The 72089-nt window shown below is 41.7% G+C and overlaps 2 protein-coding genes and 1 long non-coding RNA gene across 3 annotated transcripts; 1 reads left to right on the top strand and 2 right to left on the bottom strand.

Moving 5' to 3' along the window:
- Window positions 1-7405: 7405 nt before the first annotated feature.
- On the bottom strand, window positions 7406-11359 carry LOC138626620 (uncharacterized). The gene is made up of 3 exons (XR_011311308.1): window positions 11242-11359; window positions 10036-10089; window positions 7406-7504 (listed from the first exon to the last, which is right to left on the bottom strand). It is a non-coding gene; the product is annotated as an uncharacterized lncRNA (long non-coding RNA).
- An 11955-nt stretch (window positions 11360-23314) lies between these two features.
- On the top strand, window positions 23315-39022 carry LOC138626601 (scavenger receptor cysteine-rich type 1 protein M130). Its single transcript, XM_069708341.1, has 19 exons — window positions 23315-23384; window positions 24512-24820; window positions 24933-25028; window positions 26664-26867; window positions 27227-27418; window positions 27518-27672; window positions 28503-28650; window positions 28733-29038; window positions 29223-29504; window positions 29703-29996; window positions 30482-30787; window positions 31770-32066; window positions 32889-33164; window positions 33815-34002; window positions 34212-34314; window positions 34426-34560; window positions 36781-36876; window positions 37311-37463; window positions 37557-39022. Exons 1-19 carry the CDS (start codon window positions 23327-23329, stop codon window positions 37742-37744), a joined length of 3786 nt encoding a protein of 1261 aa, XP_069564442.1. The 5' UTR covers window positions 23315-23326; the 3' UTR covers window positions 37745-39022.
- A 4821-nt stretch (window positions 39023-43843) lies between these two features.
- Window positions 43844-48951, bottom strand: LOC138626593 (serine/threonine-protein kinase SBK1). Its single transcript, XM_069708332.1, has 4 exons — window positions 48754-48951; window positions 47864-48026; window positions 46517-46719; window positions 43844-45468 (listed from the first exon to the last, which is right to left on the bottom strand). Exons 2-4 carry the CDS (start codon window positions 48024-48026, stop codon window positions 44797-44799), a joined length of 1038 nt encoding a protein of 345 aa, XP_069564433.1. The 5' UTR covers window positions 48754-48951; the 3' UTR covers window positions 43844-44796.
- Between the last annotated feature and the right edge of the window lie 23138 nt (window positions 48952-72089).

Genomic DNA, 72089 nt, shown 5'->3' with positions numbered 1-72089 from the left:
CCGAGATACGCTGACCGTGTATTATTATTGCAGTTTGTCTGGAGGACGTTGTGCCTCCGTTACAGCTTCAGTCCCTGAGGAACTCCGACTTTTCCAGGACGAGCTTTCTTAAGTCACTTTTTTTTTGTTTCTAGACTTTTTATATAGAATATGATTTAAACTCCTTTCCTCCCTCTCTGGTCCGTGTCAGACGGCTGCTCTGAGAACATGTCTCCATAGAGAAGATGTTCGTGCTCCTGATGTGACAGCAGGTTGACAAACAGAACTAAAGAGCCGGATGCTTCAGTGCAGGTTGCAGGTAATGACATGCTGTCGGTTTCCAGCAGGCCGTGAGCAGATGATGCACAGGCGGATGTAAATGTGTCGCTACAGTTGAAAGCCAAAATGCATTGTGGACCTGCTTCATGAGCATTAATATGGTTTTTCATTTTGTTTCTGGGTGAACGGGGTCTGAATCTGCAGAACTGGAGGCGTGGGGGGGAATTTACAAAGCAAGTGTCCTGAAATGATCACGCAGGTTTTAAACAGCCGACGGTACACATCAACAAACGTTCAGACGAGACTCCCCAGACAAGTTGCCTTGTGTCTCATTACCTCACAAATTTGCAGATACCTTCCCGTCGACCACACATTCAGGTGGTTTTGGTGCAGGCGCGCTGCGTGCCTTGATTCACAGAAAATAAGGCGGACCGACTCAGGTTCTGACAAAACAACGGGGAGCGTCGTCAGACGGAGGAGGACGATGCTCAATTTACTGTTTTTATGAATCCAATACAGAACTGTGTCTTATTCTCCACAATGAAACAATGAAAAGCCTCTAGTTTTTTTTTGTTGTTGTGCGGCCATCTTGAGCATGGTTTCCTGGGCAACAGGGAGCAGTGTACCCGCAGGTAGCATCGATGTTCCTCTACATTAGCATACCCACGTGTTCTCCTTGGTTAGTTTTGTTTCTTATTGATAGTTGAAAAAAAATCAAACATCCCCCTGATTATTATTATTATTGATTAGCTGATCAGACATTAGATATATCAGTATTTTTTGGTTGTTAATTGTTCATGTTGGTTGATTCTTTTTGCCCTCCAGCTGTTCGTGCTGTGGATCGAGGTCGTGATGTGACAGATGTGTCGTGCCGGTTTCCCCAAAGTGTTCGTCACTAGTTGCGTGTTCCTGCGAAGCTTTGCTTAGGCTGAAAATATATTTTTTATTATTAAAGTGTATACATTATTTATTTTCACCATGTTGGTCAGATGAGATAAATAGGAGCACTGTAGGTGTTATAATTAAGTGGAAGAGCCTACAAAGGTTTATCAGAGATTTATTTGGAACAAACAAGACGACATTTTATTTCAGTCTGAAACGTAGAAATCAATTTCAACAGAGATCTTTCTCGTTCTGCGTTGCGTCAAAGAAATCCACCTTCTCATAAACCCGCCGGGCTTCAGAGCTGCCGAACCTCAACGCAATCTGTCATTTTCACCGCTTTAGGGACGAGTTTGTGCAGACAAACACAGACCCAGAATCCCCCTCCTGTCCTGTACGGTCCGGTCCGGTCCGGTCCTGTCCTATACGGTCCGGTCCTGTCCTGTCCTGTCCTGTCCTGTCCGGTCCTGTCCTGTCCGGTCCGGTCTGGTCTGGTACGGTCCGGTCCTGTCCTGTCCGGTCCAGTACGGCCCGGTCCGGTCCTGTCCTGTACGGTCCGGTCCGGTCCGGTCCGGTGGGGTTCGGTTCAGTTTGGGTCTGTTCTCCTACAACGTCGGTGGAAACCTGGTGAAGTGCTTTGTGCTCTCAGTGGATCAGTTCGTGTTCTTGTGTGTGCAAATGTGATTTATAGGAGGTTTACCAAACGTGTGTGTGTGTGTGGGTGTAACAGTTAAATATATCCTTCTTTATGTTCTACTGCTTCACACTTTGTATTTTTACCCCTGATGATGATGATGATGATGATGATGATCTGTGTAAACATTTAGTTGTAGAAAACACACACACACACACACACACACACACACACACACACACACACACACACACACACACACACTGTGCACTAACACAAAGCCGGCTTCACCCTCAAGTGATATGAACGGCGACTCGAGTCCGACATGAACTCAGTTTTTACAACGTTCAAATTAAAATTGACAGAACTGAAAAATGGAAACACAACGTGACATAATGACAGCACTGTTTATTATTTCATGCTCACTGAGACAATTAACACTGTTTCAGTCGAACCCTGATGAGTGATATTTTCTCAAATATTTTTTAGACAGCTAATTTAAATATTCAAAGGGACACTCCACCAGGTTTATGAAAATCTGATTATTTCTCGAGTGCTACAAAGTCTGTGACAAAAGGAGTATAAAGTCCCTGGGGGGTCTGGAGGCAGGTTTTATAGCCATATAATGTTATCAGGGTTCATTAAAAGATACTACACACTTGGGTTGCATTGTGGGAATTGTAAAATCCAGCATTTTTTTTTAACTCTACCCATTTTGAGGACTAAAATTCAGGATATAGACATTTAAATTTTAGACTGACCTCAGTACCACTTGCTTCAGTCACTGATGCTCAAGGTTTAGTATTAAAAAAACAGAACAACAAAAACATTTTGTTGGTAGAGAAAAATAATAATAACACAAGCATAGCAGCATGGTGACTCGCGCCACCAGCTTTGTCCATATTCTTGAAATGTACAACCGCTCTCCTGAAGTCATTTTTTAAACTGTACTTCTTACTTCTTCCGCTGGTGCTGGAAGAACAACAGATTTTGCAGCCATGGAGAATTTAGCATCTTCATTTGACTACGTTTACCATCAAAACTGATTAAACATTCATATAAAAGTGAATTTTTCTTTTGAAGAAAATAAACATTTTATTGAATGATAAAATTGCAAACCTGCCACTCGGCGCATGCGTACGTGGCAGTTTGCACGACAGCGACTCCGACTGAGGAGAAATTGTGGGTAGTTGAAATAAAACTTCGAAATGACTCGTTTCACTGTCAGAATTTGATCCATTCAGTCTGAGAACTTGTGGAAAGTTGAACAAAAATATAACAAGGACTTGAATGTTCATTTGTATTCCCCGCTCTTTAGTTTTAATTATGAAGATATAGCCTGAAGCACTTAGCTGAGCATGTTTAATGCCATAAACTGTTGTTTTCCTTGATTTTTGGTTCCGTACCGATCAAACAGAAACGATCCAACAGGTTGACTCTAGAAGCTAGTAGTTTCCCCTAGTTTACAGTCTTTATGCTAAGCTACGCTAATCACCTTCGGCTCTAACTCCTGGTTAACCCACAGACATGAGAATGCTGTTGATCCACGTAGCTAACTCTCAAATATAAAGAACATACGCTCACTTCCCAAAATGTCAAAGTACTTAACACATATTTTGTTGATTTTCATACTTTCTTATTGGAACAAAAACACCAACACGTCAAACTAAAAACTGCAAGATTTCTTTTCCACAGCTGGTCACTTGAGGGTTGAGCATCACTCACTCAGCAGCGACACTCAGTGTTGTTGTGATCGAGGTCAAACAAACCTACAATAAAATCCTTTATACGACTTCATAATCCATCCATTAAGAAACATGACGAGGCTACTTCCTGTTTACAGGATGAAGAGTGTTTCCTGTTTATTACCCAATCACACAGACAGAGGGAGAAAACCAGAGGGAATACACCAGCATTACTCTGGTTGTTATAATTGCTATTATAATAATTTACAGTAATCCTGGTAATGTTCATTATTGTGGTTGTTGTTGTCACTGTAATAGATAAACATGACATAGTGGCGTGTTTTTAAACTGCTAGTTTGGGTGAGAACAAAGTTAATGTTAAAGAGTCTGAGACTGGATTAGTTAAAGAGTGATATGATGTACGCAGGGAAAGCCCCCCCCATCCCCCTCCACCACCAAAGCCTGCCAGACACACTGCCAGCAGATAACATCAGCGGTATTTAAAATGATATCAAGGATTAACGTTGGTTTAGAGCAGGATTCATCCGTCTCATTCACAGCTACAGGACTTTGGTTAATAACTCGATAACTACAGCTTACATACGAGCTTAACCATCGTATTATGAAGAAGAATAATGGTACCCTGAGAGGAATAAAATATAAAAAATAATGATCAGAAACAGTTGTTCTCCTCATTCAGAGTACACACTTTCATACGGAGGCCTCGAGCTCGATGCACTAAAGTTTGATAAAACAAGAAAATGAAGAAAAAATCTTCAATTTGACAGCACAGGTGCATCATTTAGGGAACAAATGCAGCAAATACTAAAAGCAATACTAATAATGTTGCTGATCGATAACGAGTTTGCAGCTCCGACTTTAGCCTCCGTGAGTTATTTTGTCCCTTGGTTTGACGACGATATGCTGTACATGTAGCTGTAGCCAACGTGGCTCGCAGGCTTTGGTTCCCAGACCAAGTCGTGGCTGTGACTCCAGTGCAGTAGTTCAGTGCCTATACTAAATGTGAGGTAGTGCCTCGACTATGAATCCTGTTCTACAATAAACTATTTTGACTTGCTGTTTGATTCTATACTTCCTGTGTTCCTTTCTTTTTTCCTTCCCGCAGCAGCTTCTCCGGAGTAAAGAGCAGAGATAATAACGTTTGTCTATTTCCATGCCGGTCTCTTAAAAAGGTGTATCGGAGGCTGTCATCAGAAAAATGTCACCCGATTCATAATAGATGAAGCTGACATCAAAACCCACTTCAAACGCAGCTCATGGATGAAGTGCATCTATAGCGAGAGAAAATAAATTACAACAGCATTTATTTTCTGGCAGCGGTAATAACTGGATGTCTGACTCCACGGTCAGCCGCTCCTCCAAATGAACCTTCAAACCCTCCGAGGGAAATGTCACACAGGATAAGTGTCACGCAGAATATAAGCTACAGTCCTCAGGAAGCAGCCGGTAACACCGAGATGCTTCAGAGTGTTTCCTTCAGATGATCAGAAAGTATTTCGGCGTGTTAAGCAGCGAGTAATTGGCTGCATCGTAAATGGGCCGATAATCACTTTGTTGTACTAATTGAAGTCAGACTGCAGATGAACACTTGTTCTATGGATTATGTGGAAATTGGCATAAGGCAACAAAAAAAAACGTGGTGTTCATGACTGTTTATTCCTTCAGTTTCCGTTCCGACGCCTGTTCAGCTTTTGAACATCCGATAGTTGTGTTTACAAAGATAACAGGTTTGATTTACCCTTCATAACTTCTGAGACAACGGCTGCTTTTCATTTCTGGCCAACGACTGTCAAGACTACCAGCTGAAATGTCACCAGCAGATCTGAGCAGCTTTTGGCAGTGAAAATAAAATTTGGCATGAAAAAACAAATCTTGAACTGAAAAGGGAAGTGCTGGCGCTGAAACGAAAAGCTGTAGAAGATTGGCACCAAAAAAAAAGAAACAGACTAGTAAAAACTAGGATTCTTCAAATTAAAACTGTGGTATTTTTTCTTCATGTTAGTTCCTTCTGCTGCTCTGAATCCTTAAAAGTAATGAAATTACCCTGAAACTTGACAAGGGTTCATATGCAAATATTATACTGTAATTTCAATATACCCTGTCAAAGCCATCTTGGGGCTTTTTTTTACCAAAAGACAAAAATCTCCATACCCTTACCGTTATGTGGTCCACAGGAAAACTGACCCGGAAGCACAACACAGGATGAAAGTTAACCAGATTTATTGGTAAAACAGGCTGTGATGTGGTAATTGTCCAAAAGGTGAAGAGAACAGAACGTCCAGTCGGTCCTGGGCTCAGCCCGAGATACTCAGCAGGGAGTGGAGAACTCGGTGGAACCACCGGAGTTTCTGCTGAGCAGCAATGGACCAGGTGCATGCTGGGACCAGAGGTCTGCAGGTGAGAGACGACTGACAGGTGAAGCCAGTGGACGAGAGAGGAACCCAGGTGAGTGGAGAGTTACCAGCCAGTGGACGAGAGAGGAACCCAGGTGAGTGGACCGAGCAGAGGGCTGTTCTTCTTTCTAGACAGGTAGAAACAGGGAAGGCTCGCTGGAAATCCTCCAAAAAACCAAGGCAGGTTTGAGCAGGATGGCAGACATAATGCTCTGACAGAGTGGAGTGGAAGAGCAGGAGTAGATCTACTGCTGGAGGTGATTAGTCGGATGAGGATCGGGACCCAGAGTTGATGAGCAACAGGTGGACATGGTGCAGATGCTGGCTTTTTAACTGAGCACTGATAACAAGCTGGGTGGTCCCTCTCCTCTTTAACCTGGAGGATGCAGCGTCCATGATTTCTAAACAGAATGTCAGATTATGATCCATCAGACCTCAGGACAGTTTTCCACTTCACCTCAGTCTATTTGAATTTACTTCTGAAATGTTTCTCGATCGTGTTTATATCTGGTTTCATCTTTGAATGGAACGAATTAAAAAAACAACAACACGCAGTTAAAATCACTTGTCCCTCAGCGCTCTGACTACTGAGCAGATAATGTTAGGTAACAGACAAAAAGAAATGCCCCCACAGAAACCGTTGAACCATTGTTGGCACAAGTTGAGTTGAAGGGCAACGCAATTAAACCGATGAACACTTCAATTCAACTTAATTTATATAGCGCCAAATCACAATACAGGTTATTTCATGGCACTTAACACATTAAAGTCTTTACAGCAAGACTTTACAATATTATACAGAGAAACCAACAATTCAACAATTCAACAATTCCCACATCAGCTAGGAGGAAAAAACTCCTCTTTAAGGGAGAAAAACCTCCAACAGAGGGAAGAAAAACTCTCTTTAACAGGAAGAAACCTCCGACAGAACCAGGATCAGAGGTGGAGAACATCTGTTAACAGAACCAGGATCAAAGGTGGAGAACATCTGTTAACAGAACCAGGATCAGAGGTGGGCGGGGCATCTGTTAACAGAACCAGAATCAGAGGTGGGCGGAGCATCTGTTAACAGAACCAGGCTCAGAGGTGGGCGGGGCATCTGTTATCAGAACCAGGATCAGAGGTGGGCGGAGCATCTGTTAACAGAACCAGGCTCAGAGGTGGGCGGGGCATCTGTTGTCAGCACCAGGATCAGAGGTGGGCGGAGCATCTGTTAACAGAACCAGGATCAGGGGTGGGCGGAGCATCTGTTAACAGAACCAGGCTCAGAGGTGGGCGGAGCATCTGTTAACAGAGCCAGGATCGGGGGTGGGCGGAGCATCTGTTAACAGAACCAGGATCAGAGGTGGGCGGAGCATCTGTTAACAGAGCCAGGATCAGGGGTGGGCGGAGCATCTGTTAACAGAACCAGGCTCAGAGGTGGAGCACATCTGTTAACAGAACCAGGATCAGAGGTGGGCAGAGCATCTGTTAACAGAACCAGGATCAGAGGTGGGCGGAGCATCTGCCTCGACCGGTTGGAGGTAAGAGGAGAGCAGAGAGAGAAAAGGACAGCATAGAGATAGAAGAGAAGAACTGTTGGTGGAGACGACAAGCACAGAGCAGAGACATGCAGCTCCATGACGGGACATCTGGAAAAGAAAGAACAGAAACTACACGAGTGAAGGAACTGAATGGAGACAACAGATAATAAGAAGAAACTATGGGAGAGAAGAAGATGGTGAGGTATGAGTCAGTTAAAGAGTAGGAGGAAAGAAAAGAAGCTCAGCATGTAACGAGGTCCTCCAGCAGCCTCGGCCTATAACAGCATAACTAAGGGTTGGTTCAGGCCTACCTGAGCCAGCCCTAACTATAGGCTTTATCAAGAAGGAACATTTTGAGTCTAATCTTAAAGCTAGAGAGGGTTTCTGACCCTCCAACACAAACTGGGAGCTGGTTCCACAGGGGAGGAGCCTGAACACTGAAGCTCCGCCTCCCATTCAACTTCTGGAAACTCTAGGAACCACAAGTAGACCAGCGTACTGAGAGAGAAGATCTCTGCTAGGATTATATGGTTCTATAAGATCTCTAAGATATGATGGAGCCTGGTCATGTAGAGCTTTGTAAGTCATCAAGAGAATTTTAAATTCTATTCTTGATTTCACAGGAAGCCAGTGAAGAGAAGCTAAAACTGGAGAAATATGATCTCTCTTGCTAAATCCCGTCAGTACTCTTGCTGCAGCATTTTGGATCAGCTGCAGGTTTTTAATGAGTAATTTGGACATCCTAACAACAAGGAATTACAATAATCTAGTCTAGAAGTAACAAATGCATGAATGAGTTTTTCTGCATCATGCTGAGGAAGGATTTTCCTGATTTTATTAATATTACGTAGATGAAAGAAGGCAGTTCTGGAGATTTGCTTTATCTGGTGTCTAAAGGACAAATCCTCATCAAAGATGACTCCAAGGTTCCTCACAGTTTTGCTGGAGGCCAAGACAACGTCATCGAGAGTAACTAAGTGATTACAGAAAGAGTTTCTGAGGTGTTTAGGACCAAGTACAAGAACTTCTGTTTTGTCTGAATTTAGAAGCAGGAAGTTTTTGGTCATCCAGGCCTTTATGTCTTTTAGACAGGCTTCAAGTTTTACTAACTGATTAGTTTCATCTGGTTTTATAGAAAGATATAGCTGAGTGTCATCTGCATAACAATGGAAGTTGATGCAGTGCTTCCTGATGACATCTCCTAATGGAAGCATGTACAAAGTAAAAAGTATTGGGCCTAACACTGAGTCTTGTGGAACTCCATAACTAACTCTTGTTTGTCTGGAAGACTCATTGTTGACATGGACAAACTGGAATCTATCTGATAAGTAGGATTTGAACCAGTCTAATGCAGTTCCTTTAATCCTCGTAACGTCTTCTAATCTCTGTAATAAGATCTTATGATCAATCGTATCAAAAGCAGCACTGAGGTCCAGAAGAACAAATACAGAGACGAGTCCATTATCTTCTGGTCATGTAGGGCTTTGTAAGTCATCATACTTCTCTCCGTTACTTTCAGCTGGCGATGTGTGTGATGCTGTGCAGACAGGAAACATCTCTCTGTTAGCTCAAGTCAGGTGTAACAGTCGGCAGCGAGAGGTGCTGCAACGATTAACAATAATTAGTAATCAAAGATCCACGATCAGCCTATCAGGTGTTTCACCCGGGCAGCTCCTGGTGTGTAGTCCGACACAGATCTATAACTAGGGTTATTTTAATTATGTTGTGTACTGGCAATGACAAACAGCTTATTTAGAACTCAGCAGGGAGAGCGAGGAAGAATATAGCAGATAAACAAGGAGCGATTCTAGCTGGCACATTAAATATCCCACTAATATCTTCTGTCTGGATTCCATTTTTAAAAGCTCATGAACAGGAATAATAAGGCTTTTTCTCGTGGGACACTGGCTGTAGTTTCTGTGTGGCTACTGCTGCCTTATTATTTTCAGGCAGGCAGACAAAAAGAGAAGTGAGCAGATAAACAGCAGGAAACGGTGAGTCTGGCTCTGATGAACACGCTGGCTGAGTGTGAGATTCTTTTATCGGCACGCTGTTGTTCTTCACCTGCAACTCAACTCACCTGGAACATGTCTGTGCTGCAACGGATAAAACACAGATAAAACCTTCCATTGGTTTTCTCCACTCGAATGTTGTTTTCAGACCAAATGTGAAGCACATTTTTCCCGCGGAGCGATTACATACAACTTTAATGCAAAGACGCAAATGTCTGTGAATTCGTCTCCGCCTGAGTTGAAAATATTGAACTTGAGCGGCCGTTCTCACGCGAGTAACGCCAGGTGAACATTCGTGTCGCATTCAGTTTAAACACAACACACAGGAAGAGTTCTTCCCTGTAAACTAATTGCACTTAAAGGACAGCTTGTCAATAAGCACATGACTGTCTGTGCATGGAAACCTTTAGATAACCAAAGCTGGTCCAAACCCACATTATGAACCAAACTTATTGCTGAATTTAAGCCATTTTCTGCTTCTCATACTAATTTAAATGCATGCTTTGGAAATACTTTAGTTTTGGTCTTTCCTGATTTAATGAACATTTAACGATGCTCCCTCTTTGCCAGTTGTTGTTTTATTTCATCCATTACTGTCTGCTAGCTTGCCAGGTTAATGCAACTCACCGGGCAGGTTTCTTTTCTTTCACTTCCTGCTTCTCAGTATTTGCGTTCCTGTTCCTGCAACACAAGACACATGTTTTCACAAACAAATGAGCATGAGAAAGATAGAAGAAAATTTGTGTTAGTAACATACGTCCAAAAAGAATTGAACCTGAGCATGAAGATTCTGGTATGAAAACAGTCGTTGGAAAGGTTGGACACAAACCTCATCCACCCAGTTCGGTTGATCTGCACGTTCAGTCCGTTGGTTGGTTTATTAAACTCCTGTCTGAAGGCAAGTTCGAAGCAGAGACGATGTGTTTGCCAAACATTTAACTGTGTGCAGGCCAGAGAAGAAATCAGCTGTTCAAACATCCAAAATCTAGTTTGTTCATAATTTGTTCATTGTTTCCACAGATTATGTTGCTTTCCTGAAGTGCAGAAAGAAATACTTCCACAAAGAAAAGAAACAACTCTGCAATGTTGATTTATTTAACTCAGGTCGCTGAAGCTTCATTTGAACTTCCAACAAACTGTGGAACATTTTGAACTTTAATATATAATATGACGCGTCTAGTTTTGGTTGAGTTTATATTTGCTGAGTATATTATATTATATTACTGTCATTTGTAAACATAAGTATTCAATCAGTACTGGATGTGAATGTGCTACAAACTTCAACAGTTTGTTCATTTGTATTATTTGCCTTTCAGATTATCTTTAATCCATTTATCTATCAAAATACATGTATTTATGCAGGGTTTTCTAAATGCATCTTTACTGTTTACATCTCAAATAAAACTGAGTTTGAAAGAATATTCAAACAAACCAAGAAATGCAGAATTATATGTTTATTTGTTTGTTTGTTTGTTTTTATTGCTTTTTACAGGGAAGGATCACAGTGAATAAATAGCAAACGCTTAAACGAGTGCAGTATAATGCATGTATATGTCTTTAATAATCCAGGGCACATCGGAGGCAGCATCCCCTGCAGTCGACTCCTCACTGCAGCTACTCCCCCCGCCCCCACCCCTTACCCCATCAGCTGCTCCCCCCTCACCCCTTCCTCCTCCCCAACCGGAGCAGCGTGTCTGGATCACACACGCAAAAACGCTATCTTCAATGCTGCAGGTGCCGAGAAACTCTACAAAACATGATACACACACACACACACACACACACACACACACACACACACACACACACACACACACACACACACACACAAACACACTGCTTTGAGGCGTTGATGTGAGCGGTATGTTTTCAGCTTTTCTTTCGTTGTCAGGAATATAGAGATGAGTAACGCAGGAGCTCCGTGTAGCCAGGCCGTTCATTTATAGACTCGGCTGGCCTCCTCCTCTGCCTGCTCCACTCCGTCTCCATTAAGGATGGAAGTCGATCGGGAGGTCACTGAATTTCTCCGACTCCGGTTATCTTTGGTTTCCAATGATTTTTTTCTCTCTCTCTCTCTGTTTAATGAGACCAGGACCATATAGAAAGGCAGGGAAATAAAAACATAGAAAAGAACTTTAAAGCAGGAGGTCAATGAATTTTTTTTGTTTGTTTTTTTGTTATCTAGCAATTAAAAAAAAAATATGGGCACGTCAGAAGCAATGTTACATGAAGCATAAATAAATTACTCTTTTTTCTTTATTATACATATTTCTCCCTAATTTGTTTTCATTTTGTGTCAGATTTTTTTTTTTTTACAAAATCGAAGCGCTGCAGTGACTCGTCAGTTGATATAATTCCAAGCAGTTGTCTGCTTCTGCCACCTACTGGAGCCAACGAGCTATTGCAAAGCCTCTTCAATTTTAAAGTCCTTTGTATTTGTGTAAATGCATTTCTTTTTAATGTTTCCATAAATCTTTTTACAGTCACCTTTTGGGGATCCAAACATAACATAAAGAAAGTTTCATTATGTAAAACATCAAGGTTTTTTTTTTTGCATTAGGTCTGGTTTAGTGAAAAAATAAAGTTAGGTTTACGGTAAGATTGGGAAAATTAGGTAAAAAGGTATTTATATCTGAGATCAGCTGAACTAAGCCACCTGCTGTTATGTGTTTAGAAAATTAGGAAAATTCTAGATAAACAGAAACATCAGGTCCCATTAGTGAACAAACAGAAATGCAATCCCAACACACTTTCTACATTTTTTGGAGTTTGAAGTTTGATAGGCACTGTTTTAATGATGTCATTCTTCTTCTGCAATCATTTGAAAGCATCCAACTGGAAAATTAGTGCAACCATCTCAACATGCTTTTTGTATTTTGTATTACAGCAGCGGGTCGAAATATTTATCTTTTGCCGGTTGTCAAATTAAAAGACGCAAAAAATTGAACACAGCCATGTCTGTTCTCCCCAAGTCAAGGAGGTGAAAAGGAGCCTACAGGAGATTCTTCAAACAATCCACTGCTTTTGCAGTCCTCTGTAGAAATTGGATGATATAGATATGGACTCAAAGCAGTGAAAAAAACAAGTAAAAACCCCAACAGGAGGTGAGTAACTGTGTAAACTGACAGGTCTGTCACCAGATGAACCAAAAAGTGTAGATGATAATATCTGGAACGGTGCTATTGTTTTTGCAGGACAGGTTGGAGGAGGGGCCCGGATCATCTCACCTGTGTTCAGTTCTTCAAAGGTAAACAAAGGGCGACCCGAACCACAGATTTAAAGGTGGTTTCACTCCCACACTGATTTAGATTTACTGTTACTGTGACAGGCTTCTGTTTATGACCACCATCAGGTCATCGTCCTCAGTCGGAATATAGTATAGTATAGTATAGTATAGTATAGTATAGTATAGTATAGTATAGTATAGTATAGTATAGCATAGTCTAGTATAGTATAGTATAGTATAGTATAGTATAGTATAGTATAGTATAGTATAGTATAGTATAGTATAGCATAGTCTAGTCTAGTCTTGTCTAGTCTAGTCTAGTGTAGTCTAATGTAGTCTAGTATAGTGTAATCTAGTCTTGTCTAGTCTAGTCTAGTCTAGTCTAGTCTAGTCTAGTGTAGTGTAGTATAGTCTAGTCTAGTGTAGTCTAGTGTAGTCTAGTCTAGTCTAGTCCAGTCTTGTCTAGTGTAGTCTAGTGTAGTGTAGTATAGTCTAGCCTAGTCTAGTCTATTCTAGTCTAGTCTAGTCTAGTCTGGTGTAGTATAGTATAGTATTGTATAGTGTAGCATAGTGTAGTCTAGTGTAGTGTAGTATAGTATAGTGTAGTCTAGTGTAGTATAGTATAGTATAGTCTAGTCTGGTATAGTATAGTCTAGTCTTGTCAAGTCTAGTCTAGTGTAGTCTAGTGTAGTTTAATTTAGTGTAGTGTAGTGTAGTGTAGTGTAGTGTAGTGTAGTGTAGTGTAGTATAGTCTTGTATAGTGTAGTGTAGTGTAGTCTAGTGTAGTGTAGTGTAGTGTAGTATTGTATAGTGTAGCGTAGTGTAGTCTAGTCTAGTATAGTGTAGTCTAGTATAGTGTAGTCTAGTCTAGTATAGTGTAGTCTAGTATAGTGTAGTCTAGTATAGTGTTATCTAGCCTAGTCTAGTCTAGTATAATGTAAGTCTCTCAGGTCATCAGATGGTGAGATCCAGAATGATTGAGGTTCCTTTGGTTCTCCTCTGTGGAACAAAGATCTCTCACGTCTGCATCCGCATTTCAGAACTGAACTGTGTGAATGTGTGTGTGGTTTGTGTGTGTTCAGGGTAAATGTTTGCACTTGCATTTTAATGCAAAGCACATTGAAATCACTTAAAATGTGATGCATGAATAAAATTAACTTCTCTCATAGTTTAAAGTGAATTTTTTTATCAGGTGTTCCCCTGCAGCAGATTAACACCACCCATCATGCTTTAAATATGTTCATTTGGATATAATCATCCAAATATTATTTAACCATTGTTAATAAATTGCAGGAAATGTCAGTATTGAATGCAGTTTTTTTTTGTTTTTTTTAAATGTTCTTTGCATTTAAAAGTATGTTCAAACATTCAACCACACATGCTTGTCTCTCTGTACTTGTGAGGACACTCATTGACATAATGCATCCCCTAACCTTAACCATCACAACTAAGTGCCTAACCTCAACCTTAACCTTAACCCTAACCCTAACTCTCATCCTAACCTTAATCTTAACCTTAACCTTAACCTTAATTTTAACCCTAACCCTAATCTTAACCTAAATCCTAACCTTAATCTTAACCGTAACCCTAATCTTAACCGTAACCTAAATCCTAACCCTAACCTTAATCCTAACCTTAATCTTAACCCTAACCCTAACCCTAATCTTAACCAAATTCTAATTTGAACCCTAAAACCAAGTCTTCACCCTCAAATTGCTCTTTAAAGTTGTGAGGACCAGCCTAAATGTCCTCACGAAGTGTGTTTGTCCTCATAAATGTGTTTTTTAACCGATATTGGTCCACACAACTGTAGCAATACATGCCCACACACACACACACACACACACACACACACAGGTTTTTGTGAATTACAAGGACACTTCTTCACAAACCAGTCTGATGGTGTATTAGGGGGACACGCCTCTCCACACGCTGCAGAGAAGACGATATAGAACAAATATATTTTGAGCCCAGCGACACAAATTTCACTTCAAAGTTTATAAACGCAAAACACAACTCAAAAAATAATCAGACCTGACAATATAGATAACTACGAGGACAACAGATAATTAATTTTCAAAGCCCCGTGAGGACAGTGATGAACAACACAAAAACGTCACTATAGTGTATTGAAGGGTCAAGAAAGAATAACGAGTTAAACACACTGATCCTTCTCACTATAACTAGTGACCCTTTCTGCTAATAATTAAACCACAGTTACAAACATTTCTTTTTTTTTGCAGTCTTTATTTTGAAGAGGGTGTTACTGGATGATTTCCCTCTTACCTTCATGTAGCTGCAGTGACACAGAATAGAGTGAATCAATCAATAAATCAATACAAATCACATTAATGAATTAAAGCTGTGAGAGGTGCTGGTAGCATATTTTCAGCATTTTAGTTTTGAGAGTTTATGTGCTTTGTGGTGGGCGTGGCTGTGATGTTCCTGTGTCCATGGTGCACTATGTGCAGCATCGTCGAGGTCTTCAGGCTCTTCTGATGTGGATCCTGTCAACCTGCTACAAGAGACACACGAAAGTGTGAAACATTTCCAAAAGTCATTCCAAAACCGAGAAATCTTCCCCTCCACCTTTTTACCTCATTTACCATCAATATTTTCTCAGTCGTAGTAATTTTAACATCAATATAACTTTCTATCAATTTACACTTTCTTGCAGAACAAAAGGAATTTAAAAACACTAAAAAAATAACATGCAGTTTGTGATCTGTAAATAAATAACAAATTCTGCTTCTACTTTAAAATAGTTAATTGTTTGTACAAACTAAAGCGATGTTCGAATTACTAAAAAATAATATAAGAAAATAAGGAAAAATATTTTATCAAATTATTTATTGACATTAAATTCCCTTTTCTGTGCGTCAGAGAATTCTGGAGAAAACTGAACAGTGTGATTGAGCTGGTATATTTCCATACTTGATGAGTATAATATATCACTTTTCTAAACATGAGAAGCAAAGTTCTTCATGTAAAATAAGCCATTAAAACAAAATTTAATGTGAATTCAAACAAGCCTTAAGATTCAACAACTTAATGATCATATAAAAAAAATAGGAGGGAAGCAGCCATGAAGAGTGAAGTCTAAAAATCAAATCTAGAACGTACTGGGAGTTGATGCAGGGAGGCTAAAACAGGTGTGAAGTGGTCCGTTTTCCTGTTTTTTGTTCGAGGTCTGGTGGCTGCGTTTTGCACCATTTGAAGTCAGCAGATGGATGTTTGATTGCGGCAGGTGAAGAAGCTCTATGAGTCGTGAGGAGATGAAGGCGTTTAGAATCGTCTCTGCATCTGGAAATGTTGAAATAGGACGCATTTATGAGATATTTCGAAGGAGATAAAAACAGAACTGCACGAGCTTTGTGACGTGTTCGAAACTTGAATTGTCATCAAACCAAACAACAGATGTCATGTGTTCTCCGAGCAGGCCAGCAGATGGTGGGATTTGTTTAGTTAAGTGTGGAGGACCAACTACGAGTTAAGTTGTGTTCACTGTACAGTTACTGGAAGACTTTGACTTATCAGTGAAGGTTATTAAAACACCATTAAATTCAGTTCCACCGCAGAAAGCCTTTTTATTTCATTCTAGTTACAGAGATCCTGAACATTTTTTCATGTGTGCTGTAAGGCAGTAACACTGGAACTTTGTATGTGATTGTGGCTTTCAGTACAACTATGAACTGTTATAAAATGTGCTGCAGGAGTCTGTTCATCACAGAGTTTCACTCAGGAACCATCAGATCTGCAGAAATCATTGTGGCGGCTGTTTCTTGGATTCTCATGGACTCAAAACTAATTCATGCAAACACTTAGATTAATTCATTTCCTGACTTTTATCAAAAAATTTAGTTAATGAATTTTTGTAGATCTTATTTTCGCTGTCATCGGCCTTGAATGTCTTCTTAAAGGTGTTTAAAATCAGGACAAAGAGCTGAAGGACTATTATATATATATCGAAGTGTCCAAAGATGTTTACCCTAGAGGACTCGGAGCTGTAACAGCTGCATAAAGAAGGCTTCTGCTTTTGATTTGAATTTGCAAAAATGTCCATAACTATGTTTTCATGAAGAGGTATTGAGTGTAGATTGAAAAGAGTTGTGATTTTATCCATTCAGAAATAAGTCTGTAAAAGACACTGATGTAAGTATTGAGGGCTGCACTGGCGCTCCGGAGGTCACGGATGGACCTCTTCTACATTACAGGGTCGTATCCGGGTCGGGCGTGTCCGAACTCGATTTAGTAGTGGATAAAGGATACAGCATTTGTACATTTCTATCCGTCACTAATGTTCATTTGATCTTTTTGATTTTTTTCCCCCCAAAAGTTATGAAGGAGAAAGGCATGCTGAGAATACTAATTGCTTTTTCCAATGACCTCGCTCTCCTTGTGTTAAAACGTCATTTATTTCTGAATGGGTTCTTAACTTTTTAGCAAGAATCTTTTTTAAGAAGCAGAAAGACTCGGTGGATTCTCCTGTCAGTAGAGAACAGTGGAGACGGGAATCTGGACCTGAGCAGTGTTGTTGGTGAGTTTTCTGAACGTAAGTCCCGTAAGATGAACTTCTGATGTGTGAGTTCAGGTTTCTCTTTCTTACGCAGGAGAATCAGGCATTTAAATCGGTGTCAAGGAAACTGTTGCCTCTCATTTGGTGGGAAATGTTTTGCGGCGGCGTCATTGGTGATGAATGATGAATTCTATAAATCCAATTGTTAGCCTTGATCAGGTGCCTCCATCCATTTACTCTGTGTAGGACTATAATGAGTTGCTGTGCTTTCATCAGATATTTGTGTAAGGTATTTGGATATTTGGTAGCTTGACAAAGCTCTGTGAGTCCATGGAGGACTGGTAGATCAGTGCTGATAAAATTGGTGTTGATCAGCACCATGGACAGCAGCTTAATCTGACCCCAGGTTGGTTTCAGGATGTTGGCTGCGTTGTGTCTCTCCGTGGTGAGATTTAGTTACATACTCTGCAATGTGTAAAGGACAATGTGGTTATTTTTTAGGCATAGGTGTGGCGCAAGAAAATGATTTGCACCGGGGTCAGTCACTACCATGTTGCACTACTGATAAAGGAGTAAGGTGTGCAGGAACTTAGAAGGGTTTTGAAAATGTCTTAGTATTTTTGGTCTTTTCCTGTGATTTGTTGTGGAACAACAGCAATTATCACCAGGACTCAGCATTTAAAATCAAGAGCACGTTGTTGGTTCCGACTTTTTTACTAGAAGAATGCGACAGTATTGTCTGTTTGTACAGAAACATTCATCGTGTTGATTCAGCCCGTTCTCTTTTCCACGGCAAGAAATACTGGCGTTTTGTCAAAGCGGTCGGCATCAAAAATGCGTACGAAGCACCCTTTCTGCATCGGCACCATGACAATGCAGGTCGAACAAGGAGGTCTTGTGACTGAGTAGAAAGAGGGACAAAGTCCATGTTGGGAGGAGGTGATGGAGCCTGAGAGAAAGCAAAAGTCAACGTGAATTTGTTTTAAGTAAAGGAAGCAACATACCTGTATGTAGCATCTTTTATTTAACTTAAGTAACTAACGTAAAGTAACTAAGATGACGAATGTATCGTTACCAAGCAGCAACCATCAGTGATGTCATCAACCATCAGTGATGTCATCAACCATCAGTGATGTCATCGTTGGTTTGTGATCGTTATGAATCCTCCAGTTCAGATTCTGTCCGTCACCATCTTTACTAGTTCGGAGCGGTTTGGAGCAGGAAGTGACCATATTTGGACGAGCTGGGGGAGGAGCCAGCGCTGGATCTGACCTATCTGGTTGGAAACCTGACGATACTACGTCCCGCCCACCGATAACTGTAACCTGACTGCACCACAGGCCTGTCAATCAAACAGACACGCCCCCAAAACCAGGTCTTCTTGAATCTTCTTTTCTAATGAATGAGGGATTATTTTCAGATGGACCTCCAGAAAACTAAGAAGAAGGAGTGACTTTAGCTAACAACACCGAGATAACTGATGGACACATTTTATTCACTTTGGATTTGATGAGAGAAGTTGAATGGGAGTCTATGGAGCCGGAGGCTTTTTGGAGCCGACCTCTGGTGGCACTCGCTGGTATTGCAGTTTAAGGTATTTTATACAGGTAACCAGTGGAGACGGATGTCTTTTGTACAGGTTACGAGTTGAGATTGAGTCCTTTCTTAAAGTTAGAGGACGAATCTAACCGTCTGTAGGAGACAGAATTCTTGCTGGTTGGAGATCAAATACTTATTTCACACAATCAAATGTAAATCAATTTATAACTTTTATATCTTGTGGTTTTCTGGATTTTGTTTTGATATTCTGTCTCTGTTATAATAAACCTTTATTACATTTATAGACTGTTCATTTCTTTATCAGTGGACAAACTTACAAAATCGGCAACAGATGAAATAATGATTTCCTTCAGTGTACATAGAATAATTGGTTTAACCTGCAGCTCTGTGACCTGCTCCAACATATGAGACACCAAATGTTGGCTGTTCTCACCCCTTGAAGACTAAATGTATGTTTTAATTTCTGGCTGCAAATGAAAATAAATAAACAGCCACTGATGTTGTTTTTCGAGGTAATAACGGTAAACAACTCTCACAATAAGATCTCTGCGGTTGTGAAAGCGACATTTTGAAAGGACTGAAGACATCTTGTCCTGCTGCAGTGTGCGGCGGGACGTCGCCGCCTGTATAAATGTCAGTGTGTGTCTGCGTGGGTTTTGTGTTGTCGGCACGCCGACACACTTTGTGAGAGTGACCTTTAACTCTGTATCAGATAAAATGGATAATAATAAAATTCATGAATTCCCTCTCTCTCAGTAAACTTTGAAAACGAATGAAAGGTACACGTCTAGAGTTCCTTCAAGCAAACTCTAATAAGCAGCGAGGAGTCGATTGGTTCATGTTTCCTGAGAATACGCCAGTGTGAGGTCACGTTTCCTGCCCAGATAGACGATCTGGTTTCATAAATACAACCCAGAGGTTTTGTGGCTTGGTTTCTGCTCTGCGAGCTCCTGTCACGAGCTGAGTCGATGGTTCAGTCGGTTCTTCATCTCTGATCGCTGCAGCAATACATGTGAAACGTGTGGTCAGGACATTTGGTGAGAGTCGTCGTCGCTGGGACATCAAACCATCAGCGACATTACTGCTCATCAGGAGGAATTAGACAAGTCTCACCAATATTCAAATCTCAAAATCAACAAAAAAGGAGCTGTCATTAAAATATTCAGCTTTATATTTTTTTATTAGATGAACTTAATATAGTTGCACTGGGTTGAATTATTGTACCTGAGTGAACCTGAAACAAACAGCGGTATTGTCCACGTTTCTCACTTGTGCAACTCTTCAACTGTACACCGATGTTAATTAAAAAAGAAAAGAAAAGAAACATAAAAAGCACATGAAGCCACAGAATTATATGTCACCGTCATCAGTAATCATAGCAGCAAAGCAAAAATGTTTAAAGGCTGAAATTCAAACTATCAGTGAGATGAACCAAATCTATGAACAAGCGTCAAACAATCCAAAACAACAGATATAAGCATGTAGAATTTCATGTCATTTTCTTATACACATGCTGTGACTGCACATGAAACTTTGATTTCATCGTTTACCTTTTTCTCTTTTAACATGTGTTCATTTAAACACTTATAACTTGTCTTAACCTGTATTTTTTTTGTAAAAAATTTGAATAAGATAGTATTTAAAAAAAAAAGAAGTAATTATGGGACACTTACTGAAGTTAAAATTGAAAGATTTCTAAATTACTGAACATTAAATAGGTTAATAAAATAACTTGATGCCAGCGATGTTTGAAAAGTATATATTTTTTATTTTGTGTTGTCTCAAACTCATTCTGCTAAACTTGATGCGACTTTGTTGTTTCCTTAATTCGTTCTGCGTGTTTGAACACTGTTGAGTGTCTCCATTTGAAACCACTCTACGTGTCGCTATTTGTACTGAGGTAACACTTTACTTTAAATCACACTTATTATCATAGTTATAAACAGTTTAGTAATTTAAAAAAAACATTCATTCAACAACTATAGTTGAGTCAAATATATTGTAAGGACATTTGAATTGTGTATTAATGTACGACATACTGCATGTCAATAATCATAACTTAGACACCCTTTAGATAGTTACTTTATTAATCCCCAAGGGGAAATTCTTTATATATTTATATATATATTTATATTATTACTATTGTGTTTTTTTTATTACATTGCCATTGATTATCTTTTTACACAGCAGCCTCCACTTCAGCTGACACTGTGTTAGAATATATTTATTTATTTAAACACTGATGCCTTTCAGACTGCTTCACATAGACAAAATAAAACATTAAAAGACATACGGGAACAAAAACTATACAAACAGAATATAACCATTTATTATAGAATATAATCACACTTTAAGAAATGTGATAAACTTAAATAAAAGCACACAAAATGAAAGGACACACATAGACAACGATAACAGCTATACATTTTTTATATGCCACTTTGAAATGAATGGGATATATTACGCTCTTTGAATATGATAAATTGTTATAGATCAAACCATCTTTTCTGAAGTTACAGTAATCTCATGATAAAGCATGTCGTTGTGTCACTAAAGTCATTTTACTTTTACATTTCCTACTTTCTCAAAGCGTCTGAGCTGAACGTGAATTCTCTTTTTTCAGATGTCCTCTGGTTCAGTGATCCTGAAGCAGCTGCAGGTTAAAGGTCAAGTGTCCTTCAGAAACCAACTAAAGGACACTTCACAGTTGATCTTCCTTTTTTTTTTTTTTTTTATGTGTGAGTAAGTTTGGTGATTTTTTTATGTCATGTATTTCAGCTGCAGCTGTAAAATGTGACCCAGAGCACATGAAGCTGCATCATCTTGTTTCTATCAAGATGTTGCAGCTTCATCATGGCTGAAACATTGAGAACAACTTTTTAATGAAATGAATTCAACCAAACATAACAGAGAGGGATCATTCTTCAGTTAACAAAACCAATACAACAATGTAAAAACACTTCTTTATTAGTAGGAGTGATCTGTTTAAAGTTCCCTTCCTATAAAAGTGAAGAAATATTTTCAGCATGAGGTGAAAGGATCATTGTACAGCAGAGCGGCTGTGACCTGGATTCTATTTATAATCCCATCATTCAGCTGTTTTATTTACAGTTTGCTATTTGAATCAATGAGTCCCAACTTGGCTTCATTCCCCCTATTCAGAGTTAAATATGACGGTTGTGATGAAGAGGAAACTCTCTTATTAAAGTCTGAACAGTGTTTTCTTGGCTCTTTGCTTTTGTGCTGAAATGCTGGATTCTTGGATTTCGTTCCACCACTGAAGGTTCATCATTGAAACAGTTTGTTTCATCAGAAACAGAGTTCAGCCTCCCGTCTTCGTTTTCAGAAAAAGTTTTCCGACTTTGTTTCCAGGACTTGTCGTGATGATTTCGGGGTTCCTTCACTGATTATTTTACAAACAAATCGAGTCATCTGAAGCAGTTTAATTTGAGCTGTTCGTGTTTGTGAAGCTTCTGACTGGTGTTTTTATTCATACTTGAAAAATGTCCAAATGAAATCACATGTTGTGCAGACGTGTCGTGTCCAAACAAAAGCAGTAAATATAAACTATTCGAATTAAAATATGTGAACACGGATTCTTCTTCTTGTTTGTCAAAGTCGAATCGTCTGAATCTCTGCGTCAAGGAAGTCCGACGGTTTTTTAAAATTTGTGTTGATATCTCTTATCACCTTTTCATACTTTCTAGATGCTTTGTGATTAAAAACTGCCGGAGGTCTTTATTTCTCAGTAAGATTATCTTTAACAACGTGACATTTCTCTGAAGCCGTTGACATTTGGAGCTGCGTGTCGGTGAATCTGTCAGATGTCGAGATCAGTAGAAAAAGATGAGAAAATAAGTGAAGCTCTGAAATGTTCCTAACACAGCTGTACATGTTGTCTGCTAAGTATTATTGCTACTATTAAATATTTTTTTCATTTTTAAAATTAATTGAATCCAATTTTTGAATTATGTACAAATGTTTTAACAGATTTGTTTGTTAAATTACGTTGTTGGGGATCTTATTCGAGTCCCCGACAACTGTAACTGCCATTTCTTTTACATTTAAACTTAAAATGAGCTATTCTTGTTAACTTGTCCTTATTTTTATTACTGGAACTGGAACTTTCCCAGTTTTTAGAGCATACAATAATCTATCTGTATTGCTGTGTTTAAAGAAATAATTGTGATCTTATCAACATTTTAATCAGCTGCAACATAAAACTAAAATCAGTTTATGACTTCAGACTTCTCCAGGTTCATGGATGGAAGAAGAAAAAAGCACATTCCTTCATGATTTATCAGCCGTTTATCAACTGAACAAAAACTGTCCGCTGCTGTTTTTGTGTCTCCAAAAGTTCATCATCACAATGAATTTGATAAAGATATAGATATAATAATATAATAATAGCGTCCATAAACTGTCCATTTAATCTCTATAACACTTTTATTTAGTTTTTAATGTTTGGCTTTTTTTTTCTGAAGCGAGTGCTCTTCTTCTGTTTCCATATTAGTAAATGTAACTTTGCTCACAACCACTTTTTGTTGGCGCCTCCTTGTCAATAAAAAGCAGAGCAGATTATCAGAGTCTCAGTCTCGTCATGATCTGTGGTGAAGATGTGGTTCCTCATCCTGCTCCTCCACAGCGCTTCCATGGCAGCGCTGGTCTCACCAGGCAAGTTACACAAATGATCTTTATTCATTTATCTCTGGGTAATTGTGAAAGAAAAAAATACATCTTTTTTTTTTAAATACATGACCTTCTTATAAAGTTGATTTAAGTCGGGGTTTGCTACTTTAGGAAGGCAGACTCATGCAGGTGCAGCAGGAAATGTTCAATCTAAAGATTTAAGGCTTTTTTAATTTTCTTTGTGTTTATTTAAAATCAAGACTTCTGAAAAATCAGGAAAGAAAGGTTGAAATGACGTATATATATATATATATATATATATATATACATTGATATATATATATATATATATATATCAATGCTTGTTCAATTTTATTTTTCAGACGACTGACATTATTGTTAAATACTACGGAGCCCGGGAGTGGCCATAAAGACCAAACAAATTTTACTCGTGCGCATGAATTTCTAAATTGTGGCCACGAGATCCTAAATTGTTTCATTTGTGAGCACGAGATAATTGTATTTGCCTTTTTGGTGACTGTAAATATGTCATTGATTAGTCAGACTGGCTGTGGTGGCTCCGCCAACATCAACTCCGTTAACTGGACAGCTGTAATGTTCGGAGCCAGACAAAGAAAAATGGAAACGTGCTCACCAAATACTCAATCGTTCCCACGTTTGAATTCATTCTTGCGCACGAGATAAGTTTATATCATATTATATATCGTATATATATATATATATATGTGTGTGTGTCTCAGCACAAGAGGTTTTCTCCTCAGCGTGAAGTTCCCCTGCTGCCAGCTGACCAACTATAAAGTCCACAGCATCCTCAAAATGAGAATTTACCAACGATATAATCCACAAGTTCTTAATACCATCGTTATTGCCTTTTATGAACAATAATCCTTTACATCCCTTCATTACAGCTGTCCTGGTGTTATGTATCAGATGATATTGAGAGCTTGTGTATTATATTATAATTATATTATATATAATATAATCACGTATAATTTTTACAACACTGTTTTGTTTTTTTACAAAACGGGGCTCCGTAAAATACAAAACATGAAAAGACAGAAACAAAAAAGACCGAAACTTTGAATGGTATTCAGATTTGAAACATAGGAAGTTGTGACCTTTCATTAACCTCGACTGAACCCGTCCGTCAGCGGCTGGAAGCAGGACGGTTCTCCAGGGAGACACCATGTGTGAGGGCCACGTGCAGGTCTTCCACGGAGACAGGTGGGGCAACGTCGGAGACAAATACTGGAACCGGTCCACTGAGGAGGTGGCGTGCCGGAGCGTTCACTGCGGGACACCCGTGAAATCCACCGACGTGTACGTGGACTTCGACACGACGGTGTGGCTCAACGAGCTGACGTGCAAAGGAGACGAGCGCGCGCTGTGGGACTGTCACCATCCCGGCTGGAACAGAAGCTCCTATCTGAAGCAGACCGTGAAGAAGATCCGATGCTCACGTAAGACTTTCACCGGGAGTTACAGAATATTACTGATGGCTGAGTTGTTAAGGGGGATTTAAAACATCAGAAGTGACGTCACATGATGTTGTCTTGCTTTTTGCCCCTTCAGACAACATCACCATCAGCCTGGATGAACACCGATGTGCAGGAGTCGTACAGTACTCCACCGACGGGAAAACACCTGCAGGGTCCTTCTGCACCCTGGGTGACCGGCCACGCACACACACACACACACACACACACACACACACACACACACACACACACACACACACACACACACACACACACACACACACACACACACACACACACACACACACACACACACACACACACACACACTCTACCTGTTGAAAGGTCACAAAGGGAAAGCTGAAAATTCCATTTTACATTAAAGTAAAAGAGCATCAGTTTGATCAGTAGTGGAAGATGTGAAAATACTCTTGATACTGAATGAACAGGCCACATGTCGCTGGTGAAGGTGGCAGAAGAATAGTTTATGCACTGTGGTTCCCAACATGAGGCTCAGGCCCCTCCAAACGGTCTAAAGATTCCTCTGGGTGTCCGAGGAGAGAAGACAAAAACAAACTTTGCAGTTTAGAAAAAAAAAAATATATATATATATATATATATATATATATATATGCATTAGTTTACATCTCAGACACAACGTTTCACAAGACATTAAAGTTGTGAGCCACAGTTTAATCTTTAACAATTGTTTTAATAATAATTTTATGATAGCTATACATAATTGTAATTTCTATACATTTAATTTCTATTCTAAATTTACAATACTTTTCAAACTTTTTGAAACTTTTTACTTATGTTCACACACCTAAGACAATAATGTAAAATCAGCAGCGTTGACATTATATCAGAACACAAAAACAAACCGTCCATTAAATCCTTTAAAATAACTTGTCATGTTGTAAGATAAGTGTAAAATAATGTGGGTTAGTTTATTCACCCAAATTAACCCAAAGTAACCTTAAATAGTTTTACATTTTAATAAAGAAAATGAAATTGAATGAATTATAATTAAAAACAATCATTTATTAAATACATTTATCAAGTGTTTTAAAGTAAAATCTTACTCTGAGAAGACTGTATAATTATTGACTGTACAATAACTCACCTCTGGCAAAATCCATCACACAACAATAACACTGTTGTCTGTGTTCTTGGTTGTTTGTATATAATATATATATATATATATATATATATATATATATATATATACTGTACTGTATATACTGTGCATTTTATATTTTTTTACTGCTATTTTATTGCTTTTCTATTATTCTATTATTATCTTATTGCTTCTGTATGCTGCTGTAGCGAAAAAATGTCCCCTCGGGGATTAATAAAGTAACTACCTAACCTAACCTAACCTAACCTAACCTAACCTAACCTAACCTAACCTAACCTAACGTAAGAAGCAGTATAAAGTGAAAATTCTCCATTGACATTTCTATATTTCCATAAATAATAAATCAGAAAAGACACATGGCATTTTCTAATAAATCATAGGACTTTAAAAAAAACAAAAACTGTTCTGTCTCTACTTTGGTCCTTTAGAAGAAGAATATAAATATTAATTATTTTGTATTATATTTTATACACATTGTCTACAACAATCTATTAACTTCGTTAGTGTCAATGCTTTGGAGTTTGTGATTTTTTATATTTTTACCACTTCTTCTGTCCTTTTATTGTAATGTCCAACTACTGCTATCAGTTTTGTGAATGTTTAGCACCAAAATAATAATAATAATAATAATGGTTATTATTATTATTATTGAACACTGTACTTGTGATTCCTTTCTCATTAAAGATGATAAGAACGCCGAGCGGTTGTGCAAAAGTCTCCATTGCGGCGGATTCAAAGAACTTCGCGATCCGAAGTACGTGGTCAGACAACCTGTCGTCGGTACCAGCATGAAAATTGATTGTCTCGGGATTACAGATCCAAAAAATCTGTGGCAGTGTGCAGTTCCAACACAATGCACAATGCAACCTGTTTATGTCATATGTAAAGGTAATACACACACACACACACACACACACACACACACACACACACACACACACACACACACACACACACACACACACACACACACACACACACACACACACACACACACACACACACACACACACACACACACACACAGACACACACACAGACACACACACAGACACACACACACACAGACACACACACACACACACACACACACACACACACACACACACACACACACACACACACACACACACACACACACACACACACACACACACACACACACACACACACACAGACACACACACACACACAGCTGTTAATATTGAACATGGGACTGAATGAAGAACGTTTTTACATTGAATCAGATCACGAGCAGCTGCAGCTGAAGGGCGAGCGGACCAACGTGTGTTCGGGGCAGCTGCAAGAAAAGAAGGGCAACCAGTGGATTCCTGTTCTGAACAACAGAACCGGTCCTGATGATCGGTGCAAACAGATGAACTGCGGTTCTTCACACAGCCTCATCCATGAGAACAGTATCCTCCAGCTCACCTGCTCAGGTACTCCGACTCACGTTCAAGCACGAGCAGCCTCCACGAATCCAAAAACTACTTCTTCAACACTCCCTTCATCTGCACTTTCATTTCTTATTCCTGCAGATAAAGTTAAAGTAGTTCTGAAGTACAGCGGCCAAGAAAGCAGCTGCTACGGCTTCGTTCACGTGGAAGTGAACCGTGTAACCGCGGCCGTGTGCGCCACCGCCTGGGCAAAGTTGGAAACTGAGGTGGTCTGCAGGGAGCTCGGATGTGGCAGCGTGAGTAACGAATACAGCAAGCTTTAGAAAACTCACTGATACAAATGGCGGTGAACATTTAGATGAAACAGTGTAGGTTGATTGTTACGAATGCGTGAATATTCTGCATTTACTGTTATTAGTTAAAGTTCCTGTGTTCAAAAAGATCACTGCAGTGCAAAATGCTCTTATAGTTTAAAAAGTAAAAGTACTCATGATGCAAAAAAATGCAATTTGAGATAATGTATCGTGTAAAAAAGCATTTTACCTCTGCAGCCCGTTAAAGTCCAACTCAGTTTTTACAGGCGTTGCAACAAATGATTATGTTTTATTATTAATCAATCTCATTATTTGTTCAATAAATCAACTGTTTAAAAAAAACCAGTTCCCGTTACAATTACCCAAAGAGCCCACAGTAACACTTTGAACCTCAAAATTATTCAAAATAAATTTAAATAAGTAAAAGGAAATCGTTTTTTTTTCTGCCAGCTGACTAATTGTTTCTGTACTCGTCCTGTCATTAATTTTTATGACGTCATTCTAGAGTACTTCATGTGTTCTTTATGCAGTATTCTGAATTTGTAAAGTAACTAAAGCTGTCAAATATTCGTAGTGCAGTAAAATGTCCAATATTTTCCTCTGAACTATTGAACAGTAGAAGCATGAACCGGTCTGTGCGCTATCTGGTTGCTGTCCTCCACTGCTCGCTGCTCGTTAGCATCGTCCTTTAACCGGTCTCAGCCTCCTCGTCTGACTCTCGACACAAACACCAAAGATTCATCCAAAGTACCAAACTATTCCTACACTGACAACAACAACTGGCTCTAACTGTGATGGATGCTCTCTGCCAGGCGATGAGCTGGGAACGCACGCCAATGAGAGAAGTGGCGTACGTGATGGACTTGGTGAAGTGCATGGGCAACGAGTCCTCGCTGTGGTTCTGCAAGGCGAAGCGCAGCAAAGTTTCGTGTTCGACCTCTCCCTACATCATGTGCTCAGGTGAGACACGGCAGGGACCGCCTGCTGGCACGAGTAGGTTCGGCTTCATTTTTATTTGTATTTATTTGATGTCGTGACACAGGCAGCGTGAACGTGAGGCTGGTGGACGGTCCCGGCCGGTGCGCGGGGAGACTGGAGGTCCAGCACGAGGCCAAGTGGAAAAGGGTCAACAGCAAACAGTGGTCCAGCACTTCTTCTGATATCATCTGCAGACAAATGGGCTGCGGGAACATGAGAAACACCAAAACTCTTGAAAAGTTCAGTCAGGGTACCGGTGATTTCCTGAACATAAAGTGCAAGCCAAATGATCAGAAGATATCTGACTGCGCCATGACAAACACAAAGAACCAGAATATGAACATGGCCCTGGTGGAGATCACCTGTGAGGGTGAGGGGTCCTTTCCTGTTTGGGTTTTGCACTTTTTCCTAAAATGAGCATTTCAAAGGCAATTTTTTTAACCTCCATGTACATGTGGAGGTCTTTTAATTTGAAGAATACATCACCACCGAAGATGTGCTGCTACTGTATCACAATCCAAACACGTCCTGATCTCTTCTTTCCTGATTTTCAGAGCACAAGGTGGTCTTCCTGAGCGGCGCCTGTCGGGGCGAGGTGGGGATCGAACACGGTACCAATACCTCCTGGCTGTCCGGGTCCATTAAGACGTGGAACCAGGAGGCTGCCAACGAGGTGTGTCGACTGATGCATTGTGGGGAAGCCTCCAGCTTCACCTCCAAACGTCCTACCGATGCGATGAAAGATGTTTGTTCGCCCAGCGGGAAGTCTGTGTCTGAATGCGACAAAGTGACAAACACGTCCGACGGTGATCGCGTGGCCCACGTGACGTGTTCAGGTAACGTCAAACACTTTATTCGTGATATCAGTCGTTTATTGTGTCACCTTGGAAACCTTGTTTTATTTTAAGCTACATAAATGTAGGATTTAAAGATGTCGCTGACTGTTGCTCTCCGAAAAATGTCCTCATTTCATTTCATTTCATTTCATTGATTTTTTTTTTTTTTTTTTTTTTACTTTCTGGACGCCACGACAGAAACAATCGAGATGAACCTGACGGACAGCTGCTGGGGACACGTGAGGTTCTGTTTGGGGGGGGAGTGCGGAGGCGTGTGTGCCGACACCTGGACGGACGAGAAGTCGGTGATGCTGTGTGAGGCGCTGGGCTGCGGGGGTAAAGTCCTGAAGCCGCACAGGTCCGGAAAAAATCACATGAAGATCCTCATCAACAGTTTACACACCACCAACCACACCAGCGACCTGCGGCAGTGCAACTTCATCAAAGACGGCAACAACACCTGCAACAAAGCAGCCTATGTTGTCTGCTCAGGTAAATTATAAAGTATTAAATGTGAATATTGGTGATATTTCCAGTTCAACCGGAGACATCTGGAGATGAAATTAGGCCAAAGAGCAGCTTTAAAAGTGTTTGGTTATCTGTCAAGACATTTTGCAGCCAAACAATTTGACAAAAGTTTGGGAAAAAGAAACATTTCTGAAGTTAAGTTCTTTTTCACTGAATTATAGGATAATACAAAATACATATGTGGTGGTTTTAAAATGGTTGTCTTTCTCTCCATTTAATCTCCGTTCATTTTCCTTACAAATTCTTAAAAGCAATAAATATTTTAAAACATTTTTCTTTTCTTTTTTTAACACTATTTAAAATAAAGTTGTGTGAAACAAGCTGATATGAATCAGAGCGTCCATGTAAACTGATTTTATCTTTGCACAAAGCTGATTCTTGCTGTTTGTTTATTTGTTTATTTGTTTGTTTGTTTGTTTGTTGCTGATATTTTCCTGATTTCCCTGCAGGCAGCATTAAGGCCAGTATGAACAGCTCCAGAGATAAATGTTCTGGTAACGTGGCGGTTCTGTACGAGGGCCGGCAGCTCCCGGTGTGCATGAAGGCTCTGACGGACCGGACCGCCCAGAACACCATCTGTAAGGAGCTGAACTGCGGCGCGGCCGTCGGCACGACTCTCCCGTACTTCGGACCGTCGCCGCGGACTGCGGTCATATCGAGCCTGCGGTGCTCTGATGAGAGCGCCGGGTCGTTGAAAGCATGTGACGTCAATTTTGATAATGGCCCCTGCGACCTGGGGGGCCTCCGGTGCTCCGGTACGTCTCTCGATTGTTTTGAAAAGGAACATTTTGTCCAAAGGAAGTTTGTTTTTCATTTTGCACACCTTCCAATGAAGTTTGGGAAATGTGCGTATTCGCATTCTCACCAAAAGTTAGACGAGAGGACCGACACCACTCGTGTTTGTAGGATAAATATGAAGCGACCGCCATTGAGCTTAGTTCATGGTGCGTTCAAAGGCAAGTGGGAAAGTTCAGAGTCAGAGGTTTCTGAGAGCCCAGAGAAGTCGACATGACAAAGTTTGTGGTGAAAGATGGAGATAGTCTTACTCAGCGCAAAAATAGGTCACTTCATGGTGAATTTAGGTCGTACTAACCAGAGCAGGATGTTGTGTGTTGTGTGTTAACAGCCCTCCAACACGGCCGCTACTTGCTGCCACTAGTTTGCTGTTTTACGTCTGTTAAAAACAACACGTAGAAATAATAAGGCCTGTGATGGTCGACATGGGTGACGAGCAGCTTGTTTCTGTATTCAGACAGCAGATCGAGCAGATTTCCTGAAGGCTGCCATGTTGCCTCTTTGCTGTTGTCATGGGAACGCTATTATCCGGGAAGTCTTTCCCACTTCCCAGCTGCCTGAACGCACCATCATAGCATAAAGACTGCAAGAAGACGGGAACAAGCAAACGAGCACTGACAGATTAAAAAAAAAAGACTTTTATAACTTTTATTGTCCACATTCTTTCAAATATAGAAACAAAATAAGTTGGGTTCATTATGGACGCAGCCTTCATGCTAAGCTAAGCTAACCAGCTGTTGGCTGGAGGTTTATATTTATTGTAAAAGCACATTTGTTAAATCACTGTAGATTTTGAAGTTATTTTATTTGTTAGCACATGTTCTTTTTTTTTCTTTTTTTTGATCACATTTGAGACCACATGTCGTCTGTGTCTGTAACTTCCTGCTGATTACGTCACCTTCAGTGCGTTGAGTATTTCCTGGGTGTCCGATCTGTCCTCAGAGGCGAGGACGTTGGCGCTGGAGGTGAACGAGGCGTGCAGCGGAGAAGTGGTCGTTCACTCGGGGGGCAACAGGAGCTTCGTCTCCAGCGACGGATGGACGGAGGTCGAAGGTCGGGCGCTCTGCAGGGAACTGAGTTGCGGCAACTACAGCTCCAAGAGAGAGATTGAGTCCAAGGAGGGCGATTCCTTCTGGACCAGAACCTTCAGCTGTGGAGGTGTGAATCCAGAAAACATGTGGCAGTGTGAGAAGCAACGCCCTCCCTCACAGAAGAAGAAGCTCTTTATTGAATGTCAAGGTAATATTTAGGTCTGCAGGATTGTAGCAAAAATAACTGTCTTGTACAATTTCTCTGAAGGCTGCTTGATAATTCTGTTTGTTAATCGAGTTCTGGTATCAATCGTCTAACTGCTGCTTAAAGTAGTTCACAGAATGTCAAACTACGCCTTTCAAAGTTGCAGATCACAGCTAGTTGGTGTATTTCTGAAAAATAACCACGACTGTTTGGTTTGAACTTTCACTGATGTGAATTGATCAGATGTTTTAGAGGTTTTGTCTTTTGGTTGCTCGTCCTGCGAGGTGGAGTCTCCGTCCTCGTAGGTGACGTCCAGGACGTCTTCACGGTGCAAAGCGACTGAGAAGGACTCCTTTCTTACTGGTACTGATTAGAGATGTGCCTGAATGTCTGTGAACTCTTTCCCTGATGCTGTGGTTCTGGATCGGTCCCGTCGGGTTCTGAGTATCATCGCAGCAGCAGTTGGAGCTGAAACGCTCCACGTTGGAGGTTTGGGTTGAAAAACAGACGTCAGCGGTCAGTTACAAAACAACAAACCGTTTTTAAGCCTGTTTTTACAAAATGTTACATTTAAGCTGACATACAAAACTATTATTTTATTTTAATTGCACGTTCTCGACATTTAATTATTAAGTATTTTTCCGTGTTTTGTAATATAATCAAGAAAATCCTGATCACAGAAACACCTTCAAATATTAGGTTATTAGTTAAAACCACATCCTGACGAATGAGCGTTCACCATTTACCACCATTTATGGTCATTGCGGGGAGACGGGTGATAATCATTTCTCCCCCACGTCAGTATTTGATGTCTCTCCCTCTCAGACGAGCCCGTGACCAAGCTGTCGGAGCAGTGTGGCGGCGAGGTGAGGATCAACGGCGTCCCGGTGTGCGGCGATCGGTGGAACCGGCAGTACGCCAACAGGGTGTGTCAGGAGCTGAACTGCAGCAACGCTGTCTACTACACCTCCCGCCCAGCGGCCCGGTCCGGAGGGACGTACCACCACGTCCGCTGCGACAAGCACCACTTCAAACTGGGCCAGTGCAACAGAGTGGAGGGGACGTGTGACTCGCTGGGTCCGGTGTCCGTTTACTGCACCGGTGAGTCTCCGTCCGTCCGTCCGTCCACCTCGTCCTCCGTCAGCCTCCCCACATCACAGGAATACTGATTTAAACCGAGAACATGGGCGGAAATCTTTTGTTTCCTGTGTTGATGCTTTCAAGTTTTGAATTTGTAATCTTCTGCATGTTGGAGTCATTTTTCAAACATTTTTACTTCATAACAGTCTGTGAAATAATGAATCTATCAGGATCAGTTGAGTTGCAAACAAACATTTTAACCACATCTGCTTATTTTCTTTTTTATTATTTCTTGTGAAGAGTTAGTTTAAAAGTCTGATAATAATAATATTAATAACATCATAATAAACTTCAGATATAAAAAACCTTTCATACAAGAAATGCAGCTCAAAGAGCTTTACAGCAACAAAATGCCATGCAGTGTTTCACAAAAGGAACAGTACGACTATAGAAAAGAAATGAAATGCACAAAATGAAACGTAAATAGAGTTCAAATATGAAACAAGGCAATCGTAGTTGAAAGTGCAGGAGAGCTTCAGGAGTAGCTCGTTAAAGCTAAAGCTGTAACATCTGTACATCCTGCACAGAGGCCGGCCAGCTGTTTCCTCTTTGTTAGAGCTAACCGTCTCCAGCTTAACATTCTTCCACAAAACTTTCCCCTTCTTTTACAGAAAAAGTCAAGTTCAACATCACTGACAAATGCAGAGGTCTGCTTCAAGTCAATTATAGAAACCAGTGGGAGAACATGTGTTTCTCTGAGACGCTGCCTGAAAGATTCACCAAACAGATGTTTGAGGAGAATATGAACTGTACACTCCAGACGACCAACGAAGACATGAAGAAGAAAACGCCCGCACAGGTGAGTTGTTCCAGTTCAGGTAGTGTGTCACGTATTGGTGTCGTAGGATTCAGGCCATCAGTATGTGGACACCTCTCCACACTCTGGAACTCAGCACGGACATTTACAGACTGAATCATTTGCGTTTTTCCCCGTTAGACAAATCTGTGTGTTGGTTTTGCTGCATGAATAAATGTGACTCTGAAGTTTAAATGTGATTTAACGTCCAGCCGGAAACATTCGTGAATTGCACCGAAGAGTTCAATGACGTCAGGCACTGCATTGAGACGAAGCCTTGTGGGGCCTTGCCTGCGGTTAGGATCGACTGTTGCGGTAAACCAAACCACCAAACATCTCCAGTAACTCCCAGAATCGTCCTTCAGTGTTCTGTACAGGAAGCAGCTTTTAAATCCTGTGAAACGCATTGTGGCTGTTTGTTTTCAGTCCATACAGACCAAATAATGCCCCCCTGCGACCCCACGCTGCCCATCGTCCTGGGAGTTGTATTCTCTCTGGTCCTGCTGGTACTGATCGCTCTGTTTGTACGATTCTTCCTCCAAAAGAAAGCCGTGAAGTCCAGTGAGTACATTTAGAACATGAGTACACACTGTTTCACATTTTCTACATCTGTCCATGCTGCCCCGTTTAAAGATGGAGGTGTGCTGCAGCTGTTTGGCCACAAGAGGGCAGTCTTTCTACACGCTGAGGGCTGTTTGCTGCTGTCAACACAGAATGACCATTTCAAATAGATTTAGTACTTCAGAGCATGAAAGTACAGAACTGAAACAAAAGTCTTTAAACCTTCCGACTCACCCTCACCGTCACCCTCACTCTCACTCTCACCCTCACCCTGACCCTGACCCTCACCCTCACCCTCACCCTCACCCTGACCCTCACCCTCACTCTCACCCTCACCGTCACCCTCACCGTCACCCTCACTCTCACCCTGACCCTCACCCTCACTCTCACTCTCACCCTCACCCTGACCCTCACCCTGACCCTCACCCTGACCCTCACCCTCACCCTGACCCTGACCCTCACCCTCACTCTCACCCTGACCCTCACCCTCACCCTCACCCTGACCCTCACCCTCACTCTCACCCTCACCGTCACCCTCACCCTCACTCTCACCCTGACCCTCACCCTCACCCTCACCCTGACCCTCACCCTGACCCTCACCCTCACCCTGACCCTGACCCTCACCCTCACTCTCACCCTGACCCTCACCCTCACCCTCACCCTGACCCTCACCCTCACTCTCACCCTGACCCTCACCCTCACCCTCACCCTGACCCTCACCCTCACTCTCACCCTCACCGTCACCCTCACCCTCACTCTCACCCTGACCCTCACCGTCACCCTCACTCTCACCCTGACCCTCACCCTCACTCTCACTCTCACCCTCACCCTGACCCTCACCCTGACCCTCACCCTCACCCTCACCCTGACCCTCACCCTCACCCTGACCCTCACCCTCACTCTCACTCTCACCCTCACTCTCACCCTCACCCTCACCCTGACCCTCACCCTCACCCTCACCCTCACCCTCACTCTCACCCTCACTCTCACTCTCACCCTCACCCTCACTCTCACCCTCACTCTCACCCTCACCCTCACCCTCACTCCCACCCTCACCCTGACCCTCACTCTCACTCTCACCCTGACCCTCACCCTCACCCTGACCCTCACCCTCACTCTCACCCTCACCCTGACCCTCACCCTGACCCTCACCCTCACCCTCACCCTGACCCTCACCCTCACTCTCACCCTCACTCTCACTCTGACCCTCACCCTCACTCTCACCCTCACCCTCACCGTCACCCTCACCCTCACTCTCACCCTCACCCTGACCCTCACCGTCACCCTCACTCTCACCCTCACCCTCACCCTGACCCTCACCCTCACTCTCACTCTCACCCTCACCCTCACCCTCACCCTCACTCTCACACTCACCCTCACCCTCACCCTCACTCTCACCCTCACCCTCACCCTCACTCTCACCCTCACCCTGACCCTCACCCTCACCCTCACTCTCACCCTGACCCTCACCCTCACTCTCACCCTGACCCTCACCCTGACCCTCACCCTCACTCTCACTCTCACCCTCACTCTCACCCTCACCCTCACCCTCACCCTCACCCTCACCCTCACCCTCACTCTCACCCTCACTCTCACCCTCACCCTCACTCTCACCCTCACTCTCACCCTCACCCTCACCCTCACTCTCACCCTCACTCTCACCCTCACTCTCACCCTCACCCTGACCCTCACCCTCACTCTCACCCTCACTCTCACCCTCACCCTCATCCTCATCCTCACCCTCACTCTCATCCTATATATATACCCTATGCACATCACTGAAATTTACAATGAACAATATATTTTTTTTATCACCTACGTGCAATAATAATGTGTTTTTCTTAATTCAGAAATTCACTAATCACCCTTCACTGTGTAGTTCAAGGGTGTATTTTTTTAATATATATTTTGTATATATTGCTCTTTATTTTTCTACAGTTTCTACATTTTCTACATATTCTAAAAACAATTTCTTTATATTATTATTATTTTTTTATATATTTATGCGTATTCGTAAAATGTTTCCTTCCTGTGATGACTAAATTTCCCCACTGCAGGATTAATAAAGTCTGATCTCTTATCTCTCTCTCTTAACCTGCGTTTCTGCTCTTCAGCTGTCCTTTTGTTCTTTAATAGAAGACATGTGATGTTGTTGTTGTTGTTGTTGTTGTTGTTAAGTACTGTATCAGTAAACGTCTATCGATCATTTTTGACTCATAGCGAAGATGCTGCCAGGGACAGAAGTGGAGTTTGAAAGTGGCGACTACGAGGATGTCGTGAACAAATCGAATGAAATGGACGACTTCAGTCATGACCGTGAGTCCAGAAACATTTTCACTCATTTATTCATTCAGTTTATTTATTTTGTACATTTCTAAACAATATATTAAATCCACTAATATATACCCAATGTTATTATCAAGGTGTGGGTGGGAGCATAAAAAGCTGTAAAGTCTCCGACACTGTTTTATATACTGAATTGCATGTTATATTCATATTAATTATATGTGCCTTTATATTATATGCTAATATACATAATTGACATTAAATCATATTTGATATCACTATTGTCTCTCTTGCACACACATGATTTGACTGTAAAACAAATTAGATTTGGTAAAACCTATGTGAAGATGCTCCTTTCTGATGTGATTGTAATGATGGTTGAATGTGGTGAAAATGTCTCTGAACTTTGAAGTTTGTTCATGTTTCCAGGACTTTGTGAATAAAAAGTGTTTTTGTTGCTGCAGGATTCAAATCGGAGGCTGAGTTAATCACCGAGAACGACGTGCCGAGCACTTCCTCTTTACCTCTTTACGATGACATCGACGAAATGATGGAGACTCAGCCGCTGACGTCGCCGGGCGCCGCCGTCGCCGCGGGAGACGACTACATGCACGAAGGTGTCCTCAGTCACAGAGCTGCAGTTCACTGCTTTTTTACGACCGAGTCTCCCATCGGCTTAAATCTGAGTTTACCCGTCTCCCTCCCGACAGACGGAGTGACCTACGAGGTGGACGAGCTGCAGGACAACTACGACGACATCGACGCCGAGCCTGAAATCACGCAGACCGAAGCTGAAGTCCACGAAAACTCCAGAACCAGCGCTCAGAGCGCAGCAGCTGCACCTCCGGACCTGGTGGAGGGGGACGACGACTACCTGGTGCCGGGTCAGGACGGGTGAGACAAAAACTGGGTTTAAATCCCACTGGAATTAAAGTCAGTCTCACAGATGATCCATGAACTGAGCTTCCTTTTACTCTGAAGGACAAAACAGACAAACATCGTTACGGTGGATTAAATACAGCTTCCAAAAATACAAAACCTGGATGAAGGGAAATCAGAATCTGATACTGATTTTAAATCAGAGAAAACTGTTTGTTGTTCACATGTAAACCTTCCAGTTACAATAAGTTGGTTTGACCTTTTCGTTTACTGAAGTGTGCTTTATGAACTGCAGATGAGGAAAACCATCTGTAATATTTTCTGTTTTCTTTAAATGTACAAAGTTAGTGCGACCTTTGACCTTTGATTTTATCTATAAATCTTTCTCTCTTTTTTTTCTTGGTGTAGAAAGCTATAAAATCGTTGATTTTATAGCTTTTATGAAATCATTTTTACATTTTAATAGTTTTGTGTAAAAACATGTGACGTATATACAGAATAGGAACCTCTATGGTTTCTCAAATATTTTATGATGATTCATTTTTAAGTCGTTTTTTTTTATTATTATTTCAGCAGTCATAAGTCATAAAACACAGAGGGCCTGATTTACTGAAGGTTTGCGTGTGTAAAAGCACAAATGTCACACCATCTGCAAAAAAATGTCCAGCTGATTTACTGATGACGTGCAGTGAAGACTGCATCTTTCAATTGTGCAGTTGAACACACGTTGTCCATTCTGCGTGTTTGCCTGAATGCTTCATCAGGTTCACGAGCACTCGCGAGGAACTGAATGAAAAGTCAGCTGCTCATCACAGAAAGATCTGGACCTGTTAGAGGATCTCATCCACCGTCCTCCTCATTTATTTGCCGATGTTTTATTATGAAGCCGTTTTATTTGTGGCCGTTCTGTGTTTTTCACGGCTGGAATCACTTTAACACTCAAACCCTCATTTAAATAGAGATTTGCACCTGATATCAGTGACGCAATCACTCAGTAAATCACCTGCAAAATAAATGTGCAAACTTTTGGAAGGAACACGCAATGTAGTACCTTTAGTTGAGATCTTAGTACATCAGGCCCAGAGACTGCAAACATTAAGTTAATGTGAAAAAGTTATTGTGGGCACATTATTGTTTTTGAAAGCTGTAGTTTCCTTTCATGTTGGGGTGAGACCATTGGTTCACTTTTCACACTTGAAAATGTGGATTTCATCTTCTCGCTGAACTCCAGCAGATAAGTGTGCTTCTGAAATATTGCATTTTTGCTGTAAATACAGGATGCACTTTGAAACAAAAATTGTTGTAGTCCTTTATTTTCCTCTGTGTCTTCCTGAGCAACATTACTGCATGACTTCTTTGTTCATACTGTATCAATGAAAGGCCAAATTCACATAACATTACAAGTGTTGTAAAGTCAAAGACTCTTTTTTTATTCTCTCCCTTTCCTGTTGTGTGATATACTTTTTCCGTCAATGTCAGGTTGTTTTATGTCTTTATGTTACATTTCTGCTGCATTCAGGAATCCTTTCAAATGAAAGTTGAGCTCATGAGACACTTCAGTGTTTGTAGTTTTGCTTAAAAACGACTGTAAATTCTCAGTAAAGTTTTTTTGTTGTTGTTGCTTCGTGTTCAGACTTTCAGGTTTCCGCTGCTGAAGACTGTGAATCTTTTGGAGATGGCTCAGATGTTGAGTATCAAACTGTATGTTATGTTTCTCATATATAGTTTGATACACAGCACAATAAGCCATTTTCTCCATAAGACATCGTTTATAAACTGAAGATGTGATCCAGAAAATGTTAGTTTTCATGATTTTTTTTTAATGTTGTGATTCGTCATTACAAATGAACCCAAACTGAAACATGTTGAATACAGTTTCATGCCCTCGCTATGATCCCCTCAACATTTCCCTCAGTGCTCGAGACATATGAGAGCAGCTGCTCCCTCCAAATGTTAACACGAGTCTTTAAGGGACTGACGGACGCGGTAGTGCAGCTCTTCAGAGACTGACAGACCTTCTCGAGCCTCACACGGTTAGTCAGGAGTCGGCCGAGGGCCACGAGATCACCGAGCCGGCGATACACCCAGAGGGACTAATTTGTAAGCAGCGGCCCTTGAATGAAATGCAAACATCACAGCCAGCCTCGTTGTGCAGGGATCAGCATGGAGGATTAACTCTGCTGAAATAGATACAGCGGAGACTCGTCGGTCCGGAAGTGATACACAGAATGTTTTCATTGGGTCTCAGGTGCCACTTCAGTGCAGCGGGGCGCCACCGGGCCGGGAGTCCTGAAAGGGGCGTACAACTGTGTTTGAATGAACTCATTTTGATGACAAAAAGAAGTCCTCTGAACCTCCATCATCCTCAAATCAGGGTCACTGTTATTTTCCAAAGGATGATAATGTTTTTAGCCTCACGACCACAATAATCACTGGTGTAGTTTCCAGCCGGGGATCCCACTCACTTTCCTCTCTTGACAACAACAATTTTGGACTTTTCTTGCCCTGAGTTTTAACTCTCAGGCCACAGACCTCCAGAAACTACCCCAGGCTAAAGAGAGCACCACACCTTCCCTGCACATTTTCTTGTAAAAAAAACCAAACATTTTTTGTAATCATTATTGAGTCGGCTCACTAATTTTAGACTCAAATATCTCAAAAACTGCCATATAATTTGGTACAACTATCATAATAAAAGTAGATGGGTATACTCTATTTTGAATGATAATTTTTGTCTGATGTCTTTTTCTTTTCCACAAAACATTTTAAGTCTCTTCTGAAAACCCTTAAATGACATCCGCTCCTTCTCCCTTATTTTATTTCATTTCTAAAGTTTAACTGCTAATAGTAAGACAAATAAGATGTCTGATGTTTCACCGTAAAGTCTCAGTATTTGTGTAATACAGGTCTCACATTTCCACATCAAACTTGTGGTAGTTGAAAGTCGGAACATGGTTTCCAAACTATTTGTGATGTCACAGGTCATGGTCGTGAGGCCCGCCCCTTAAAATCCGATTTTTGACACGCACAAACTTTTACCCATCAGTAGATGAATGTGAAAACAGCCTCATGGTTATCAGCTCTGCACGAACATTCAGCTGGAACAAAGACTTCTGATTGGAGGGGACTTTTCATCCAGCTTCATTAAGAGTTTTGATTGTTTGTTTTAAACCTGCAATTTTTTCAAATATTTTGGTTTATGACTAAAAACCTACAAAACGACACTCATATCAGCCTCAAATGCACTTTGAGGTCTGTGCTAATTAGCAAATGTTAGCATGCTAACAAGCTAAACTAAGATAGTTTAGGTAGGTAGGTAGGTATTTACTTTATTAATCCCCGAGGGGAAATTTTTTAATTTTGGATGTTCGTGTGCTGATGCAGAGCTGTGCAGAAGTACAACCTCACAGCTGTGTGGTCTTGGTGTTGTCCTTGATTTTAGATTCAGAGTTTTGTTATTGTTTCATGGCACTGCAGCTGAAAGTAAAGTATGATCTATGATTCTCTGATATTGGTTTCAAAAATGATTTCACGCCCATGTAAACTAATTATATTATATACAGGTGGACTGTAAGCTGTATGGTTCCCACTGTTGGTGCGAGAGGTCCGGTTTTCAGATCCCGGACGAGCCCACAATTTTTGACGACCGGCATGCAAGCCACGACAAGTTAATGTCACCTGAAGTCACCAAACCTTAAAGTTCTGAAGTGTGAACGTCAGCGTCATTAGTGTGCTGTTGGACCTGTGTGTGTGTATAGTGAGGGGTGTGTGTTGTGTGGTGTAAACCTATAATGATGAAATATCCACATCTTGCCTAAATACTAGCGTGGTGCTGTAAGTGTGAGCTGTTGAAGGCATGAGGAGAGAGGGAGTGTGACAGCCGTGAGAACGGCCAGGTGTGTTGATTAGCCCCGCCTACCAGGTACCTGCTAGGAAACACAGACAGAAGGGAAAGACACAGCAGGCCAGATGAGGCAGGAGGCTCGTCGCAGGGAACTCATAGCAACAGAGAGGATGATGCAACGGAGGATATTGTGAAGCAGTCGTGTGCAGAGACATATTTTATTTAGCTGAAAGTATTGTTGATGCTTCTGTACCTTTATCACTTGGTTTTAAGCCTTTATCTTCCCTGATGTTACATTTTGATAGAACCTCATGTTAACGTAAGTTCCTACTCTGATCTGTCTCCTCTGCTACTTGTGACTCATTTGTTCAAACATCAGTGCTTATTGAAGGTTTTGTAGCCACAACATGACGGCTTTTTATGGATCTGACCGACAGACGAGCCGTCGGCCGACAGAAAGGCTCCAGTTGTGGTGGTTTTCAATCACAAATGTTGGTTTATTAGAAACTCCCGTGGGTACGCTGTCATCCATCTTGTCTACGGCTCGGTGTGTGTGTGTGTGTGTGTGTGTGTGTGTGTGTGTGTGTGTGTGTGTGTGTGTGTGTGTGTGTGTGTGTGTGTGTGTGTGTGTGTGTGTGTGTGTGTGTGTGTGTGTGTGTGTGTGTGTGTGTGTGTGTGTGTGTGTGTGTGTGTGTGTGTGTGTGTGTGTGTGTGTGTGTGTGTGTGTGTGAGAGAGTGTGTGTAAGAGTGTGTGTGTGTAAGAGTGTGTGTGCGAGTGTGTGTGTGTAAGAGTGTGTGTGTGTGTGTGTGTGTGTGTGTGTGTGTGTGTGTGTGTGTGTGTGTGTGTGTGTGTGTGTGTGTGTGTGTGTGTGTGTGTGTGTGTGTGTGTGTGTGTGTGTGTGTGTGCGAGAGCAGTGACAGATGCGAGGCTGCAGGCTCTGATGTGATTCATATTGAAAACGTGTGTTTATGGTACGATACAAGTTCCTTCTGAATTGTATTTCTGTTCAACGTATTTGCGTGCAGATGAAACAAACTTACACATCTGATACTTTACATCGACACTAAACACGTCAAACAATCACAACAGTCGTATGTATCTCATTAATTCCTCAGTATTCAGATGTCAGTCTTCAACACACTGATTCTGGTTTAGCAGCAGGACAGACTGATGCCTGTTGAACTGAGCGGCTCTAAATCACCTGTTAGGGAGCAGAAGTTGATATTCTCCATTTAACACACGGGAGGTTTGAGAAGAGATACTACCAACATGCTCTTGTTATAACTTGACTGACTAATGTTGGTTTTAACTGCTCAAGTATCAAAAACATGAGAATCGTGGAGATGAGATTAAGGGGTAAGTGCGTGACCACAGAGCCTCTCAGCATGAAACCATCTTTATTTGGCAGATGAAGGAAACCACACGATGATAAGACTTCTCGAGTAGAAGTCGTTTCTTGGAAATTGTACCTTGCTTATCTGTTAAATCTTCCATTAAGAGTTTGTACTGTGAGACTCAGCAGGAAAGCTGCTCATTTGCAGAAAAGAAAAACAACTTTTAAAAAATGTGAACTTTTCAGTTATAAGGCAAGAAGCAAGACGATAAAAACACTGTTTGTAACGCCTCAATAGACTGAGCACGCAGGAAAAACATTATTTTAATCTCCGGGTCTGTTGTGTGTGAACGCCAGCATCGATAGTTGGAGAGTCAAATGACTCCGCTGGCTTTGCCCTCAGATTTACATGGGCTGTTCTAGTGTTTGCATGGCGGGCCTGGATGTGCACTTGGGCCCAGGGGTCCGCTGAAAGATGACCCTGCTTAGCGTAACGCACCATGTATGCATGTAAAGTATGGGTGGGAGGGTGGGGGGGGGGGCAAGCGGGTTCAGGCCCCGGGCCAACTCTGGTTCTGCACTGCCTCAGATCCCAACATGTGGTGTCCCGTGTTTCCAATCAACAACAGCAGGACATCCATCAGCAGAGAACCAGCTGCAGCAGAATATTCAGCATGAAGGTGCTGAAGAAGGTCAGTGAGAGGGGGATAAAAACGGACTGCAGCGGTCATCAATCCAACTTCAGAGAAATATGTTACCTGTCAAATACAGCTTAAGTTACTACTTACTTATCAAATTGCGATTTCATAATAAAACCCTTAATAATGAAAATATATGTAATTGATAGTGATGCATTCTGAGTCTACGTCAAAGGTCAGGCTGTGAAATGTGTTGCATTTAAAACTCACAATTTATCAGACCTTTTCACTTCAGTCGACCTGCAAGTAATCAGGTAAGTAAATAAAAAAAAAGGCCTGATGTTAATAATGCATCCTAAATGATACCAGCAGCACCCTGAGCAGACATGTTGATGATTAACAAAACCATCCTTTAAATTATATACAACCCATTTTTATTTCCTCTGCACATGTACATTTTCATGCTGCTGTATTATTACAGATCAGGTAAAGTAATTCTTAGGCTGAGCTAACCGTTATTTCATGCAGTTCATGGTTCATAAGATTCAAATAATTCAAACCTAAACTGACACCATTGCACTTCTTCACCAACTCGACGGAGCAGCTGCTGAAACTGAAGTCCAGGTGTTCCACTTGATTTCAACTTTACACTGAACAATTAAAGAATGAAATGTACTTTCATGACTACTCTTGAGTACAGCACACTATTTTCTGCTACTTTATACTTGAACACTAGAGGGAAATACAGCACCTTCAGTAAGATTACAGAATGCATCACATTGATGAGACACGACTTAACTGGCGGTTCTCAACCTTTTTGAGTTGTTGCCCCTTTAGACAGCCGCGTCTCCAACGGTGTTTCCACTTCGGGTTTTTTGAGTTAAAGTACATTTTGTGGAAAAACATTTCAGTGGGATTTTGAAATCAGAACTTTAACTTCTAATTGAGTCACATACATTTTGACCTTGAAACGGTGACTTAAGAAATAGATCTGCATACTTCCTCCATCATTAAACATGGCGCATGCAGAACTGTGGCATCTTTGTTGTATTCCATCAACTGTTTTAGGATGTTGTGGTTACGGTGGATGACAGCGACTCCAGAATGATGCGCCTCCATTCAGGCTGATATAAACACCAAAGGTTTCATCACTTCAAATCACGTCAGCTTTCAGCCACTTTAAAGCCGATATTATGTGTTTTTATTGCCATGAAAGGGTGAGGAGCTGTAGCTTATACAGAGATGTTGTTTCTTACTAAGTATCAGGTTGTTCGTCCACTTCTCCATGCCCAGAGTTATTCCCAGAAGCACTGACTTTCCCTTTTCCTGTTGTCTGCTGCTGCCCGTTAACATGCACCTTCTTCAGCCAGTCCTTCTCTACATATCCTCTCACCTCCCCCACTGTGCACCTCTTCTCTGCATCCAGAGCCAGGAGCTTACCAAACATCTCCATAGCTTCCGGAGTGAACTTTTTCCACAAAGGAGGAATGTCCTCCTCAGCTATAGGTCTCTCCTCCAGTCTGCACCAGTCTGCAAACTCCTGGTAGAAGTCGTCCGAGTCCATGCAGCGCTCCCAGGGGAAGTATCCCGTCAGGATGCAGAAGATAACCACGCCGAAGGCCCAGGTGTCCAGGCTCGGCTCCACACTGAGAGGAGGAGCGCTCGCCTCTTTCTGGCCTTCCAGCAGGGCCACGGTGCAAAGCTCCGGGGCCATGTAGGGAAGGGTTCCTGTGATGAAGCGTATCATAGTGCCTCTCTTCTGGGCAAGGCCAAAGTCTGCCAGCTTGACCTGGCAGCAGTGGTTGTCCAACAGGAGGATGTTTTCAGGCTTGATGTCTCGGTGGACCAGGCTATGGCTGTGGATGAACTCCAAAGCACTGGCGATCTGCAGGACACAACGTTTAACAGAGGATTCTGGGATACCCACCTAAAAGAATTTAGGAAAGAGGGACAGACATTTGTGTGTAATTTGAAAAGCTGTCAGTATATGGATATTTAAAGTCAGGACATTAAATGTGGTAATAAACACAATAAGTCACAGAGAGAAAGAAAGATCCAAAATGTACATCTTAGTAAACATGTCATCTGAGAAGTCATAAAATATCATTCTATATGTTGTCCCAAAAGTTCGTTAAAAACATTGTACTGTAATATTTCATTGTAAATGTCATAAAAAACCTCAAAGTATAGCATGACGTCTAAAATGCCATAAAAATGTCATACTATGGTATGTCGCTCAAAGTATCAAAAAGCATCATAATATATTATGTTGTCAAAAAAAAAAAAAAGATTTCAAACTATAGTATGACACCAAAAATTTGAAAAGAAAGTCATGTGGTCCAAAATATATAAAGAAAACATCAAACTATAGTATGTTGTCTGAAATAAAATGTAAAAAAAAGTCCCTAACTTGGGATCGAACCCAGAACCCTTTCAGTGAAGTGACATGCTAACCACGACACCATTGTGCCACCATAGTATACTACATCATCCAAAATACAATGAAAAAGTCATACTATAGCATGTCGTCTAAAATATGATAAAAACGTCACCACCCGACTTCCAAACATACTGCACGTGTAATTTCCACTGTTGTGACCACAAAGCTAAAGAGTTCTGCGAGCTCGTCCTTTTCCACCGTGTGAGGGCAGAACTGGGACTCTCAGAATAGTGTCCGGTGGACCGTTTGCATGTGGGACAGCAAGCCCTTCTACTAGTTCGGTTAAATCCTTGCAAAAGACAGAAAACAACCTGACGGGTCTTTGTCATTGGAGGTTTCAAATCTTTGATCGGGACATTTTAAGCACATAGTTTGCTAACACATAGACAGCAGAAGGTGAGATGAGCGTTGACTGAAACAGTCAGGTTCTAAATACATCCTCACAGACCTGCTAGTGACACTAAGTCCAAAATACCCCCCAAAAAAGTCACACTATAATATGCCTCTTTGTCGTGTTTTCCCACATTTAACTCACCTTTGGCTGGATGACAGCAAACAGGTCCCTTCCAATGACGAGCTCCTGGGCAAAGCAGTAGTGCTCATTGGACTGGAAGGCGATGCCGAAGAGGCCCACGATGCAGGGGTGGCAGGACAGGTGTAAGGAGATGCAGTACTCGCGCAGGAAGCCCTGCAGCTTAGTCGAGGCTTTGGGCATCACTTTCAAGGCCATGGGAGTCCCTGCAGATCATCCACACACTGGATGTCAGTGTCACAGTTCACATTATCTTTGTGAAGAAATGAAGACTTATAAACACGGCTACAAATACCACTTGAGTGGTTACGCAGTGAGAAATTCACTGTATAATCGAATAATGAGCTAATACACAATAGCATGGCTTTTCTAAAACCTCAAACTTCTCACTTCAAAGCGTCCAGCGTGAGTCCACTGACAGTTCTGCTTTCTGATCTCCACGTGGTCGACACCAACCTGCTCACTGCTCCTCGCTGCCTGGACAGAACTGTATTTTGATACGGCCCAATTCCCAATAAAGCTCTTCTCATTTACATATTTTGTCAACAGGACGAGTAGTGATGTTTCCCTTCTGCATGTGGAAACTTGGACGAAAACAGTTTATACTGAGGTGTTTGATTGATTTAGAGTTTGATTTTGTCTTAATATTTTTGATTTTTGATTGTCTGTCTCACAATCATCACTTCGACTTTCTCACTCTCTCACAGATACAGCTGGCAATCAGTGGAAGGATATAGCAGTCATACAGCTTTTTACCAAGGCAGATACGTGAAGCACTAGAGGTGCTGCTCTTGAGGCCGTCGTTTCAGGAATGACTTGTGCTGTCACCTGAACGTGTTGTCTGTTTAAATAACACCGCATGTTAAACAGTCGACTACTGACTGAAATAAAAACAGTTTGTTTTATGGAGTAAATAAACACATACAGCTAAAAGCTACAGATCTTCAGCTGCATTATGATGAACCTATAGGCTGAAATATATCCGGCTGACACACCTGTGTGCTGACAGGCAGGAGGGCTCCAGGAATTATACATCAATTTTGTGCCTTATAGACGTTTTGACCCGTCACATGGTCACTTCTTCTGTGGTGCCCTGTACAGCGCTGTCCACCACAGCAGTGATGATTAGACTGAGATTTGATAAAGGCTTTCATTTCAAATATGAAATACTTCAAGAAGTTTAAGAAAACTAGAAAGTAGAGAATAGATTTTACAAAGCATCTTTAGTGTCATGATTATAAAACTTGGACAACGCTAAGTACTTAAACTGTAATTAAGTACAAATTTGAGGAACTTGAAAAGAATTTGCTTCTCTGCTGTAGAAGACTAGAAAACCAATTGCAGTCGTACCCCTGAAGCGATGCGTGACCAGCAGCACTTTGCCGTATTTCCCTCGGCCGATCTCCTTGATGATGTTGAAGTGCTCCTGGATCTCCCGGTGACTGAGGCTCTGCGCCGTCAGCTCCATCAGCTCGTCGATCAGGCTGCCGTCGGCGAGGCCCAGCTCGATCATCTGCTCCCACACACAACAACCAGGACAAAACAAAGGCTTTTGCACTCATTCTCGGAGGACGGACGAGACGACCTCCCCATAAACAAACAACTTCTGACCCGTGGTAATGTTTCATTGTGACACGCACTCTTGTTGCCTGATGGCTGTATTTTTAGAAAATTCGTAAAAACAGGGTTTAAAAACAAACGCTTGCATTTGCAAAAAATTACAAGTAGTTTTATACTCTCAATAATAAATTCTGATGATAAAGGATAAGCAACTTATATAAAAATCAATTACATTTTTTCATTAATGTAAGACAGTATCACATCATACATGTGCTGTAAGTTTGCTGTTGATGGATGTTTCCTCGTGGTTGTAGTGAATAATATGTGTACCAGTGATCTGATCTGGTTCCAGCATCCAGGTCATCCCATAATAGTATTGATGCCTAATTATTACAGAATATAATGCAAATTTATTGCTTAGTTTGCCTGCAGTTGTGACACATGTACATATGTTTTATATTTCGCTGTAGTCTCGTGGTAAACCCTAAATGAGAATGAACACTTTTGTATTTGTACATCCTGCTGACAAATAAAACCTTAGATATTTAAATGAGCAGGAATAACAACAAAAAGACCATTATGTACTTTTAGTGGCTACATATCTTAGCAGTGTTTTTACATAATAGCAGTCGTGGTTAACTTCTTCCATTGACGAGATACTGAACACTTTGAAGTCTTACCTTTTCTCTCGATCGCTCCCAACACGTCACTGGAGTCTGAAAACAGGGAATCCAAACACACAGAATGACTCGCACACACTCACACAGCCATGCTTCCAGCTGACAGAATGCAGCCAATCAACATGCAGTAGAAGTGCAGGTTTAAATGTCCGTCCTGTCCGTCCTCCACCTCCACTGCTGCTGCTGCTGCTGCACGAGTGGACCTGAAACCTTTTCCCCGACCAGCACGCTGCTCTATTCTCAACCGCTGCGATGAGGCCAGACCCCACTGTGACAGCTGATTACAAACTGCCTCAGCCAAGGGCACACACACACACACACACACACGCTCAAGTACAGCATAATCAGTTCTATGTGCATATGTACTGCATGTGCATATGAAAAGCACTGACATTTTATTTACAGACACAGACATCAACTCATTATCATATTGACCACATGACCACTTAGTTGTACTTGACAGATTTGTGAGTGTGTCACTGTCACAGATTGTATGTAAAAGTGGACTTTGGTTCCGGGTCTGAATAATGAGGTCGATTCAGAAGTGTCTTCAGCTGCAATACCAGCGAGTGCCACTAGAGGTCGGCTCCAAAAAGCCTCCGGCTCCATAGACTCCCATTCAACTTCTCTCATCAAATCCAAAGTGAATAAAATGTGTCCATCAGTTATCTCGGTGTTGTTAGCTAAAGTCACTCCTTCTTCTTAGTTTTCTGGAGGTCCATCTGAAAATAATCCCTCATTCATTAGAAAAGAAGATTCAAGAAGACCTGGTTTTGGGGGCGTGTCTGTTTGATTGACAGGCCTGTGGTGCAGTCAGGTTACAGCTATCGGTGGGCGGGACGTAGTATCGTCAAGTTTCCGATCAGATCGGTCAGATCCACCTCTGGCTCCTCCCCCAGCTCGTCCAAATATGGTCACTTCCTGCTCCAAACCGCTCCGAACTAGCAAAGATGGTGACGGACAGAATCTGAACTGGAGGATTCATAATGTTCACAAACCAACGATGACGTCACTGATGGCTGATGACATCACTGATGGATGATGACATGTTCACAAACCAACGGGTGAACGTTATGATAAACCGATGGTTGCTGGTTGGTCACTGCTGATGTGCACAGTACTGTTTTATTAATGCGTCTGCCACATGGAATTGGCATGCCCCTCCCACATGATGCGTTGGTGCAATGTAAATGTTTAGTTGAGTGTTTCCATGTCTCTCGATCGCTCCCAACACGTCACTGGAGTCTGAAAACAGGGAATCCAAACACACAGGATGACTCGCACACACTCACACAGCCATGCTTCCAGCTGACAGAATTATACATCCACTCCACGACAGCTAAAAGGGAAATATTCTATTATAATTGTATACTTTAAATAAAATATATGATCTTATCAATTATGACAGATGAAACTACACAGTGTTAAATTGTTTATATAGACGTAAATATTTAAACACAGAAATCGAGCCTGCTTTTTTAATCTGTCCATGTTTCTTTTGTGTGTTTTCTGGAAGGAAGACACATTAAATAAACCCACTTTTATTTTGACAGTATATTATTATTATTACCTTTCAAAGGGGATTTATGACCACTTGACAAACTGAGTTGAGGTACATATAATGTGACACATGGGCCTGATGCTCTGATTACACATTTCACTCATGTTGTCATACTCACAATGACACAAACAGATGAACACATGCATCAATCAGGATTTCTGCGACGTCTTTTCTTCCATCCTCTGCAAGGCCTTATATCCAACCGGGAGCGTTTCAGAAGCTGAGCATTTTGTTTTTGATTCATTTGATCATTTTTTTTCCTTGGTTTTTATCCTTTAGCATTGAGAACGCACTTCTCCTCCGTGAAAGACCCGAAGGTGGATGTTGATGTGGTGATATTCTGTTGGGAGTCTGCGCAAGGTGTTTTATTGTGAAAATCGTTCGGATTCTCTTTGCTGTTTCTCTGTCAGACTTCCTGCCCGGCTGATCTTCTCCATCACGTTGAGGGCCGCTTGTCTGGCGCTTCTGAATACGCTGCAGGACGCCACATAGAATCACAACGATTGTCAGGAATACCTGCGAGCAGCTTCATCCCGGACAACGTCTCCGGCTGCATCGCAGTCCTGGTGGAAACCAGACTTTAGAGAAACAGTGAGTCACTATAACATTGTATGTTACTTGGTCTAGTCACTGGTATTATACTGTGCACGGTAAATAATTTGTGGAAGAAATAACAGAAGTTGACTGTTACTGTAACTGTATCATCACTGCTTCTTTTGCAGCTCAATGATTCATGAGGGAAATAAAACATCCCGTCCTACACATTACTCTTCGCTGTGAATATATTATTAGAGTTTGCACAGCCACTCTGAAGGACGGATCAATCAGCGAACAGTGTTGGTGGTTAGCCGCGTTTGTCCCACCCCTCCTTCACTGTGATTGGACGGCTGGTGACGATGACGAGCCCGGCGTTAACATTTTTTAACCCTCGCAAAACGTTCGGCTTTCAGGCAGAATAAACGTTCAGCACCTCGCTAGCTGCTCATGTTCATTTCAAATAAATGTATAATGCGCCGTATTCTGGAAAAAACACTTTGGTGGACAGTTTGGGAGCATGCTGATTGGTTCAAATTAACCGCAGGTCTGCAAACAAGGGTGAAGACTTGTATCTTCTTTCTGGTTCGCATCAGGCTAATACAAGATGGAGGAAGAGGCTAAATGGATAAATGCTTTACATTAACATACCGTTGAATGTTTGTTGGTTAGATCTCTCCACCTGGTAATGAGACATCGTAACAAAGCCAGCAGCAGTCCAGTCGTCCCTTCGTGGCCCTGAACTGGAAGCCATGAATGCACTCAAGCTGTGGCACTCGTACAAAACAAATCCCCCGCGGTGTCGCCTCCAGACCCGGCAGGCCTAATGGGGTGTTGTTGTTGCACCTGTGTGGACTCAGTGTGTGTGTTGACCTGTGTCTCATTCACTGTGACCTCACTCAGCACCGCGACCCCCGCTAGTTATTCTGGTGGCAGCGAGCTTCCGCGAGCTGACATGACGACAGAGAAACAGATCGGTCGGTGTGTCGGTCTCTGCAGGCCTGCGGTGGGATAATGAGGTGTCAGCCACTGCCCTCCAGAGCTGCTGGCTTTCTCTCAAACAACAAAGGTCAGTTTGTCGGCTGTAACTGGTTTAAAGTTTAAATGTTTATCGGTGACCCATCTGAATCAAATGAAGTGGACAGAATGGATTTCAGATTAGCCAATTATTAATGCAGCCACATCGGCTGGATCTATTTTTCCTTCTTTACGGATTCCAAAAATATTCTGTTAAGTTCTGTTGCAGCCGGCTGACATCATAGCGACCCTCCGCTGTCAGTCAGGCTGCCATCGCTGATTAAAGTTATGTAGTGGAGCGTGTTTTGAGGTTTGTGATCATCATATTACGCTGTCACCACAGACACAGGCTCATGTCATTTTTGGGATCTTTTACATCCCAGGGTGGTGCGGAGGCGTCTTCGAGGCGCCAGGCGGAGTCCAGGTCCGAAACTTCCTGTCCCATCGCGACCCCGCTGCTGTCCTCGGGACTCTCACAGGAATGGAATTACAGAGCTAACCAGCCCTGTGAGTTCTCGCTGTTCCTCTGGTAAACACATCGAGATCAATTTTAATGAAGAGACACCATGAAGTGTAGTTTCAGCTGTCAGCTCTCTGATGTCAGAGAAGAGAAGACTGTTTTCCACCATTAATACTGAGTGAGGCATTCAAAATCATCCTGTTTTTGACACGTGGTGAAAAATGAAGCCACCGCTATCAATTCCAAACAAACCGGAGGAAATATTAATTCCAACTGTTCCTCCACATCATGGAAAGTGTACCCGAAGAAATGAGGCCAATATTTCCATGAGCTGACGAGACCCTGTGACCAATGAATCAGGCAGGATGTCTTCAAGTTGGTACTGACCCACAGTTCTCCGAGGAAGTCAGTTCAAATGTTTTGGACCCTTAAAGGAAGATATATTTCAGCGTTAGACAACAGCATCAATATTAGTTTCAACCCGGTGGTGTCAGAAAAGAGAGATGTGTCGGACAGGGTGAGCTTTGTTTATCTCAGAGTCTTGAAGCAAGAGAAAACAGCTCTGCTCCATCAACAGTGAAGAAGTACAGCTTGCAGCAGCTCCACAAGATGCTATTTATGTATCTAAAGCTCGAACACAGTTTTAGCCTAAATTGAGCTCCCTTCTCATCAAAAATACATCTAAAAATCATGATTCTGAATAATAAACGGACATATTATAACAGCAAGAAATGGAAGGTAACTAAATAACGCAACTTTAGTTTTCTGAGCCAACTGCCTTTCCTTCAAATTATGTTCATATATTTCTAAATAGTTTTCCCAATACTGAAGTATTACAACTCCGTTTCCAAAAAAGTTGGTACTCTGTGTAAAATATAAATAAAAATAGAATGCAATGATTTACAAATCACATGAACACATTTAATTGTAAATAGACCAAAGACAACATATCAAATGTTAAAACAGTGACATTTTATACTTTTATGACAAAATATTTATTTATATATATATTTATATATATTGATGGCAGCAACATATTTCAGTTGTGGTTGTGACAGGGTCAACAAAAGACATGAAAAGTTGTGTAAAGATAAAAAAAAAAAAAAAAAAAAACAGCTGGTGGAGCATCTGACAAGTAATCAGGTTACCATGGCAACAGATCAGTAACATGATTGGGTATAAAAGATGATTTCAGAGAGGCAGAGTGTCTCTCCAGTGAAGATGGGGAGAGGTTCACCACTCTGAAAGACTGTGTTGGAAAATAGTTCAACAATCTAAGAATAATGTTCCTCAACGTAAAACTACAAAGAATTAGTGGATTTCATCGTCTACGGTTCATAATATCATTAAAAGATTCAGAGAATCTGGAGAAATCTCTGAACACAAGGGACAAGGCTGGAAACCAATATTGGATGGTGGTGATCTTCGGGCCCTCAGGCAGCACTGCATTAAAAACACACTATTCTGGAGTGGAAATCACTGCATGGGCTCAGGAACACTTGTGAAAACCATCGTCTGTGAACACAGTTCATCGCTGCGTCCACAAATGATGTTAAAACTCTCCAAAGAAGAAACCAGATAGAAACATGATCCAGAAACACCGCCGCCTTCTCTGGACCGAGATCATTGAAGATGGACTGAGGTGAAGTGGACAACTGTCCTGAGGTCTGATGGATCACAATCTGAGATTCTGTTTGGAAATCATGGACGCTGCATCCTCCAGGTTAAAGAGGAGAGGGACCATCCAGCTTGTTATCAGCTCAGTTCTAAAGCCAGCATCTGTGATGGTACAGGGATGCATTAGTGCACATGGCATGGGTAGCTTGAACATCTGGAAGGAAGCATTCATGCTGAATGATATATTCAGGTTTTGGAGCAACATATGCTGCCATCCAGACAACGTCTCTTTCAGGGAAGGTCTTGTTTATTTCAGCAGAACAACGTCCAACCACATTCTGCACGTATTCCAACAGCATGGTTCTCTAGTAGAAGAGTCCGCTGATAAACTGGCCTCCTGCAGTCCAGACCTGTCAATCATTGAAAAAATCTGGACTGACAAAGCAGACTCCAATCTACGTTTATGTAACGGCAGTATAGTTACTGGTAATTTCTGAGTACTAAATCCATAACACTTCTTTTTTACTAAAAAACACTAAAAGCTTGTGGAGAAAATAGTTTGCAGCACATCGTGATTCAAGTATGCGGCCCAGAAAAAAGTAGAAAACTGTCACTTTGCTGTGTGTTATTAGTGAAATATTCACACTTTCAACAATTTTTCCCATCAGCAGGGAAAATAATTATGCTAGCACCTAAATCAGTATGAATATTACCAGATAGATAGGAACTACTTCTCACCATCATCACTATGGTTCTATAAATGCATGAGCCACTGAACAGGGTGTTGATATTGATGATGAAAGAACGAACATACTGTCACGTGTGGACGTTTTTCAGTTCTCAAAGCAGCAACAACATTGTGTGTGATGTGTGTTGGGTACCATGGCAATGCCAGAAACAGTGTTCAGAATCTGAAATCAGTCCAAAATTCAAAGTCTTCTGAAAACACAACATTAGCTCCTTATAAAGATAATGTTTAATGTTATGTTTGCTAACAGCAGTTTATGACTCTATGTACAATATTCACTTTACGTCTCGCTCTGTTTTTGCTCTCCATCGACTCCTGCAGGAAAATATCTGACACTTTGGCTGCTAAATATTTCACTGTTCTTTGTGTGTGTGCTCTCATGCTGACCAGCTCGTGTACAGCGAGGTCCGCAGACTGGCATGGAAATGATGGTGACAAACCAGGACCAAAACAAAGACCTGAAAGAGCCTAAAATGCCCATAAATCTGAGAAGAACTACTACTAATTCTCAGTATGTTCGTCATTACGAGCAACTCTTTTCACATTATACATAGTCATTTCATCCATTTTTAATTTTTTTTATAAATAACGTGTCATTGCAGCTTTATCACATTCATGTGTTTTGCATATCTCACACAGCTGTTCTGAACAATAGCCAAAGCAACAGGCGGCTGGATGACATGTGACATTTAGTGCAGGGCTTGGACATTAAGATTGAGAAATTTAGCCCTGTGTGAAATTACATTAACATGTCACCACCTCCGAAAGTGTCACTCTTATCACAGACTTCATCTGACAGCTGCTCCGAGTGCTCGCCAGGCCGTTAGCATGACTTTACCATTCCTACATGCAGAAATTTTGCCCGTGTACACGATGTTACATCAAAATATAGACGTGTTCAGACACTCGGTGGGAGCACCTGCTGCGGAGGAAAAGATTTATTCACCACGGTAATGGTTCGGGGTATTTGGTATTCTTGGACGTGAGAAATTCCGTCTTTACAGTCCAACAGATGGTTCGTCTTGTGGCACCGTTGTTTATCTCGCACACACTCGTACATGTCGGACACTCCTGAGGGGTCACGACGAGAAAACACCCACCAGACCGATGATTCTCACAATGATTGTTGGATTGTCATAATGTTTTCTTTGGTCATCCACTCTTGTTTCTTTTATCCCCAGTTTTAATTTGTTTTCGTGGTTGTTTCATACGATCATTGTGTTGTTGAGGCTTGTTGGAGTTCAGAAGCCTTTTGTAACTCGAGTTTAAAAAAGTGCTAAGAAATCAAGTTTATTATTATTATTAGCACAAAATGTATGGTCTGTATAAGCATTTATAGCAGTGTGAAAATATAAACACATAAAATACTAATATTAATGCCATCTAGAAATGCATACACCATATCACATAAATAACTAAGTAAAGGTGTTACAGTGTCAGTAAAAGAGGACAAATATAAATATAAATATAAATAACTACATTATACTATGTTTTCAATTGATGTCAAATAAAACAGGATAAAACATGTTTTATATTAGTTGAAACACGGTCTGAACCGTTGGAGGGCTGACATTACTTCAGCTGACTGGAAAACATCACAGCCTACAAACATCGATCCAATAATCCCACAAAATGAGTTGTTCTGCAGAATATTCGGCAGATATTTGAGTCTGTTCTCATTTCCAGAGCGTCAAATAATGTTGTTTTGCCATGTCATGTGTCAAACACATGAACAAGGTACCTTATGTCTCATGCACTGTGAGGAGCCGGGTCGAAGAAGGTCATGTGACGGAGGACAAGGACAGTTCAAGTCTTCTGACCTGACAAACATAACAGTACTTAGATAAGAGTACTTATTTTAAATTAAACCCAAATGCTTTTGATAAAACGTCATTATTAGACGTTTGGATGTTGTGAGGTATCTGAGGAGGCGCTGCAGGTTTTTTTTAAGTTGTGTTTTGAAGGCTCATTTATTGTTAGCGAGCACAATGAATCTATGAAGCAGAAGGAGCTGATATCCAGCTCCGTCCAGCGGGTTTTATCATTTAATCATTTTTTTATCTGGAGACGCCTGCAGCGAGCCTCCACAACAGTTTACGACTGTCAGGACTGCGGCGGGTCGGCTGCCTGAAGTTTAAGGGGTGTGTGCTGACATTGGCACCCGGCGGAGCGCTGGAGGTCGATCCTACATGTTCACCCACCGATCATTGCGGCACAGACTTCAGTTGCAAATCACCGGCGTAAGATGGCAGCGCCCGTTTCTGCAGTATTTTGCATCCATTCATCTTTTTGTACAGATTATGTACTGGCCAGTCGGCACGTTAACGCTGTGTCAGGTGATATTATGAACTATCTTTAGTTCCACTGACAGACCAATCAAATTCTAGCACTGGCATTTTTGGTCAAAACCAAAAATGAACACAGAGAACATTGATGCAGGGATTAACGTGAAAAAACAGAAAACCAACACTGGACAGGCACCATTTGAACCGCTGATCATAGTATTTTCCAGACAATCAGCAGGTCTGCAGGACAGTAAAATAAAATGATATCTTAAGAGAACACCTGATAATTCCTCTCATCATCTATAGACGGCTGTGTGCACCGTGTTAGAGATTATGGTTTCTTCGTATCTGCATTAAAATGGAAGTCATAACGAGGAGTAACAGGAGCTCGCTGAGTCGTGTGTGTGTAATGTACTACAGAATACCTCCGATGAAACGTGTATGTCCGGCTCTCTGAGGGGAGGCCTTAATATAGAAAGGTTAGTAAGTGGATGGAGTGCAGGAATGAGCTTTACAGCAGCGCTGGTGTTGATAGAGTGGCTGAAGACAGCCTGCTGAGATACGGTTTCAGATTGACATGCCGCTTCGTGTTTAGAGCGTTCTGCCTAATGGAGCTGTACCTCTGAACACTGGAGGTTTCTGTTTCCCTCTTAATCAGTCCTTTAATGACAAATACAGCAGCTGGAAGTTGATTCAATTTAGTCGACTGAAAGAAAAGAAAACCTCCTATTTTTAATATTGAAATCATTGTGTTGGTCGTTTACAAAGTAAGTACTCAACAAATGTGACTATTAGCGATATAAATAAAATTGAATTGAATCATTTGTTAATGAAAAAGTTCTTAGGTTTGAGTTGGGCCTCATTTTTAAGTTGTTATTGCCAACCAGATGCTCAAAATAATAATTACAAGTCATTCTGGAATCAAAAAACCTTCCAAAACTTCTCGTTGCAGCAACTCTTTAAATAGACGGCTCTGCCTGCTGTGTGCCTGACTCCCAGCAGGACCTCTGGGACCTGTCTTCTCTGTGATGATGTATAGAGGGTCAGTAAGTCTGTTGGTCATGGACTCGGATGGTCACGGACACGAGCGAGTCATCTGACATCTGAATCGTCCGATCGCTTCTAAATACAGACAGAGACAAGACAGAGCTGTTCACTATCTGCCAAAGGTTGAACTCCACATCCAGTTTTAATTCAGACCCTGGAAAATACAGAGCATGAGTCAAGTTTTATCCTGTGGAGAAATGTTGTTGCTGATTGGTTTTGGTTTTGTTCACTCTTTGTTCACTTCTTCTATTCAACGTTTTCCATTTCCCAGTGAAATATTTCAACATCTACGAGAGGACCAGACACTTTTGTAAAGAAGATGTATGGATCAATGAGAATGAATCTTACCGACTTTCCTCCAGTTTAATCTATGTTTATGAGTGAAATGAAGCTCAGCATCAGGCCTGGGACACGCTGCCTGCCTGCCGTGTGTGTTACAGGTTCTCCCATCGAATCAATGAGTTTCTCTCTGATAATATTCATCACAGTTGAATTTTTGAGGTCACGTTGTAACAAAAAGCTGGCATGAGGTTTTTGTTTACGCTCATACATAGCAGACACTACAGAGTATATCACAGAGATACAGAGAGGGACGACATGTTAGTGAAACTCTTTCACCTTCAATTCTGCGTAAAGGTTGAAATGCGCTCTTTGAGCTGTTTAGATATGTTGGCATTCTTTCCTCCGAACACTCAAAATGCTTGATGACACTTTTTGCATACCGGCTTAACCTCCATCTCCATACATGAATAAAGTCTCAAAGGACCTGTTGCTATTCAGCTGGTGTCACAGCAGATCAGATGGGTCATTACAAAGACAATTAAAGTGTACGATTTGAGAAGTTTTTGCACTTTGCTCCAAAGTTGCATTTTTTTTTTCATCTGTAACCCTTTTTTTGTTGGAAATTCGCCCCAAAAAGAAAATCCCTAAATTCAGGCAATAACAGGTTTACAATATTAAAGGCCAACATGAGCAAACCTTGGCTCTATTTTCAGATGGCTCTCCAGAAAACTAAGAAGAAGGAGTGACTTTAGCTAACAACACCGAGATAACTGATGGACACATTTTATTCACTTTGGATTTGATGAGAGAAGTTGAATGGGAGTCTATGGAGCCGGAGGCTTTTTGGAGCCGACCTCTAGTGGCACTCGCTGGTATTGCAGCTGAAGACACTTCTGGATCAGAACCATTTTACAGACCTGAAGCTACGAACACTTCAAACTTTAGCAATTTTGTACTTCGTCAAATGACCTTGTGACTCTGACACGGTATCTTCCTGTGGACTGATGGGTGTGAAGTATCACTTCTCCTGGCATCCTTTCTACTGAAGACATACGTGTCTTTTGTGCTTTACACATAATATTATGTCAATGTGAATTTGTTTCAGTTTGACCAAATCCTCAGGCCCGTTCGCTAAACATGACACCAACACTCAGAAGTCTGTTCTTCTCTTCTCTGCAGCTACATCGACTCAGATGTCCTGAATATGTTGAAGGGAGGTTTCTGTATAAATGTGTGTGTTCTGTTACCTTTAATTTATTTCTGCTCCTGGTGTCTGTGTGTGTCTTTTCGAATCTTAGTACTTCTAGGACAAAACCTCTCCAGAAAGCTGTCTGACACAAATGACAGATTGAGCCGTGATGGCAGCACAGGTGCGATGACGGCGAGGCTCGGTAGTCCGGCTGGATTTACTGAACTTGTGTTCAGGATGCATGTTTCATGACGCCTCGTGTTCCTGCCAAGGCAAATATCAAACAATGGCATGAGGAGCGACGTGCAGCGTTGGGTCACAGGAGAGTCACGTTACGATGTCCAGCTTTTTTCCATCTCATGAATCTAACACAGCACCCTCACAATGCTGTTCTCTTAGGCCTGCAGCAGGCGGGTGTTAATTGGTATAATTGTGTGGTATGAGGCTGAGCCACCGCGATGCCCGTCCAGTTATTCCTATTATGGGGTAACAGGGTGGCACACAGATTCCTTGGAGAATTTACCGGGAGCACAGAGTTGGAAACATATCCCAGCACGACACAGAGGCTTTAATCCCCACGAGACCTCCAAGTGTCTGGATACGGCGTGTTGTGTTTAGTCAACAACTACTGTCATAGTAGAGTTCCATCCTCTCTGGTGCGCTGCATCTCTAAGAATAGCTCCATTGGTAGCTGATATTGTGTCAAATTGGCCGGTAGAAGTGTGGAAATACTCAGAGGGAGGTGGCAATACAAGCAAAGGTCTCACTGACTGAGTCTGTGAGAACAGTTCCATCCTAAAACACATCTGAAACTGTGGAAAAAAAAACTCTGACGGCTCTTTTGTGACAGTCTCAATGTGACGTGGTCAAAAGCTCCAGAAAAAAAAAAAGTATGAGGATGATTTACTATTAAAACAATGAAATATCTTGCAGAATAAATAATCTTTGATAAAAAAAATTAAAAAAAACCTATTAACCATTCTGTTGTATGGAAAAAAACAACTTTAAGGTACACTTTGTTGTTTCTTCTGGGGTTTTCAACCATGACCTTTATCAGCAGATGAATGTTAACAGAATGAATGGAGACAGAAAATGAACAGTGCATCTATTTAACACCTCTTCTATTATTTATTTTTCCTTTGTCTTTTTTGTTTTTTATCGAAAAACTCGTGTTGACCGTGTTGCGGTCAAAGCCACTATATCAAGACACTAAATGGATCTTGAGTTTGTTTCCTCGATCTCCAAAGGATCACCATAATCATCCATCCATTATCTCTACCGGCTCTATCCGGACTTTGGGTGAAGGCGGGCTGCACCCGGACGGGTCGGCAGTCCATCACAGACAGACGTGCATGCTGACTTTCACACCTACAGGCCTTTTAGAATCACCAGTTAACTTGACATGCATGTTTCTGGATGGTGAGAAGAAGCCGGGGTACAAACTCCACACAGAAAGGTCCCCGCCTCGGCCGAGGATCGAACCCTGATCCTTTCTGCTGTGAGCCTGCACTGCACCACCCTGCCGCCCTCAACATAGGAATTCAAGTCACAAACTACTCAACCTGTTATTTTTATGCCTTTTTCAACCCCAACATTAAAGAGTTAGATTAGCAAGAACATGTTTCATTACAAACATGTTTAGGTCACAATCCGACGCTACAAGTACTTTTTTTCCAGCCCTCAAAGAGGTGTGAGGAGCTGCACTGAATGTTTATAGTAAGGGGTGTCTGGTTTATGAGCTCTGGTTATGAAGTGTAAAGACTGCTGAGCTATGTCACAACGACATGTTGATGACTTCGGAATTTACTGTTTCATTCAGCAGAGGTTCGTCCGTGTCTCCTTTCTTTGCTGGATGTTGCTTGATGACATGTGAAGCTGCCCAACACAGTCGAGTAAAGAAAAGTTCCAGTTTTATGTTTGGTCCTCAACTTTATTTGAAATCAACGCTGTGTTGGGAAGCAGAAACAAATCCAACACTGCCCTCTAGTGGCTGTAAACAGACTCTACTGTTGCTGAGGGAGACTTTGTGATGCCTGCAGGCCTGTTTGTGTGTTTACAGATAAATCTCTCACCTCATTTTACAGAAACCTCATCAAACAGTCAGTCGGAGTCTCCTGGCTCTGCCTCATCAGCTGAACGCTGACGGAGGAAACTGGAGAGTAAACTCGACACCACAGTCTGGATTCTTCTCGTTCCGATCACATTAACATCTCACCTTGTAAGACACTCCTGAATGTAACACGAGCGCCAACGTCACCCCTGACAACCACAGCGTGTAAATCCAAAACATGGCTGCTATTTACACTTATTTCAAGCTCAGGATTGTGTGAAATCTACTATGTGGCTGTGTGTGCTTGTCACTTATTCACAGAGCTGCAATCATCAGTTTATTGTTGGTGCAAAATAGAAATCAGTAGGCATTAAATGTTTGGTCACCTGGTTTAACTGGAAGATGGCTGATGAAGCTTGTCATGACTATATATTAATTCTTTATGGACCTGAAGCAAAACTTTGAAATCACTTTTATATTATTAATTGAAAATTAATCAAGTGCCATCCATCAGTGATGTCATCCTCCATCAGTGATGTCATCGTTGGTTTGTGAACTTTATGAATGAATCCTCCAGTTCAGATTCTGTCCGTCACCATCTTTGCTAGTTCGGAGCGGTTTGGAGCAGGAAGTGACCATATTTGGACGAGCTGGGGGAGGAGCCAGCGGTGGATCTGACCGATCTGATCGGAAACCTGACGATACTACGTCCCGCCCACCGATAGCTGTAACCTGACTGCACCACAGGCCTGTCAATCAAACAGACACGCCCCCAAAAACAGGTCTTCTTGAATCTTCTTTTCTAATGAATGAGGGATTATTTTCAGATGGACCTCCAGAAAACTAAGAAGAAGGAGTGACTTTAGCTAACAACACCGAGATAACTGATGGACACATTTTATTCACTTTGGATTTGATGAGAGAAGTTGAATGGGAGTCTATGGAGCCGGAGGCTTTTTGGAGCCGACCTCTAGTGGCACTCGCTGGGATTGCAGCTGAAGACACTTCTGGATCAGAACCATTTTACAGACCTGAAGCTACGAACTCTTTTATATCCAGTGTGTGGTTTCAACATACAAAGAGTTACAACAACCTCAATTTAAAAAAACGACGAGTGACCTTTAAATGGTTTAAAAGAACGGTTGACCTCAGCTGAAACTCTGAGATTACAGAAGCTGGCCGACACAAAATGAAGGTAGTCGGCGACATTCAGGATGTTATTTAATGAAAAAGAATTGTGATAATTGTTCTGGAACCAGCTGCCATTGGGGAAGCAGGTTCAGGGCTGCTGCGTCCTGACAATAAACTGGGTCTTTAAAGTCCAGCTCCAGTCATCAGTCCTGCTCTGTTTCCAGCAGTCAGCTCTCTGGCGTTGATGCTGCTGAGAGGAGGCTGCAGTCGCAAGCAGCCACCCGTGAAAGATGCTCTGTTTGTAGGGTGAGGACTCACGCTTGGCTGGGAGAGTAAAGGAGGGGGGGGGCAGCCACTTTACCGCTCGCTAAAAAGAACAGCACATACAATTTAAGTTTAAATTTAAGTTTATTTATAGCAGGGACCTCTCATAAAGAGAGACACATACCAACACAACAAGATATACAGTACTTAACAGGAGAAACATCAGAATGGGACATAAAAAAAACTTTGTAAGGACAGGTTGTCAAATTTAAAATCAGTGCTGACACGTCTGGTTATTTAGCAGGAGAAGATAGTGAAGTGAGCGAGTTTTTAGATTAACGGGAGTTTATTCTATTTGTTAATAGATTTAAACGAAAGATTGTGCAGAGGCAGCGGCAAAACTTCTCAAAGGTGGAGGAGCAGCATTATTAAGGATTTTATGCACTAAGCGGAAATTTGAGTAAAAAATATAGTTATCAAAACTTCCCATTTTATATTTAGTAAGTATTCATCGGTGGTGATAATCGTTTCCTATCCAGGACTTTCAGGGCCTGTTGGTGTAGTGATCCTGTGATATGCAGTAATACAAATAAGAAAAAAAATCACTGCAGTAAGGATGCAGCATTTGGCCTGTCTCCCTCCATCACCCCCCACACCCTCCTTCATGCTGCAGGGAGGGGAGAGATGAGTCAGGTTTGAGTGACAGCTGTACCGAGAGAAACACAGTCGCCTCCCCCACTTCTCAGGTCTCCACCTCCAACCAGGACTTAATGTGTCAGTGCAGTGTGTGTGTGTGTGTGTGTGTGTGTGTGTGTGTGTGTGTGTGTGTGTGTGTGTGTGTGTGTGTGTGTGTGTGTGTGTGTGTGTGTGTGTGTGTGTGTGTGTGTGTGTGTGTGTGTGTGTGTGTGTGTGTGTGTGGTCGTGCTCACACTGGGGGTGGTGGTAGTGTGTGTTTGTGTGTGCATGTATTTAAAAGGCCTGTTGAATGACACAAAATAAAGGAAGAGGAATGTTTTGAAAGTGAAATCTGACAAAGTTTGACATCTACAGAAAGAGGAACTGTGTGCAGTTACTGGAAAGGAGACGCCTCTGTCCCACACACGCCCTCCTTTTTTATTTTAACACTATTGCCATTGTTGGTCTTCTTTTCTGTTCACATAGAGCAAGTTCACTTTTTATGTAACAACAGGTTTTTGTAGAAAGGTCAACGCCTGTATTGGAATAAATCTCAGTATCACTTCTTTTTAAAGACATTAGCTGAGAGAAAATAAGCCAAACCTCACTGATTGTGTCTCTATATGTGAATATATGCTGGATATATATATATATGCATGTATAAATGCATGTGTGCATATGCACATACAGAACTATGCAAAACTTTACACAGTAAAAATAATGTGAGGATACTCTCCCAAACAGTAAAGATAAAACACCTGGATCAGTGTTCGGTGTGAACACCTTTTAAAACAGCAGAAGTTCACATCTGTAAACCTACAGACTGTTTTTAAGGTTCTGCATGTTGAAGAATTTAACACAGTTGTTGTGTGGATTTCATTTCTCTCAGTTTCTTCATGTGATCCCAGACTGACGCCAACATGATAAGTTCAGCTCTGGTTTGGGTTTGATGTTGGCCTTTGTTTTAGATTGCCTTTGGACTGGTTCAGGACCAGTTTCGGACTTGGTTGGGGACTTGATCTTGAACTTAATCTTGCACCGGTTTTATTGCGTTCTGACTTGCATACAGTTGTTCAGGTCCTTGGCAGGTTGTTCAGATCTTGGTAGAACTTGTTGCAGTGCTTGTGTGGATTCAGGCTGTCTCAGTGTCCTTTGTCTCTGTGTCGTCCATGATGGACTCCAGGATGATAACTGGCTCTGTGGGGACTCTTTGCTCTTCATGACACCTCCATGATGACTTGATAGTTAAGAATCTAAACATGTATACTCCCTAAAACCTTTGCACAGTACTGTTTGGGCAAATATGTATGTACACTGTATGTTTGCATAACATGCATAACTAACATTTACTTGTTTACACATGTGCATTTTGTGTTGTGAGAGGAGTAGACTAATAAACTGGCATATTTTCACCCATTGCTATATTTTCTTCCTTAACGGTCATATATTATCACTGCAGAGGAAAAGCATTGTTTGGGCATTTAGGTTTTCTTAAATTCAGATAAAGAAAATTAATAAATATTCCTATATAAGTTCAAAACATCTTAAACAAACATTTATTGAGACAAAGCTTAAAACTGGACTATTTATGACATTTTACGAGCAATTGCATTTGGTGAGTCGTACTTTCACCAGCTGAGGGCGCTCTGATATAAGTAAACAACACTGTTGGCCTGTGGCTGTTCACCACAACCTTATTTTCGCACTAAACAGTATTCAGTATGAATAACTGTCTGCAGAATTCTTCTCTCACTGCTGCACCTTATTTAGAAAAGCAAAGGATTCTTGAACCTTCTTGCAGAGAAGAGTGTTAATAAAATCTTATATTTTGGATGTGCACCGACTAACTTGTCCACAAACAAGACGAGATGCAAAACAATCATTGAAGTTTCTGTGAAAAAAGCTTTCTTTTAAGGAAGCAGAATAGAGAACAGACGTGCTTATCTTGTCCACGCAGAGTTTATCGAGGTCACTGCTGAGTCTCTCAGTCAAAAGAGGAAGGAAGGAGCCACATGACACGACTGAACTGACACAAGTTTGGTTTCTAAGAAATAATTCGGAGCCGTCTTGACGCAGCATCCCTCAGACGTCTGACAACTTCACACTGATAACAGTGTTTGTTTGGTTCCCGAAACTCTGTCGCTGTTTCACTGTATTTACTGTCCAAAGTATTTATACTGTCTCTTAGTATTTTACATGACGAGTCCTTTTGAAAGATTTTTTTTTTTTACTTTAAACAAAATAAGGATGAAATCAGAATTCGACTTTGTTTTACAATATTGCAGTATTTACAGTATTTATGTAGGACTTCATAATCCCATAAAGATTAATGCAGCATCTTCTTCCGGTGTTGCTCCCTGAAGCTCCCCGGACATTACTTCATCCACAAATTGTAAACACACGATTCTGCAGCCTCAGTTTTCAGCCTCAACGCGTCACTGGTTGGTCAGAAAGCCGTCGAAACCTGAGGAGGAAATCAAAATGCAGATTTAGGAAAGTAAAAGTGATTTAATGACTTTCGCAGTTTGTTGTTGAAGCAGCTGATGAAAGCACAGAACAGGAACGACTTGTAAATTATAACCTTTATTTTAATGGAATTGAATGGCTATATTTTTTTTATAATTTACTTGTTCTGCTGGACTTGCAGGGCACATTTCCAAACAAAAGCACTTAAAAAGAGAAATCCTTCCAAAGCATTACAGGTCAGGAGCCTGTTTAGGGCAAGATCTATAAAAGATAATGCTGACCACTGACAAACGATGTACATGATGTGGCTCAAATGGTATGAATGCCTACACATACTGTGTGTGTGTGTGTGTGTGTGTGTGTGTGTGTGTGTGTGTGTGTGTGTGTGTGTGTGTGTGTGTGTGTGTGTGTGTGTGTGTGTGTGTGTGTGTGTGTGTGTGTGTGTGTGTAGTATTGCAGCTACTTTGCCCCAGCAACAGAAAAAAGGCAAAAAACAGTTAAATTGTGTTGCTCCCCTCGGATGCCAGGGCTGCAGCACGTTTCCTTGGTAACAGAGGAGTTTGGCTGGCAGCCAGGCCCTGCAGTGTGGAGTCCCACCGCATCGAAGCCGGCCTAAATATACACCTCGTTTTCTCACAACGCTCCCTGTCCTGCACACTCAGACTCATCGGACTGTGGAGATGGACGCTCGATCGCGGCTGCAGCACCGAATACAGAATACACACATTATAGAGGCACTTCTAGACAGGCCTGCGTGCAACATGTGTCACACACACACACACACACACACGCACGCACACACACACGCACGCACGCACGCACGCACACACACACACACACACACACACACACACACACACACACACACACGCACACACACACACACACACACACACAAAGGACCAACACAGGAACACACACAGAAACGCTCAGGTCTCCTCTGCAGAGTGTCAGCACAGATTTGTGGTGTCATTGAATGAATAGGATTGTGTGTGTGTGTGTGTGTGTGTGTGTGTGTGGGGGGGGGGTGACAGCAGGAAATCCAACAGTACACAGACTGTTTGCTCCTTTTGCCAAAAGTCTACACAGATGACACAGAGCAGAATCTTGTCTTCGTCCCAGTGAATATTGAACATCAACCATCTCGATGGAACATGCCAATGCCTCTGCACTTGCGTCCATTTAAGTCCATTTTTACTTACATTATATGAAATAAAAGTTTTAACTACGACATGAAACCATATCTAATATGTCTGTATATTCCACATTTTTTACATTATCTCTGCATTGCACTGGTTAGTCAAACACACCTTAAAGCATGCTGCTCCATGTTAGGAGAGCCCAGCTCAGAAGCTACTTAAGAAACCCTCATAAACATATGCGTCATGTCTCTGCTAATGATTTGGTTCTCCGTGTGAAAACAGACACCCCGGAGTTTTGGTGGCTTTTTTGGAAATCCATCTTTTCAGGGAAAAGGCTTTGTCTGTCTGAGCTTCTTGAAGTGAACCTCCTGTGGTCATCCTCTGAGTGGAGGAGGGGAATGAACACGGGAGTGGTTTGGAAAGAGGAGAAGAGTCTGAGATGAAAACGGTGAAATTCACGAGCACAACGAGGCTCCGGGTTCAACCGTCGGCACATGTTGGTGTCGGCAGAGAACGGAGGTCTCTGAGGGGCTTCAGCTCAGCCACCAGCATGTGCATATCGGATTTTATGTGACAGTTTATGTGCTTGTCTGAGTGGTGAGTGCCTGCACAAGCATCAAATAAAGTAGGAATGCAAAAAAATTGTGTATTAATACGCGATAAAATAAAACAAAAAACGACAAGTATAGCTGAAACTAGTATACCTGATCATTTCCATATTCTAGGAGAATATGTTTACAAGATTTTTTTCTGAAAGGCTCAGTTACACCCTTAAAACAGCAATATTTCACAGCCACCCTCATACCATCACGGTTGCTGGCTTTTGAAATGTGCGCTGATAACAAGCTGGATGGTCCCTCTCCTCTTTAACCTGGAGGATGCAGCGTCCATGATTTCCAAACAGAATCTCAGATTGTGATCCATCAGACCTCAGGACAGTTGTCCACTTCACCTCAGTCCATCTTCAATGATCTCGGTCCAGAGAAGGCGGTGGTGTTTCTGGATCATGTTTCTATCTGGTTTCTTCTTTGGAGAGTTTTAACATCATTTGTGGACGCAGCGATGAACTGTGTTCACAGACGATGGTTTCCACAAGTGTTCCTGAGCCCATGCAGTGATTTCCACTCCAGAATAGTGTGTTTTTAATGCAGTGCTGCCTGAGGGCCCGAAGATCACCACCATCCAATATTGGTTTCCAGCCTTGTCCCTTGTGTTCAGAGATTTCTCCAGATTCTCTGAATCTTTTAATGATATTATGAACCGTAGACGATGAAATCCACTAATTCTTTGTAGTTTTACGTTGAGGAACATTATTCTTAGATTGTTGAACTATTTTCCAACACAGTCTTTCAGAGTGGTGAACCTCTCCCCATCTTCACTGCTGAGAGACTCTGCCTCTCTGAAATCATCTTTTATACCCAATCATGTTACTGACCTGTTGCCATGGTAACCTCATTAGTTGTCAGATGTTCCACCAGCTGTTTAAAAAAAAAAAGAAGTTATCTTTAGACAACTTTTCCAGTCTTTTGTTGGCCCTGTCTCAATTTCTTTAAGACGTGTTGCTGTTATCAAATTCATAATAAGCACATATTTTTCATAAAACAATACAATTTCTCAGTTTGAACTTTGTCTCTGGTCTATTTTCAATTCAATATGGGTTTACATGATTTGAATATCATCACATTATATCTTTATTTACATTTTACACATGCTTGGCTCGTCAGCTACTGTAGTTTAACACCGTCACCAAGCTTCTTGAACCACATACACAGATGAGTTTTGCGTGCTCCTCTTTCTGGTGCCTTCAGTCCATACTGGAAACCGAGCAGCACTCAGGAGCATTAGTTTACATTTTAGTGTGTCTTCATGCTTTATTGCCCAATTTCTAATGTATGTAGGCAGGCAAGATTAAAGCAATGCTTAAAAGGGCATTTGATGGCTTCTCTTCTTTACGGCCTTAAATGTGAGATGCCACTCCAGCCAGAGACAAAGGTCTGTGCTCTACAAGACACCCCGCAACTTAATGGCCCTCATCACATGCCTTCAAATTCACTTTGACCCCAATTTCATCATGCCCTTCCAGCTCTCTTTGGGATCCCTGCGTCAGCAGTAATGGGATGTGACAGATGTTTGAGGGCAGTGCGGTGTGAGAGCAGGACCTGGTGTGGTCCTGTGTCCTCAGACCATGGGAAGAGGACTGGGGTCCGGCCTACAAGCCCCCATCACCTCTCTTTCACACACACACATGCATGCATACCTCATCCTCTCCACTTTCCCTTTTTGAACATCCTTTTTTTCCCTGTCCTTTTCCTCAGCCTTGACCCATCTGGAGCAGGAAAAAAAAACCTCTAACCCGTCTCCTCTTCGCCCCCCTCCTCTTCTTTGAGAGCTTTACCTCCCCTTGTCTTTGCGAGCTTTGTTTCTCCAGTCTGAGCTGTGGAATGCTGGTGGCAGCCCCGTCCCTCCTCCTCCTCCTCCTCCTCCTCCTCCTCCTTCTCCTCCTCCTCCTCCTCCTCCTCTGGCATTCCCATGCTGGGTCATTGTGGGTGGGATTGAAGGAGCGGGGGTCACAGCCAAGGAAGTGAACTCGGAAGTTTTCACAAGAGTTCAGCTTCTTCTGTATGCAGAGAGACTCCTTCAGTGCTGCCCTCCTCGTCCTGTCCACCAGCAGGACACATTTCAGCAAACAAATCATTTCAATGCTACTTTTGGGACACAAAGAGGCACCTGTGTTCATTTGTCTTCAGTTCTTGCCATACGTTTCTAAGCGTTAGCCTAATTCAAAATTTAAGCTTATGCTTGCAATCATTATAATGGAGAGCTGACATGATGACATGTTTTAATCATTGCTCGCAAATGTATGTACATTATTTTGAGCACATTTTAGAACTTAGTTTGTTTGTCAGCTGTTAAAAATCTCTGAAGTAAAACATGCTGGTATGCTACCATAGCATTTACTTATTATTTAGATTAGTTAACATTAATTTTTTTAAATTATTTTTTGTTTTTTAAATTGACCATCCAGGAAACTTTCACAGCTGCACAGCTTCCCTAGACAGAATCATATTTTTATTTTTTTATTTAGCAGCATGTGGACAGTTTTTTCAAGCTTACAAGCGTGAAATTTAATTATTAAGGTGAAGCATAATTTAAAGATGAGGCACATTTTATGTCAAAAATCTTCTGAGGCTAACTTTACATGCTAACATTATGATCTACATTACTTGTATGTATGTATGTATAAGATATAAAAGAATAAAACATATTTTGTGTTAATCAGCTTTGACAAAGCAGTTATAACCTAAAATCATGAAATTTACTGATGAGCTTTGTGTGTAATTTCAACATGGGGTATGTTACGTTACGCATTTAATGTAATTTGAGGTCAATCAACTGATTCTTTTGGAACCTGATTCAATTAATTTAGAGATGAATCACGACAAAATGTGAAATAGACACGCCCGTCCTCTACAGCAAAACGTGAGATAGCCATGCTTGGTGCTATCTAGGCGTGAAAGTTACACGTTTTACTGTAGTGGATGAAAATGAAAACCTACTACATGCTATGAGCCATGTGACCCACAGGAAAAGGAAACTTTTTTGGTGGGATTAGGAAACAAAAAACAAATAAAGAAAAATGTTGCTACCTCCCGGATTCAAACCTTATCGTCCTGCATGGAATTATACACAAAGCTCCTGCAAAGCAACCTGCAGCCCTCGTTCCTGCTAAGACCTGGGTCACATGATCCCGCGCCACACAACATTCAAGTGCGTGTAAATTTCACCCTTGCAGAACGTGTAACTTTCACGCCTGGACAAGCCAAAGCGTGTCTATTTCACGTCTTGCTGTGTGTCTGTATTTGCATTCCACATCAATGTGCTGCATTTGGTGGCCACTTTCCTTTTATTGGTTTAAAGTTGGAAGACAAAGCCATAGATTACACGTGGTAGTCTCCCACCGTTACACACACACACACACACACACACACACACACACACACACACACACACACACACACATCACACACACACACACACACACACACACACACACACATCACACACATCACACACATCACACACACACACACACACACACACACACACACACACACACACACACACACACACACACACACACACACACACACACACACACACACACACACACACTAGGGGAGAGTGGGCACTGGGTTTGTGGCTCCAGCAGCCGGCTGCAGTGAAAAGGTCTGTGTGTGGCGGTCGAGCCGATTCGAGGCCTTTTCTCCTCGGGAGCCTTTGTGTCTCATCCAAGGACAGCAAGTTCACAGAGGCACAAAGAGGCTGGAAAAAGGAGGGAAAGTGAGGGCGGACAGTTTTAGTTTTTTCACCCTTTCTCCTTGACACTTCTTTCTCTTTTGACTTCAAAGGCGACTCTGCTATACGGTACTTGAATGCCCGTCATGATTGACGTTCACGGAAAAAGTCTGGACTTTTATTTGTCACATGCAATTAGTGTTATAAATTTGGATGTGGAGATTAAAAGAAGATATGGGCTGAGATGCAATAGTCATGAAATGCATCACGCTGGCAGATCATTTTAGGTATGAGTTATTTAATCTTGTTGTTCTTGGAAATACGGATCATTCCTACATTAAAATGATCCACCCCACCTCCCTTCCTGCTATCTAGTTACACTGAAAATAAATAGCTACTTTCCACTACGGGGAAAAAAACTCTCAGACCATCTGCTAATGCTCCATTTAGCTTTCTTGGAAAGCTGTCCATCTTGGAATAGAAACGTGGAGAGGATGGATCTGCGTTTGCATTATGGTCCGGCTGAGTGGTGTAAGTGTTTCTTATCGAATATGATCCATTAGGCGGTTAGA

The sequence above is a fragment of the Brachyistius frenatus genome, unplaced genomic scaffold, assembly GCF_029030835.1.
Source record: "Brachyistius frenatus isolate BFR_SWC_R1_liver_20210118 unplaced genomic scaffold, ASM2903083v1 Contig_75, whole genome shotgun sequence".
Taxonomy (NCBI): Eukaryota; Metazoa; Chordata; class Actinopteri; family Embiotocidae; genus Brachyistius; species Brachyistius frenatus.
Note: the sequence above shows the minus strand (reverse complement) of the source record. Positions and strands in the feature narration are given on the sequence as shown.

What these genes read in the sequence shown, in the direction of transcription:
- LOC138626601 (XM_069708341.1), top strand. Translation starts at nt 23,327, where the DNA reads ATGTGGTTCCTCATCCTGCTCCTCCACAGCGCTTCCATGGCAGCGCTG. An exon ending in CCTCCAGCTCACCTGCTCAG is followed by an intron (nt 27,419 to 27,517) that starts GTACTCCGACTC and finishes TTATTCCTGCAG; the next exon opens with ATAAAGTTAAAGTAGTTCTG. An exon ending in GGACGACTTCAGTCATGACC is followed by an intron (nt 36,877 to 37,310) that starts GTGAGTCCAGAA and finishes TTGTTGCTGCAG; the next exon opens with GATTCAAATCGGAGGCTGAG.
- LOC138626593 (XM_069708332.1), bottom strand. Translation starts at nt 48,026, where the DNA reads ATGATCGAGCTGGGCCTCGCCGACGGCAGCCTGATCGACGAGCTGATG. An exon ending in GGTCACGCATCGCTTCAGGG is followed by an intron (nt 46,720 to 47,863) that starts GTACGACTGCAA and finishes GATGATCTGCAG; the next exon opens with GGACTCCCATGGCCTTGAAA. An exon ending in TTGCTGTCATCCAGCCAAAG is followed by an intron (nt 45,469 to 46,516) that starts GTGAGTTAAATG and finishes AAATTCTTTTAG; the next exon opens with GTGGGTATCCCAGAATCCTC.